The following is a 70,781-nucleotide window of genomic DNA, read 5'->3' as shown; positions in this document are numbered from 1 at the left end:
CATATTATTACTTTTACTAGATTTTTTAAGATGAACACACAAGGTTTTTCAGATTCTTTGTGCTTTTGTTGTTCATTTCTTTCTAAAAAATATATTATTTTTTAGAGAGTGGTGGTGGTGGTGGCAAGAAGGGTGGCAAGAAGAAGGGTTCTTCTTTCCAGACCGTCTCAGCTCTTTTCCGGGTACTGTAGAATAATCATTCTAAATTTACCACATTGTGAAAAAAATACAGAAAATTTAATACAAAAAAGCTTTAGATTGATCTAATATACAAAATCCTTATGTTCAGAAGGATAAACATATGTGTTTCTATTCTTACTGAATCCTTAGAAGTATTCTTTCAGAACTGCCTAAAAACTCTATAAAAAATATGCTTATTATGGTTTTATTGCAGTGTTTTTACTCCATCTAATATTGAGATTGTGTAAGTGACATTTTTAAACCCGTGGCTTTGTTCTTGCCCCAAAGGAAAATTTAAACAAGTTGATGAGCAATTTGCGAAGCACACATCCCCATTTTGTGCGATGCCTTATTCCTAATGAAACAAAAACACCTGGTAAGTTGTTAAAATTCAAAGTTGTGATATACCTGTTCTTCTCTGTGTAGTAAAATGAAATACAAATTCATCCTGTGATTTATTAGGTGCTATGGAACATGAGCTGGTGCTGCATCAGCTGCGCTGTAATGGCGTGCTGGAAGGGATCAGGATTTGCAGGAAAGGATTCCCCAGCAGAATACTCTATGCTGACTTCAAACAGAGGTCAGACTAAATATCATCCACCTTCCATATCCCCAAATGCTGAGTAATGTGCATTTCCTAATTGTTCTAAGTACTGTGAGGGTTATGGGAGGGGTTCATTATACCTACCTTTAGGTATACAAAAGTTAATTGTCCAAGTTAGTCATCCAGTTTCTTTCTATAGCTAATGATAAAAGCAGATATTTTCAAAGGACAATTATTTATTCCTGTCCTTTATTCATATTCTGGTATGAGATAAAGTTTTTTTTAACTATCTATCCAGAAAGGAAGTTGACAATTTCAGACTTAAGCACCCGGAGAGCAAAGTAAGGTGACTTTCAGCCATTAGCACAGAAATATGAATAAAGACACTACGAATCATTCTAGACTAACTTGTTGGAAAATCAAATAAAATGAAAGTATCTTGCTTCTTGTTCTATACCAACTGGAAAATACTCAGATAACATGTGCTGCCACTATTTAGGATTGAGATTTGCTTCACCTCTCCATGTATTTTGTTCTTGCGCAAAAAGTTCTCATTTAGAGATTAGATAACATGAGAAATATGTCAGCATTTACCCACAGAAATCATTATCCATTCTGTGTCAAAAAATCTCTGGACTAAGGGAAATGCAGAGTTTTTCCTAAAAACAAATTTAGCCATGAAAGTGTGATTTCTAGAGAATGGAAGTGTTCAGATTTATTCACCTCTCTTCCACTCTTGAACCCCCTTCAGAGAATTTTAATGATGGCATTGGTTGGTACAGATTTAATTGAGCTTTCAGGAATCTGACCTCCATATTCAATTTCCTGCGATAGGTATAAGGTGCTTAATGCCAGTGCCATCCCAGAGGGACAGTTCATCGACAGCAAGAAGGCTTCCGAGAAGCTCCTTGGCTCAATCGATGTGGACCACACCCAGTACAAATTTGGACACACCAAGGTACAAACCCTCCATTCCCTCACTCACTCCGTGCCTGTGCTTTGCCGGGTCTGACAGTGATGTGCTGCAACATTCCCTCTCTAAGGTGTTCTTCAAAGCTGGGCTGCTGGGGCTCCTGGAGGAGATGAGGGATGAGAAGCTGGCACAGCTCATCACCCGCACACAGGCCATGTGCAGGGGTTACCTGATGAGGGTGGAGTTCAAGAAAATGATGGAGAGGAGGTAGATACTTACCCTTCTGGGACGATTCTTATCAGATACTAATGGCATGTACAAAATTGAAAATAAGCTTCTTCACATCAAATCTCATTTAGTTCCCTTTAATTCAGTTTACCAATACAGATGTATATCCTGAAAATAGATGAAACAGTGTAAAATCCCAATTTAGGGAAATAAATATTTTTTTTAACACTTTGTACTAATTTTTGATGAATTCAGTAAGTGGTTACACTGTATGTATGTCCAGAAACTCAATATCTAGTGTAAGCTAACTATTTTAGGTCACTGCTTTAATCGAAGGAGAGAAACATTATTTCTATAACAAGAAAAGTATTCTCTTCCCTTTGATAAGTTTCATGGAAAGACCTGAGTAAAATTCTGTAGGTGTTCCTTTTCATTGGCCATGAAAGTGAACCAAACACCTGGACTCCAAAACCGTCCATATAAGTTGATACTCTACATAACACTAGAAAGTTTTCTGTGGAAATATATAGATTATATATAAAATGTGCACAAAATATTATTAAGAAATATATATTTAATAATACATGATAAATATTTTATGCAGAGATACATACACGATGATAACTATAAAGTATTATATGTAGAACTTCACATTATCCATATTAATATATACAATTAAATATGTTTTATAGATTTTAAAATATGTACCATAATATATTTTGTTATTGCCTTTCAGAGAGTCCATCTTCTGCATCCAGTATAACATTCGTTCCTTCATGAATGTCAAACACTGGCCCTGGATGAAGCTCTTCTTCAAGATCAAGCCCTTGCTGAAGAGTGCAGAGTCTGAGAAGGAGATGGCCAACATGAAGGAGGAGTTTGAGAAAACCAAGGAAGAGCTTGCAAAGTCTGAGGCAAAGCGGAAGGAACTGGAGGAGAAAATGGCTTCTCTAATGCAGGAGAAAAACGATCTGCAGCTCCAAGTGCAGGCTGTGAGCATTGCTCATGTTTTTGTCTTGTAGCTACCTATGCAAAATCATCCCAAATGTCTCAGTAACAGACACATTATCCAAAACCAGTATTTATTGTAGAAACATACATGTATTTTATAAAATAGGAAGGAAAACCACATAGAAAATCTGCATAATAATAATAAATTTACAATTAACTCTTGCAGCTGCTTCCTTACACTTTTAAATTAAGAGAGAAATAATCAATTTCCAGTGAGCAAATAGCACAGTTTACAGGATGTCATTTTAAATGGTACTTGGTGACTTACAGAAGCAATTATCACATCTTTATAGAACTTTATATATTACTCAATTGTGGTATGTTATCACCTGACCAATAAAGGTAGTCTGGAGGTCCTGTTAACACCTTCTATTTGGAGAATCACAAGTGGATTCAGATGGAATAGGAGGGGCTGAAAATGTCAGAAATTTCTCTGGCGTTTATGGTCCTTGCCTCCTCAGGAAAAACAGTGACGAAAGTGGACTTTTTCCTTTTTTTTCTGGAAATAAAAAGGTAGCAACAATAATGCCCTTAAAACTGTATTTACAAGCTAGGATTTGGATTCATCTGATGACGTTTTGATGTCTACAGCCTAAAAGAACATCTTCACCAGTACCCTCAGGTGCTCTTCATCTTCAGCACCAAGAAACTCATTCTTTTAGAGTATGGTACAATTAATCCAAAAATTAAAATTTTTGCTTAAATGGACTGCAACTTGATATCATGGCAAATACCTAAATCTGCAGGAGACAAAACTCAACCTAGCTATTTTGCTGAGCTTTAAAAGTTCTGCTCGGGTGGCATCACTGCTCTTTACTAGAGCAAAGACAAAAAGAACAGGTGGTATATAGAAAACAGAGACTGCTTCTAAGTAACTTACATCTTAGAATGCCTCTAATTGCAGGTGATTGGAACTACCTTAAGTAAATATCTTTCACCCTTCCAAACTTTTCTTCTTGACCACAAGTGCTAGAAACATGCCTGTGAAACAGCGATCTTATCACAAAATTTTGCCAAAACCAAAAATTTAATTCATGCTCAGAGAATCTTTTGGGTAGAGTTCAATAAGATTTTCTCAGACATGTTTGAGGGTTTAACATTCAGTTTTTATACACCATAACTTAAAAAATGTGCCTACATGGCTCTCTTCAGTGGAGTTCTTTGCCAGTTTCCAGTCCAATAAAACGCAACAGAAGTGTAATGATGCAAGGATACAATGGACACACTGCCAGACCTGATTTTTGGCTCTATCTTCAAATGAATGTTGGCATTGAATGAGCAGTTAAAGACTTTAAAAATGTTTGATACCATATTCCTTCATTTTAGGGGATGGAGGCAGTCTAAAACAAATAGATACTCTCAGAGTTTTGAGTTTTACCTACAAAGTAGATTGTAAAGCTGTCACTGTTTGAAAATAAGTGAAAAAAATAAATTATTTGAAAACTGTTCCATTTAAATTAATCATGTAGGAAGCTGATGGTTTGGCTGATGCTGAGGAAAGGTGTGACCAACTCATCAAAACCAAAATCCAGCTGGAAGCCAAAATAAAAGAGGTGACTGAAAGAGCTGAGGATGAGGAGGAGATCAATGCTGAGCTGACAGCCAAGAAGAGAAAACTGGAGGATGAATGTTCAGAGCTGAAGAAAGATATTGATGACCTTGAGCTAACACTGGCCAAGGTGGAGAAGGAAAAACACGCAACTGAAAACAAGGTACGAGGCAGAAAAACTCACCCACACGCCAGAAAAGAGTCCCGTGCTCTTCCAGGACTTCTGTATCTACTTCCTTGATTTACGCTTGCTTCCTTCTTCCTAAAGGTGAAAAACCTCACAGAGGAGATGGCAGCCCTGGACGAGACCATCGCCAAGCTGACAAAAGAGAAGAAAGCCCTCCAAGAGGCCCATCAGCAGACCCTGGATGACCTGCAGGCAGAGGAGGACAAAGTCAATACACTGACCAAAGCCAAGACCAAGCTGGAGCAGCAAGTGGACGATGTAAGCCCACGGACACACAGCAGGAACAGACAGGTATGGAGTTTGAGCTGGCTGGTGGAGCACTGATGGCCTTGTTCTGTGTAGCTGGAAGGGTCCCTGGAGCAAGAGAAGAAACTGCGCATGGATCTGGAGAGAGCCAAGAGGAAACTGGAAGGAGACCTGAAGCTGGCCCAGGACAGCATCATGGATCTGGAGAATGATAAGCAGCAGCTGGATGAGAAACTGAAGAAGTAAGTGTGGCCCTGGGGCACCTCAGTGCTGGGCTGCAGCTCTTGTCTTTTTCCTTTGAGCTGTAACCCACTTTGCTTTGCCCAAAGGAAAGACTTTGAAATCAGCCAGATCCAGAGCAAAATTGAGGATGAACAAGCCCTGGGCATGCAACTACAGAAGAAGATCAAGGAGCTGCAGGCAAGTGTCTGCCCTTCCCCTGCCTACCCCAGGCTCGGCTCAGGGAGGAGGAGGGCACGGGTGTGAAGGGTCCCTCGTGTTCTCCAGGCCCGTATTGAGGAACTGGAGGAGGAAATCGAGGCCGAGCGAACCTCTCGCGCTAAAGCAGAGAAGCATCGGGCTGACCTGTCCAGGGAGCTGGAGGAGATCAGCGAGCGCCTGGAAGAAGCAGGAGGGGCGACGGCAGCTCAGGTGGAGATGAACAAGAAGCGGGAGGCAGAATTCCAGAAGATGCGCCGGGACCTCGAAGAGGCCACGCTGCAGCACGAAGCCACGGCTGCCGCCCTGCGCAAGAAGCACGCGGACAGCACAGCTGAGCTGGGGGAGCAGATCGACAACCTGCAGCGCGTCAAGCAGAAGCTGGAGAAGGAGAAGAGTGAGCTCAAGATGGAGATTGATGACTTGGCCAGTAACATGGAGTCTGTCTCCAAAGCCAAGGTACACAAATATTTCTTCTCATTAATTCAGACATAATCAAGTACTTATATTTTAACATGGAAATTGAAGTCATACTTTAGAATAAATAATTGCACTTTGCAGCTTGACTTTTTGTTTATACTTTTCTGTATTTCTATAATAATTTTTTAATCCTTTAGGTGAGATCTAAAAAACTGTAAAACCTAATCTAAGGATCTGTGGGATCTTGGATCTAAGGATCTTGGTTCAGAATATTATGACAGAAATGAAAGACATTGACCTTATTGCTTTTTAATTTCCCCTAAAACAGAAATTGCTCCTAGAGTGGAAATTACCCTCTCCTTTTTATTCCTATGTTTCTTTTCCTCCCTTAAATACTTCAGTGACATAATTTTTAAACAGCATATAGAATTTTACAGTGTCCCATCATCCTTTTTTTCTGTTGAAAATAGATTATTGTATAATACTAGTACAGTAATAATTATTAATAAAAATTTGCATATGTATTAAATATAGAATCACAGAATCACATAACGGTTTGGGTTTGAAAGGACCTTAGTGATCAACTTATTTCATCCCCCCCGCAATGGGCAGGGCATATACAACTGTTGAAATCAGGGACATAAATTTCATAGAAATGTCTGTAATTTAACTGAGATATTTTGACTTTTAAATCATTGATTTCTTTTCTCATTTGTAAGATTTGAGATTCTGACTAACTTGAGTTGAATCATCTGTTCTTCATGCAAATAGGCAAACCTGGAGAAGATGTGTCGCTCCCTAGAAGATCAGCTCAGTGAGATTAAGACAAAGGAGGAGGAACAGCAGCGCACAATTAATGACATTAGTGCTCAGAGAGCTCGGTTACAAACTGAATCTGGTAATATATTTGGGTTTTTAAGAGAATATTTGTGTTATATGACCTGGTTCCTTTAAAAAGAGTCCAAATCACCTGGGCTCTTGAAAGATACTAAGTTGAACATGAGCCAGAAAAGTGTTCTTGTGATGCAGAGAGTCAACAGAACCCTGAGAGAATCCTGAGCTGCATTAGGAGTATTGCCAGCAGATTAACAGAGGGTGATCCTTCCCTCTATTCAGCACAGGTGAGGCCATGCCTGGATTGCTGTGCTGAATATTAGGCTCCCCAGAACCAGAGAGATACAGTCATCCTGGAGCAGGAACAATAATATGTTTAAGGGACTGGAACAACTAGTCCCTGGAATAACTCCCCAGGGGCTGGTAGAGTGATCACTAGGGGGTTTCAAGACACGACCAGACAGGATGCTAGATAATCTCATCTAGACTCCCTTTCCTGTCAAAGGTTGCACCAGATGACCTTTCAGGGTCCCTTTCAACATGGACTGTTTTATGATTGTATGACTGGTGTTTCAAAGAGTTCATCTATCTCATAACCTTCTGCTTCCCAGGAGACATTCAGAAGAGGATAGTGATATACCTGAGCATGTACACCACGTTGTAGAATCATCAAATAGTTTAGGTAGAAAGGTCATCTAGTCCAACTTCCTTGCAGTGAGCAGGGACAACTTCAACTGTATCAGGTCGCTCAGTGCCCCATCTAACCTGACCTTGAATGTTTCAATGATGGGGCATCCGTCACCTCCCTGAGCAACCCGTGCCACCCCTCTCATTTGAAAAATCTTTGTATCTAATCTAAATTGAACCTCCTTCAGCTTGTCTTACCGCAACAGGCCCTGATAAAAAGTTTGTCCCCATCTTTCTTATAGGCCTTCTCAAGTACTGAACAGTTGCAATAAGGTCTCCTCAGAGCCTTCTTTTCTCTAGGTTGAACAATCCTAATTTTCTCAGCCTTTCCTCATCCCACTAAAAAGCTTAATGGCCTCATCTGGACTCACTCCAAGAGGTCAATGTCCTTCCTGTGTTGGATACCCCAGAGCTGGATGCAGTAGTCCTGGTGGAGTTTCAGAGAGCGGAGTAGCTGCATGCCCTGTGGGATGAGGCCAGGACATGTTTAGTTTCTGAGCTCCCAGCACACATGGCCAGGACAGGGTTGCTCTTGATCTGTTCATCCCCCAGCCTGGATTGATACCAGAGGTTATCACAATCCAGGTGCAGCACCTTGCACTTGGCCTTGTTAAACCTCATGAGACTACTATGGGCCATAAGCCCTCTGGATGACACTCTAGGACTCAATCTGTAAACTCAATGCTTGAACACAGGGCTTAGAGCAAACAAAGAGTAAGACTAGCCAGATTTTACACACAGGGTCATTTCTTGCCTTTAAGTAAATACTATGGCATAGTAAGAGATGTGGGTAGATATCAGTGATTAGGAATACATGAAAGAAATAAAATTTTGTTTTAGTCAAAATATTTTATATGTGCATTTAATTGTCAAGGTTAACACTTCTACATAAGTCATAACAAGGTTGTTTTACTCATCTGAACTCTCTCAGGTGAATATTTACACCAGGTGGAGGAGAAAGATGCTCTGATTTCTCAACTGTCAAGAGGCAAACAGGCTTTCACCCAACAGATTGAGGAACTCAAAAGGCATCTAGAGGAAGAGATAAAGGTGAGAAGGCTTTACAAATTTGAGTTATCCATTGGACTCCTTCTGTCTAGGAGGAGCTTTAGATACATATAAATTGTAGAATCAACAAGATGAGAGGAAGGAAAAAAACACTTGTCTAATTCAGTCCAAGTCCTCCCATAGTAGTTTTGCTCCCCTTCCATGTAGTCTATCCATAAATTCAGATTCCCAGATTTTCCATTTTCATTCAGTAGTTCGTCATCACTCACGACAGAATCAATGTTCATCAACATTTCAGTGAGAAAATTTTGCAGGATATTTCCATTCACTCTCACACTGCTGTTTTTCCCCAAGGCCAAGAACGCCCTGGCCCACGCCCTGCAGTCCGCTCGCCACGACTGTGACTTGCTCCGGGAACAATATGAGGAGGAGCAGGAAGCCAAGGGGGAGCTGCAGCGCGCCCTGTCCAAGGCCAACAGCGAAGTGGCCCAGTGGAGAACCAAATACGAGACGGACGCGATTCAGCGCACGGAGGAGCTCGAGGAGGCCAAGTACGTGGGGAGTGGGATGAGAAATGACTGCAGAAGACTGAGAGCGGTCAAGGGAAATGGGAGTCTCTGAGTGGGCTGAGACAGGGTTAGGATGAAGGCAAGGATATACTGTCTTTGTGGTGAAGAAAAAGGAGAAAAAAAGTGTATATTGGAAGGGAAAGCACAGGCTTTAGGGCTAGAAGTGCAAAGACAGGCCTAATGCACACAGAAAGGATAGATCCTTTAGGATCTGTGAAAAGTGCTCAGCTCAGAACCCCCAAAGTAGCCAACTGCCCTCTCATGGCAGTGCAGAACTGACTCCCTTTTAAGATCTAAGCTGCCACTGTGCTTATCTCCTCCCAGGAAGAAGCTGGCACAGCGCCTGCAGGATGCAGAGGAACACGTTGAAGCTGTCAATGCCAAATGTGCCTCCCTGGAAAAGACAAAGCAGAGGCTGCAGAATGAAGTGGAGGACTTGATGATTGATGTGGAGCGATCCAATGCTGCCTGTGCTGCTCTGGACAAGAAGCAGAAGAACTTTGACAAGGTCTTTTGGGCTTCAGCCCTGGGACTCCTGGGCAGAGCCTCCCCCCAGGATGACCACATCCCTACTCACGCCCCGTTTCTCTTCAGATCCTGGCAGAATGGAAGCAGAAGTATGAGGAAACGCAGGCTGAGCTGGAGGCCTCCCAGAAGGAGTCTCGCTCCCTCAGCACGGAGCTGTTTAAGATGAAGAATGCCTATGAGGAGTCCTTGGACCACCTGGAAACAATGAAGCGGGAGAACAAGAACTTGCAGCGTAAGTCCCTGGCCCTCTGCTCCGGGATGGGCTTTCTCACCACCTGAGCATTGCTGCGGGGTCTGTGCCTGCAGCTCTGCAAAGATGCCTGTCACCCTGGTGGGACAGGGCCCTTCCCATTCTGCTCTGGGCCTGAGCAAGCCATTGTTCCCACAGAGGAGATTTCCGACCTCACGGAGCAGATTGCGGAGGGAGGAAAGGCAATTCATGAGCTGGAGAAAGTCAAGAAGCAAGTTGAGCAGGAGAAATCTGAACTGCAAGCCTCCCTGGAGGAAGCTGAGGTACACAGCATTGTTTATTGCTCTCTTACATGTCTTGGATTTCTATCTCATTTGTCTCTTTCCAGACAAAAGAGGAAAAGAGGTTGTATAAAAGTAGAGGTATTATCTAATCACGGCATTCTTTTTTACTCAAAGCTTCAGGTTCACCATTTGTCACAAGAAAAGTATTCTGATTTATTTTTGTCCAGGCCTCCCTGGAACATGAAGAGGGGAAGATCCTGCGCCTGCAGCTGGAGCTCAACCAGGTGAAGTCTGAGATTGACAGGAAGATAGCAGAGAAAGATGAGGAGATTGACCAGCTGAAGAGAAACCACCTCCGAGTTGTGGAGTCCATGCAAAGCACCCTGGATGCTGAGATCAGGAGCAGGAATGAAGCCCTGAGGCTGAAGAAGAAGATGGAGGGAGACCTGAATGAAATGGAGATCCAGCTCAGCCATGCCAACCGTGTGGCTGCAGAGGCACAAAAGAACCTGCGAAACACACAGGCTGTGCTCAAGGTCTGTTAAACACAAATTGCCTAGGGAGAAACATTGTGGTTGATCATTTCAGTCCCCAACACCTCTAAATCTGCTAATAATTTCTTTCAATGGTTCTACAGGACACGCAGATCCATTTGGACGATGCTCTCAGGACCCAGGATGACCTGAAGGAGCAGGTGGCCATGGTGGAGCGCAGAGCAAATCTGCTGCAGGCTGAAGTTGAGGAGCTACGGGCAGCCCTGGAGCAGACGGAGCGGTCAAGGAAAGTGGCTGAGCAGGAACTGATGGATGCCAGTGAACGTGTGCAGCTCCTCCATAGCCAGGTGAGGTCCTTTGGTGAAAAATGGCGCTCTTGGTCAGTGGGAGAACACTTGAGTGCTTTATTCCAGTCACCACTGGAGGCTCAACTTCAAGAAAGTGAGTCCTGTTTTCTGAAGTATTCATTAAGTTACTAAAAGACATCTTTGCTGGAAAAGTTTGTGCACTGATTTTTTTCCCAAGCTGCATACGATGGCTCCCATGCTTCTACCTTACTTGCGTTCTCAGATAATCTCCAGGGGAGACACTTTAGTCACAGGGACATTCCAAATGCTCCAAACAGTCAGGAAATTCTGAGACCACAGCAACATTCATTCCTTTTCAGTTGAAATGTAGCACTGAGGAATCCTCATATTACATCCAAAATGTATTTTTTCACTATCGAGAGAGCGGGGATGAACTCATGTCTCTAATGTAGCCCATATCGAGCAGGCTTTGACATGAGCTACATGTTATAACAGCCATCGAGTGGTCAAGTGCTGAACTCTATGGAAAGTGTCTGGTTTCAAGTGCTGAGAAAATTCTGGAAGGGATCCATCCTATCTTCATTCCAAATTTTTCTCTTTTCAGTTGTTAAGGGTAGATTACGCTTCCCTAACACTGAAGAGAAGGCATTTCACTGACTTGTCTCAATCTATTTTTGTTACTTTCCTGAACTAGCCTCAGTAGCTGAGATGTGGCATATATTGTATTTCTAAACACCACAAAAAAATTCTTGTTCCCTAGTGATAAGAAATTTTACTAGAAAAATCTCGGACATCAATTTTTCACATAATTATGTCTGAAAGTATTCAAAATCCTGTAATGTTCTTGATTTCAAATAATGAGCTAACAAAAACAAATCTCTGATGCTACTCAACAGAACACCAGCTTGATCAACACCAAGAAGAAGCTGGAGACAGACATTTCTCAGATACAGAGCGAAATGGAGGATACGATCCAGGAAGCCCGCAATGCTGAAGAGAAGGCCAAGAAGGCCATCACAGATGTGAGTCGGGGCTCCTTTCATTGCTGATGGGGGATGTATTCTCCCCAAAATGTCTCCAGCCCCACAAGGGCTTTGACCTTTTGCTCTGCTCAGGCGGCCATGATGGCAGAAGAACTGAAGAAGGAGCAGGACACCAGTGCCCACCTGGAGAGGATGAAGAAGAACCTGGACCAGACGGTGAAGGACCTGCAGCACCGTCTGGATGAGGCCGAGCAGTTGGCCTTGAAGGGAGGCAAGAAGCAAATCCAGAAGCTGGAAGCCAGGGTGAGTAGGGCTGTGTTGGTGCATGAGTGACCCTGTCCCTTGGAGAGACACGCCCAGGGAAGCTGCAGGGACGGGCTTCTCATTGCAGGTGCGGGAGCTGGAAGGGGAGGTTGATGCTGAGCAGAAGCGCAGCGCTGAAGCCGTGAAGGGTGTGCGCAAGTACGAGAGGAGGGTGAAGGAACTCACCTACCAGGTAAGGCTGGAGGCTTCTTTGCATTGCCTTCCTGGTAGAACAATGTTTCAAAACGTTGGAACATTGCCTTCCAGAGGGACTTCTTTCTATACCTCAGACAATGACAGAGTTAACTGGATTTTGACACCTGTCCTTCTGGACTGCAGTGTTCCATAAACGATATTATTCCCTCTGTTTCACATTTATGAAATTTAGAGAATGATGTAAACAAGGTTTTCTGTTACTTGCCATTCTCTGTAGTCTGAGGAAGACCGGAAGAATGTTCTCAGGCTGCAGGATCTGGTGGACAAGCTGCAAATGAAGGTGAAAGCCTACAAGAGACAAGCTGAAGAGGCTGTGAGTATTGATGTGTGAAGTCAGTCTTTTTCTAGGTGGATGTGGAATTCTGTGTTGTTTTCCCTTCTGTTTAAACCATGTTCAACATTGTGGGAGTAGGGCTCTGCTTCCTTTCATTTTCTTTATTTCATATTTCTGCCTAGCAGAAAACAAATCACCTTCAAAAATTGTAATATATAATTTTATAGCAGTAAATAACTGGAAAATGATTTAATGGAAATAACTGCAATTATATATAATAATTCAAAAATTCCATAGTGCACTAGCACTTCATATTTAGAGCTAGGTTCTTGGTATGTCTTACTAACCATCTAAACATTTAGCATTTAAGCTATTTCCTTGGATTCCTCTAGAAGTATTAGGGAGAATTACATACTAACTCATAGTCCCAGGGGTATTTTTCATTATTAAAAAGGAAAATGCCACAGCATGTTAAGGGCAGTGTTACAGTAGGACTATCATTAAATGTTTTAAAGCCTATTTTATGTTTCTTCATATCTCCAGGAGGAGCTCTCCAATGTCAACCTCTCCAAGTTCCGCAAGATCCAGCACGAGCTGGAGGAAGCCGAGGAACGGGCTGACATTGCAGAGTCACAGGTCAACAAGCTCCGAGTGAAGAGCCGGGAAATTGGCAAGAGGGCAGAAAGTGAAGAGTAAATGACGCCAGTGCTGTAAAGTGAGAGAATTGCAAAAATGTGACATTCTATCACTTTTATTTTGTAATCACTGCTTAGTCCTTCATCAATATCTAGATAAATAATGCCTAGAAAATAAAAATTGTAGAGCTTTTCCCATTTAAATAATGAGAAGTGTTGTATTTTAATAATTCTTATTTTTTATTCTTATTTCTTATTTCTTATTCTTATTTCTTATTCTTGTTCTATATTTACATTTTTCCTTACTTATTTAAACTTATTTATTCAATTAAAAATCTTCCTTTAGGTATTTTCAAAGTGTTTCAGCCACTGTCGAAGTGGTCTCATCCGACATCCTGCTTTGTTTTCACCATAGAATTTCATCTAATACTTCCTAATGTGGCAAGTCATTATTTCTTTGCAAGAGAATAACCCCTTATAACAGTTGCTGTAGGAATACAATAGATATTAACTCAATTGTTCTGTCCAAAGAATAAGAATTTATTGCATCTTCCATTAATCCAGCTTAATCTTTGATCATTATTTCAAGTTAAGCTTTTTCAATCCTTCAAGCCACTTTGGAACATAGTTTAGAGTACATTCAAACCTAAAATGAGGTCTACTTTCATCTTTTGTTCATGAAAGTGATGTGCAAACCAACATTCCCAGGGCAGCACACCAGCAACCTAATATAGTCAGTCATTCCTTGTCTATATTCTGTTCCCAAAACTCCCCTGAATCTTCTAACTTGGCCAGGCAGACACTTACCTCCTATGTAGTCTACAGGGTAATCCAGATAACTTTGCCCAGCCTGGCATCACTCAAAACATGTGTTTTCATTCTTTACAATATAAAGTAAAACATATTGCAGGTATTCTTCCCAAAAATGTCAAGGCAGTGGAACAATTAAAAAAAAAGGTTTATTTCAGATGCAAGGACCCTTTCTTAACATGCTGCATACACCGGGCCCCCAGGGAAAAAGGCAATGCCCCACCTTCTTTTTGTATCTTCTCTCTCTCCTCCCCCACACTCACTGGCTTGACAGTGCCTTGTACGTGTCTGCAAACATGTTATCTCCCTGCATACCAGAGAGATATCTTACAGCTTCTCCCTGTGACTTTCTCTTAAATACAGAAGGAAGGAAAAAAAAAACATTTAACCCATTTGAGAAGGTATTTTACAGTCTTCCTGAGAGAAATGGAGTTCTAGCTTTCCATCACAAATTCTTCCAAAATTGTACCTATCCCTACAACAAATATCATTAAACATCAGAGAAATCCATGGTCACCTTTTAAAAACAAGGAGAAATAGGTGTCACTTTCTCTGTCATAATCTAATATGTAGAGGACTTGTCCTTCCCCAGTCTGAAGATATTTGAACCAGTGAGACCTTCTCAAGATTTTTTCATATTCCACTTGGAAATAAGATACCTGAAGAAACCAAATCAACTACTCCTGTTGCAGATCCACAGCTATGCCTTCGAAAATAAAATCAGTTGTCTACAATGAAAAATGTCAAAATAGTCTCTGTAGAATACCAAAGAAAATGCTAATCTGGCAAAGGATGACTGCATTACTGAAGGGCTGGCAATTCACTGCTGTGACATGGGCCTGTCCCTCTCTTTGTTTGACTAGTTGATAAACCTGATGACTTGTCAGAGTTCACAAGCACCAAGAATATTCAATTGTCTTCCTTTTGAGTTGGGCCATACCCTAAAACTTTCTTCTACATCTCTTCCTTTCATACCTTAGTGTTAACTGGACAATGAGGCTATGGTGCTCTCTGCTGTGTCCAAAGACACAGGAGCTGAAGTCCAGAGCTGAAGGCTATGATAAACAACACAACTTTCCTCACAGTAGACTTCTGTTCGTAGTTTCTTCATTTGGTTTTTTCTGAGAGAAGTGATCTAGCTCACAACATATCTGCATTTGCCATTGAGACACCACTGTCTCAGACCAACATTAAAGCCATTGCACTTCTCAGTGAACTTTTCATCCTTCTTCATTTCATGGCTAGGCTTCGCGAACGAAGATTTAGGAAGGCTCTATCCACGTTTGTTACAAGCACACTGCTGGCTTATGAGGCCAATATGAGATAGACATATCCAATTGCAAATGGCACAGCAGAAAGACTCCTTAGGTGGTATATCCAGCAAGACACGATTCTTTCTCCGTTGTCTTTTCTCCTCGAGAGTGATCCTGCGTCTGTTCTCAAAGGAAGCAGCAGTGTTATAGATGGTGTGTCTCCAGGCCTCCCGGTTGGAGGCCAGAGTAGACCAGTTATGTTGATCAATATGGCCAAGGCTGAGATGTTTCAGGGAGTGCTTATATCTTTTCTTTGGGGCTCCTCTCTTGTGGCAACCAGTGGCAAGTTCACCATAAAGCAAGATCTCAGGGAGGCAGGGATCTTTCATCCTGGAGACGTGCCCTGCCCCAGCACAGCTGTGTTCTCAGTAACATGGCCTCAATGCTTGTGACTGTTGCTTGTTCTAGAACAGATGTATTGGTCACATAATCTGACCAGTGGATGTTTAGGATTGTTCAGAGGCAGCGTTGATGGAAGCATTCTAGGAGTCGCAGGTGGTGGCAGTAGATGACCCATGATGGACTAAAGAGTATTGCAGGTCTCAGAACTGACCATCATTCCAAATAATTTGTCGGTCATTCATCACCCTCCTGTTTCCTGTTTAAAAAAAAAAAAGTTATTAAGCTTTCTAAGCATGGAGTGGTGAGTAACAGAGAGAATTATGACTAATGTTCAATTGACAGTCACTTCTGATTATGTATTAGTTTATATAACTTCTAGTTGTTTTCCACAGTTCTGATTCTTAGTTTGACACATGAAAGAGAGCATTCAGTGACTGAGAGCTATTCAGTAATTTTTCCCCTTTAGTTTCTACTTAATGAGTATTATTCAAACTAGGATTGAAGATGGTAATACTAAATTCCTCCTAGGCTTTCCAAGGTTTTAAGATAGATGTGTGAATTACTAGAATCACAGAATGGTTTGGATTGGAAGGGGCCTTTGAAGGTCATCTTGTTCCACCCCCGCCATGGGCAGGGACACCTTCCACTAGCCCAGGTTGCTCCAAGCTCCGTCCAACCTGGCCTTGGACACTTCCAGGGATGGGGCAGCCACAGTTTTTCTGGACAACCTATGCCAGGGTCTCTCCACCTGTCCCAGGGGAGTGGAAGGCTTAGATAAAGTTTTTTCGAGAAGCCCTCTTGTTGAGCTATGAGATGCAGAAAGGACCCCTTTGCTTTCCAAACTCCTTCTCAGAGAGGAGCCTCGGTGTGTCTGGATCCAATCTCAGCCTCAGATTTTGTCCACAGTTTAAATTTAAGGAATTATCAGTCAGTCAGTCAGTCAGATTTTGGGAAAGGTCATTACCCTTCCAGCCTGTGCAGTGGATTTTTTAGGTGAGACACAGTGTGCGCTGAGCTGAGCCCACTCTTTAATCCTAAGGTTCATCTGCCGGGGCCACGCGAGCTCGGACAGTGGCAGTGAGGTCCTCAGGACGTAGGTTTGTTTAGAGTGACCTTCTCTTAGATGGATGGCCTTACAGGGCTGACAAACTCCATCTGCCCAGAGGAGTTCCCTGACTGGGAATCGAACCCGGGTCACGGCGGTGAGAGTGCTGCATCCTAACCACTAGACCACCAGGGGTCCTCTTAAGGAATTATAGAGTCACGATTAAACCACTTTTGTCCCACATGTCTTAATGATGGCAAATCAGATATATTTATATAAAATGAATCATTTATTTTGACAAATGAACAGATAAAATATCTTAATCAGAATTATTTACTACACAGTATAAAAGCAAAAAACTACAAGTAGAGTATAGTATAGCATAAAGTGATATAGTGCACTGTATCAAAGCAATTGTATTAAAGCAATTGTATCAAAGCTGGCAAAAAGAAATAATCAGTAAGCAGAGATTGATGTAACTCACCACACAACAATTGTGGGCAGATCTCTGTCTTTCACTTAACCACGAAGAGGTATCTCTGCTTCACAGGAGAAGCTCCACACACTCAAAAAAAGCATATGGAAGAATCTGCCATATGAAAGTTGGACTGGGTTTTTATAGTCATAAAGTGATTGACTGCCAGTCACATATTCCCTGGTCAGCCAGCAGCTTATCTGTTAAATCTCGCTTCAAAAAGCAGGGGGGTTGTTTGGAGTCTGGTGAACCAGGCTGGTTTTAACACCATTCAACACTAAAAGCAGTAACTCATCACAGACACTGTATTTTAGGCCCAAGGCAGATAAGATGTATCAAGGCAGAGCATCCCGGTACGCTCTCACAGGGTAGAATTTCTTCCCAATATCCAATCTAAACTTCCACTCTTTCGGTTGGAAGCCATTCTCCCTTGTTCTGTCACTCCTGGTCCTTGTCCAAAGTCCCTCTCCAGCTCTCTTGGAGCCTCTTTAGGCACTGAAAAGGGGCTCTGAGGTCTCCCTGGAGACTTCACTTCCCCAGGCTGAACACTCCCAGCTCTCCCAGCCTGGCTCCAGAGCAGAGGGGCTCCAGTTCTCTAAACATCTTTGTGGCCTCCTCAAGACTCGCTCCAGCAGCTCCACATCCTTCCTGTGCTGGGCCCCCAGGGCTGGAGGCAGCTTTGCAGGAGGATCTCACCTGAGGGGGCAGAAAGGCAGAATTCCCCCCTCCCCTGCTGTCCACACTGGGGGATCAGCCCAGCACACAGGGGGTTTTCCAGCCTCACCCACCAGCACCCACAAGTTCTTCTCCCCAGGGCTGCTCTTGATTCATTCCCTGCCCAGCCTGTACATGTGCCCAGGATCACATACTGATGTATTTACTGAAGGCGATTCATGCATACATACACATACACACACTCATAATTTCCGAAACTACTTTTGTGAGCACCAAGCCAGTAACATGAAAATGTAGGTTATTGTTTCATTACTGATATATAATCAAGGTCAAAAGTAGTCACTTTTCTTAGCATTCAATTTCAAGGCTTTGATACGGACTTTACAGCTGTACAGGACAGCTTGCCCTGAAGGAGTCCTCTAGTTAAGCATCACAATATCTCCAAACATGTTCCCAGAGTCACTTGTCAGACACCTGAGAAAGGACATTTGTGGGATTGATTGTCACCTGTGAAAAGGATTGCTATCGAGTTCCTTTTGGAGAAAGAAAAAGATGACAAATCAGCATGCAGCTTTTGTACCATGCAGAGAAGTCCTGGTTTAATGCATCCCATGGAAAGAAAAGCAGTAGAAGCCTCTTTGCTCAGAAACCCTCTAATCTGCCAAGGAACCGTTCGAGCATTTCGGGTCCTTTTCATGATGGTTTTTTCCTGCCTGAGTCAAGCAGATAATTTTTACCTCCACCTCCACCCCAGCCTGGCTCTGCCCCTGTGCACCACAGGCAGACTGACAGGGGCTGTTGGGCAAGACTCCCTGAAGAGAACACTGCAGGACAAGGCAGTACCTCACTGCAGATAAGTCTCTGGTCTGGACAAACATTTCCAACAACAAACATTAAATAGCTAAAACCATTGCCTCACAACCAACATGCCTCAGCTAAGTCTGAAGGAAAGCAAAAGCAGTGAGTGGAAAAGGCTCAGTTCTATAAATGCATTTACAGAAAAAAGAAAATGAGGCTTCAATCTGCTTCAGCTGTGACATTTTCTTTGCCTGGCTGACTTTAACTGAACCTCTGCACACATGAGGCTGCAGCTAGGGTTCATCCCCACCAGTATGATGGACTGCAGAGACTGGGATTGACTGAGGAGCTGATCCCACTCCTGGAATATCTTACACCATAGCATCACAGAATCATTTAAGTTGGAAAAGACCTCTAAGATAATTGAGTCCAACCATTAACCTAACGCTTCCAGGTCCACCACCATGATGTACCTAAGTGCCACACCTACATGTTTTTTTAACACTTCTGGGATGGTGACTCCACCACTTCACTGGGTAGCCCATTCCAATGCCTTCTAATGACCGCTCTTTCAGGGAAGAAATATTCCCTTATATCCAGTCTGAATCTCCCGTTGCACAACTTGAAGCTGCTTCCTCTTGTCACTTGTTTCCTAGAAGCAGAGCCCAACCCCCACCTGGCTCCCCCCTCCTGTCAGGGAGCTGGAGAGAGTGAGAAGGTCTCCCCTGAGCCTCCTTTTCTCCAGGTAGAGCCCCCTCAGCTCCTTCAGGTGCTTCTTATCAGACTTGTGCTCCAGACCCTTCCCCAGCAACTTCTTATAGCAGAACAGTCAGAGGAATGAATCCCAAAATATCATGGAAGATCTATACGTGCCTCCTAAGGTCTCTCTTCCACCTCCATGACGTGTTGTCCCCCAGAGGAATCCCAGTGAGCTTGGGGGCAACATCTGGGTGATCTGTGTTGGTTATGTGATAACAACTTGTCTGCACACCCACGAAGCAACACTGAAAGACCATGGCAAGAGGAGGAGCCCAAATAACACCTTGCCCAGCTACTCGTAGGCCCATCACAGGAGCCCATCAGCCCATCAAAGGCACTTCTGTAGTCCAGGGGAGCACAGGGTACAGTGAGGACTTCCAAGGAACAAGCACCCTGGCCAGGTCCCCAGGAATGTCCTGACGCAACACAAGGTGTGAAACCCGCTCCCATGAGCCACAGGGAGCAGTTCTTCTTTCTGACTGAGGAGGGCTGCTGTCGAGGGGTGCAGGGGAAGAGACATTGGGAACACACAGAGATAGTCATGGGACGTTTTAGGGATAAACCAAAGATTTGAAGAGGAGGAGGGTGATCTGGGCAGGAACAAATTTACAAAACTAGAGGGGTAAGGAGATAAAAAGGGCTGATGATGTGTAAGTAGAGGTCAGCATGCCTTTGTGACCATGCCCTGTGCCTGATTATTGCAGTCTGTCCTCCACTTATTTATATATGTATATATTTCTTTTTATATAGATAGATGTATTTATGTATGCAAATGCATGTACAGGGCACATACATTTGCTCTGTGTGTGTTTGTGCCTCCTGAGAGCACATTTTGAACCTTGCTACAGGGAACATGGACCGGGGGGCATGGATCTGGAAGCATGGAGTTCCTGAAGCCTAACCTCTCTCAGACTGTTGGATCCAGCATGATGTATTTTCCTTTAACATCTGGCACAGCCGGCAAGAGACAGCTGGGCTCTGAGGGTTTCCAAAACAACAGATCCAGTATTCCCAATAGAGGGAGGCAATAGATCCTTTTTCAAATGTGTTCTATCTGCCAGAATTATTTGCCAAACCTTTGGAATATTGTGAGGGAAAATCCTGGATTAACCAGGGTGATGGACTGAGAAATACACGCACAATATTGTGTATGTGAAGACTGGTGTGGAAATTGGCTTTGCAATGAGTTGGTTTCTTTTGAAAAACTGTTGGTCCACCACAGATCAAGTCCTAAGTACCTTGACTACAAAGCAGGTAGAGATCAGAGAGCTGAGGCCAGGTTCTCTGCAAACCCTGTGTTGGAAGCTGAGTTACAGAGGTACTAACAATTGCCAGTGAGTGTCCTTAACTGACAGAAGAGTTTCTAATTTCACAAAGTTCATAAATAGAGTAATAGGGCTTCAGTTCACGTAGGGACACTATAGGAGGGACGAAAGGTGCAAATTTCATCATTACCTTCCTTATAAAGGATTTTGTGGGTTTTGCCTTTTTCTGACCTCCCTTGTCTCTACACCCTACCTTTTAAATTCTTTCTTTACAATTAAACTTGTAGCTGTAAGTACTGCAAATGTGGGGATAGTGCCTGTGAGCACTGTCAACAACGTGCAGAGTGCAGCTTTGCAATTGCCCCACGGGGTGTACACACATGCTTTGGGAAGACATCCGCAGGACCTGAGGGCATGGAGCTGCAGCAATTGTGTCACTCTCAGGCTGAGAGTGATGTTATATTTTGCATGAGCATGTTATAACTTTCTCCAAAATCCTGAGCTTGCTGTATTGCTGTTACAAGAGTATCCAAGAGTTCTTTCAAAATACTTCAGCTGGGAAGACCAGGAAGGGATCTAAAAAGAGTTGGTGCAGGCTCTCTTCCCCATTAAATGTGGAAGGAAAGGACATTATGGAGTTTTCTGTTTGTTTTGAAAACTAGAAAAGTATAGCACATTTCACAAATGCCACTCTTCCTGATACTCATCCTCCCAGCTATTTTCATATCAAGGAGAGTAGCAGTCCCAGAGGGAGCTGGGTTCAGCCTGGCTCCATAGAGATGCCTTGGAGAGCAGTTTTGGACTGGATGGCTGTCCAGGTAGTGCCAAGTGGCCATGAGAACGGCAGGGCCTTGGTCTCAGCCCCGTGACCTGAGCAGCTGTGCACTGGCTGCTGTCACACTGAAGGGAGAGGTGAGGCAGGTGTGGGTGGTGAGAGAGTAACAGGGAGAAGAAATCCTGCTGTGTCAGAAGGTCACTTCTCTACTTTGAAACAGTTCAAGCAAAGCCCAACATTGATATCCCAGATGTAGAATATATTTTACAAAAAACAGAGGAGTCTTTAACACCAGTCAAGGTCCTTCTGACACCCTGGTAATCCTTACTCAGTACACAACGATATCTGTTTTCATAACTTGCTTGCAGGTCCTACGGAGAAGGACAGCAAGGGTATAGGGGACAGTACCTGGGAGGCCTGTGAGGTTAATTAAGGAGAGTGAGGACACCAAGCCCGTTGAGGGCAGTACAGGAGGGCTGTACTGGGCCCTAATGCAATATATGTATAAATAGAGCTGCTGGACCAAGCTTCCCCCATAACTGCTCATGGGATTTGCTTCAGATCAAGCCACTTTGGATACTCAGAGTTGATCCCCAGGGACACTGTCTGCAGCAGGATTATCAGTCTGTCCTTGTCCAGGATCACTGCTCAAAACTGTCTTATATAACAACACAGACACAAACTTAGCTTCTTTAAGAAAGGTGATATACCTTCTCATATGGCTTATATTCATTAAGGCAGTACCAGCTGGTTTTCCCACCTACCCACATATTTGGATTCTCTACAAGGTTTGTAGAATACAACTCCCCTTTACAAATGCTATTTTTCTCAGTATGTTATATTTATCACTGTGTTTCAAATTCTACTCATTATTAGCTTCTACTCTTTTTCCAGTACTGGCACCAGGTTTAATGGGTCATAATTCTCTAAAACACTTTAAAAATTAGCATTCTACTAGACAAATTCCAGATCTCCAAAAGCAAGGCAGCTTCAGTAAAAGTTCACACACCACAGTCAATAGTTCAGATGTTACATTCCCATGCATTTTTTGAAATCTTGCATTATTGCCCTCTGGTCTTGGCCACTTTTAACTATTCATGTTGTCTATTTGGCAACAGGCAGAATGTACAATCCTCATCATTCAAGTACCTGAAAAATTCTGGCATGGAAGTCAAGCCATTTTTATCTCAACACTGGTTGGGTTTTTTTCTGCTGCTACTCCCAAACATGAAATATAATGTGCTCTTCTACAAGGAGACAGTACAGGTATGGGACCAGCTGTAAGTGGGAGCAAACAACCTGTATTATTTCATTTGCTCCTGCCTCCACTTCTGCTTTTGCTGCCAGAATGCCCTGGATGAAAAAAAGTGTTTTGTTGACTTCACTGTGGTAATGAATTGTTTTCTAGTTTGGTTACCTCAGAAAGGGTATAAGGAAGTAGAAGGTCTGTCATTTAAGGGGAAACAGCCCCACAGTTCACAGGGTAATAAACAGTTCTCGCCAGGAACTTGCATAGAATATAGATTGCTGCCAACTTTGCAACTGCTGAAACAATCTGAAGATATGATCATATCCCTGCTTTTGCTGGGGAAAAAAAAAAAAAGGATAGAAAAATTAATTTAGGATAGAGATCTCCTTTCTCCTCAAACAGACGGTATATGTCATTTTGCAGTAGTAACTGAAAGGCATCTTCAACGTCCATGTTTCAGTATTACGCGAACAGCTTTCCTAGGCTGGGGGTAGGTGACAGCTGTGAAAAAACCTTGCAAATATATTTTTAGAAAGGAATGCCTCGAAGATTATCATTAATTCTATTTGGCCTTGGTGCAGTGTCAAACTCATGTTCAGTGATGCAGAAAATCAGCATGCAATACCAGACACTTTTGACAAGTTGTCTTAGTTTAACAAGATTACAACTTAGAAATTAAGAAACTTCAGGTGGAAGTGTGGAAAAGGAAAAGAACAGTTTTTTATTAATAAAATCTGAATAAACAACAAATAGTGCAATCAAAAACTTTCAGAAGAAACAAAACAAAGTCCCAATTCCCGGGGGGGGGGGGGGGGGGGAACCCCCGGCACCCCGGGGGGGGGGGGGGGACTGAAGGCAAAATGTCCCGGGAGCTCAAGAGCTGCTCACAGCCACGTGTGGCCGCAGCTGCCGATGGCTTCGCAGCCAGCGATGGAGTCCTTTATCCCACAGGCAGTCCCGAAGGCAGAATATATCGCTCTGAGATGGGTCGCTCTCATCCTCCGCGAGGTGTCCCGTGGGACAAAAAAAACTTCCTCTAAGGAAAAGAAAAAGAGGCGGCCGAAAACGGGCTCCCCGCTGTGCCCGGTCGGCGGACAAAGCCAAAAACCTCCCAGTAAAAAACTCCCTCGCCGTGCCCCCGACAGCCGCCCTTCCAGGGAACCTCCCCATTCCCCCGCTCCCGCGCAGATGCGGCTTCGTCCTGTTCCACCCCACCCGACGCCCCCATTCCGGAAGAAACAGATGCGGGGGGGGGGGGGGGGGGGAGAACTCTAAGGAAAAATTCCAACAACTCTTTTCAAACCTGTAACACAAGTTTAGATTATCTTTCTGTTCCCTTTATATAAACTATCTTTGTACTTTCATTAGAAAAGAGTATCATTTAAAGTCACGCTCAAAATATGATTTTTAATACATATTTTCAAAGCTCAAAACATTTGTTTCTATTAAATTCAGGAACCCTTGCTGAGATCAAAAATGTGTTTGAAGATGCATCTCTCCATGTATATGCAGGTTTTCTGGCAACACTGATCATTTGAGCTTAAAAAATCACACTCTAACCTGAGAAGAGCAATGGAGGAATTCTTTCTCTTTTGTCCATGGAATAGGCGACTGAAGACCAAAAGGTTTTCAATAAAACAGAACATTACCCAATTAATCTGTGGGCTTACCATGGCAATAAATCACAGTGGGTCACGTCACAGTTTTGCATCTTGTAAATGAACCAGTCCCCTACAACTTTGCAAACACATAATTTAAAGCACATGGAACAGGCTTTATCCCATAATGAACATTAATAATGTGTATGATAGAATATCTTTGTGGCTTTCAAAGACCAATATGAACAGTGAAGGATATGGTCCAAACTTACAGAATTACTAATGCAGATTAATGATTTTGAAGGCCAGACAACTTTGCATCACAGAGAATGTAAGAGAAGACTCCTACATGAAGGCTAAAGCCACAACAAAAATTACATTTTCAGAAACTTTGTAAATTGATGGGGGACAACAAGAAGATAGTTTCCCCTCTTCCCCTTTCATTCTTCCTGGTGTACTGCAATGAAAGTAACACAATGTTAAGATGGAGTGACAAAAGGTCTGAAAGGTGAGGCTATTGGGAACAAATATGTATCTGCCTAAAGGCCCAGGGAAAGGGTTGTGGGTATGAAACATGGGAATAGGTACGCTAGTTTAGACCTAGATGTCTATCTGTCCCCAAAGTGTCAGACAGTTGCAGACACAGAAGCTTATCAGTTAGTGGTTCAGGGACTTGGTATGGCAGGCTGGCTTCCCTGGCCACTTGTACCAGAAAAATCATCTCTTCATGAGCATCCCATGGAAAAGATCCTGGGTAACAGCCATGGGATCAAAGCTATTTAGTGCTATGAACAGGTGTGGTGTGCATCCTGCACTAACTGCAAGGAACTGAAGATTCCTGCCAGACACATAGGATAGAGAAAACAAACACTCTTCTATCCACAAAGAGCAAAGAATTCCTAAGATAATCAAATGCAAAAATTTGTGAGGTTGTGCTTGACATGCTATCTAACCTTTCAGCTCCTGAAACAGACTGACATTTATGTATCATATATTGTTTGACAAAGCCAGAATTATGAGAACTTGTGAAGATGTTTGTGATTGGCCAACCTTTGCAAATAGCAGAATTTACAGAATTTCATGAATAGCAGAATTTACAGAAACCCTGCAGATGAATCAGCTAGTACAACACATGTTTAGAGACTGCCACAATAAATGTTGCCCTTTCCTTGACAGAGAAATTGCTGTAAAAAAATCCATACTCATGCTTTTGATAAATTCACATCTACATAGCATATGAAGTTCAAAAAAGGAAAGTGCTGAATCCTGTCCCTGGTATGGGGCAACCCTGGATGTACAGACAGACTGGAAAGCAGTGCCAGGAAAGGGCCCTGAGGGTCCTGGTCAGTGGCCAGTTGGCCCTGAGTCAGCAGTGCCCTGGCAGCCAGGAGGCCCAATCCTGTCCTGGGGGCATCAGGCCCAGTATGGCCAGCCGGACCAGGGAGGGGATTGTCCTGCTCTGCTCTGCCCTGGAGCAGCCTCACCTCAACATTGGGGCAGTTTGGGGGGACACAATGGAAGGAAGAGATTGAGCCATTAGAGAGTGTCCAAAGGAGGCAACAAGGATGGGGAAGGGCCTTGATTTGAAGCCGTGTGAGGACACTGAGGGAACTTGGTGTGTTCAGCAGGAGAAGAGGAGACTGAGGGGAGATCTCACTGCAGTTCCACCTTCCTGGGGAGGGGCAGAGGAGGGGCAGGCCCTGAGCTCTGCTCTGGGGCAACCAGGGACAGCAGCCAGGGAATGGCCTGGAGCTGTGCCAGGGCAGGGTCAGATTGGATCTCAGCAAAAGGTTCTTCCCCCAGAGGCTGGTTGTGCACTGACCAGGCTCCCCAGGGCAGTGGGCACAGCCCCAAGGCTGCCAGAGCTCCAGGAGGGTTTGGCTGATCCTCTGGGGCACAGGGTGTGACTCTTGGGGATGGTCCTGTGCAGGGCTAAGGGTTGGACTCGATGATCTTTGTGGGTCCCTTCCAAATCAGCATATTCTGTGATTCTGTGATACATATATATGAAGTAAGTAGTATCAACAATACATTAAACAAGATAGACAATAGACCAGTCACATCAATATCTTATCTATATCTGCATATCCACTACTTCTAGAACTTACCTTGTGTGTTTACCTGAATTGACTTAAAATGCGCTTTCCACAATCTTCCTGATACTAATGTTTTCCAAGTCTTTACATGCAGCAGGTTTGGTTGATTGTTTTTTCATCTTAAACTCTGTAGGTTCAGCTTATCTAACTAGAAGTGAAAATTTTTACTTGACCACAAGAGAAGTCTTTTATATTTTGTTTGCCCAAAGGAGACATTATTCCCCCACTCATACAATGGGAAGCAAGGTAGACATTGAGATCCCTGAGTCATTTAGCTCCTCAGTGCCTTACTGGGATGCCCCAAAAAGGTAGCAAGCTCAAGGGCACACATACAGCCTTTTCCTGTCTTTGGAGTTGTTCTTACAAGATAATGGGCCACTGGATGATTACCAAGAGGGGAAACTTCTTTGGGAGCAACACTGATGCCCACTTATATCCAGGAACTTGGGAGCAATCTTAAAAGACAGCTATATTCTCTGGAAAACAAAAAGAAGCAGCAAATATGGATCTGTCTTATCTAGAAAATAATTTTCCTCCTGAGATTGCTTCCAAGCTTGTTCACTGCTCTGTAATATACCATGTAAGGAGAGTACCCCAAAACATGACTTCCCACATTCTCTCAGCATCACCAGATTTGAATTTCATCAGGATATGAATGACTAACCCTGGGTCAGAAGAGGTACTAAGAAGTGCTGGAAAACCCTGCTTATGCTCTGCAAACCAGTTACACAGTCCCTCACAAGGAGAGTCCCAAGAACAAGGAGGTTGCTGATTTCTGGGGCCACAGTGGAGTGTACAGCCCAGGCTATTCTGTTGCTGAACTTGGCAGTACTCTTTGCCTGCCACAGCAGCCCACAGTGCCTCCAGACCTCAACTCAATGTCCTGTGGCCATTTTGGACAAATGTCTTCCTATTGGTTTATTCTCTTTCCTGGCAGGATTCTTCCAGTTTTCCTGCTCCAGTTTTCAGACAAGATGTACCTAAGACAAAGACAGAAGATACAATGTGCCCTGAAGATGTCATGGACCTGTCCCTACCATTCTAGTTTGGTGGAAGCACTTATGTTTTATTTTCTGTATTCTAGAAGCATAATAAATAGTGTGCAGAGGTATAGGACTGCTTTACAGACAGTAAAGCAGTCCTGTGAGAGACAGTGCCAGACGTCACTTTTGAAGAAAAGGGAATGAATTTTTGTCAAAACAACAGAAGAGGTTCTATTTAAAGATTCTTTGTGTGTGCTGGCAGCAATCACAACTCTGGGACTGCCATCACCTGTAAGGGTAGTTCCTTTTGACTGGGGGAGAAATGCACAATCTGTGGCTTGATAGTATCCCTGAAACTCATCATCTGCACCCCCTCCAGTCCCTTGCTTCTCATGACCCCAGGTCCTCTCCCAAAAACTTGTGACTTCTGAGACATGCTGGAGGATTATCCTTATTGCTTCTCCTTCATTCCCCCATTCTTTTGGGGAAGCCATTCTCACTGACCCTTGCAGTCAGATGCCCTGTGTAGGTGCCATCCATTATGCCTTCTGGTACAACTTTCACCTGCTTTGAACTGTCATCCTGCTTTCATTTGCCATTGCACAGTTCTTACATAAAAGAGACACTGAATATGACTATGGCACTCAGGATTTTTCAGATATTTCAGATATATTACTTTCTCCACTGAATCTTTTTCAAACTGGAAAGTGACTAAGTGTACTTAGTCATTCCTCAGGTGGAGCTTATTCCATTCAAGTCATTTCCTTTGGCATGCCTCTTCTGAAATAACTTGTTTCGCAGCCTGGCAAGCAAACACTAAATTGCAGAAGCTTAACTGATAACAATTTTCAGTAAATCTTGAAATACTGGGAAAACCCCAGAGGGCAGCTAGCAATTTAAAATTCTACAAATAATACACATATTTGCAACACTTATAACAGTGTTGTAAATAATAGACTAATCATATTGATATTGATTTGAGACAAACACTGGAATACTTGATATGACAAACTAAATCCAGTAATTTGCACTGTCTTTAAGGTAGCTTTAAACTGTGTTGATATTTATGAGTTTATATCATCATGGCCAGGCTTTGTGAATGAAGATTTGGGAAGAGCTCTACCCACATTTGCTTCAAGTGCGCTGGTGGCTAAAGAGGCCAATGCGAGATAGACAAGTCAGGTTGCAAAAGGCACAGCAGAAAGACTCCTTGGATGGTATCGACAAGACACGGTTCTTTCTGCGTTGTCTTTTCGATGGTGATCCTGCGAGTGTTCTCAAAGGAAGCAGCAGCGTTACAGACAGTGTGTCTCCAGACCTCCCGACTGGAGGCCAGAGTAGACCAGCAATGAAGATCAATGTGGCCAAGGCTGAGATGTTGCTTCAAGGAGCCTCTTCGGGGCTCCTCTCTTGTGGCAGCCAGTGGCAAGTTCACCATAGACCACGATCTTAGGGAGGAGGTGGTCCTCCATCCTGGAGACATGCCCTGCCCAGCGCAGCTGTGTTCTCAGCAACATGGCCTCAATACTCATAATTGCTGCCTGTTCTAGAACAGATGTATTATTCGCATAATCTGACCAGTGAATGTTTAGGATTGTAGGCCCATACTAAGACCTTAAACCATCTTGTCCATGAGCTGCTTTACGCTGACGATGATGCCCTTGTTGCAGAAGCAGCTCTGTAGCATTTAACATCCTGCTTTGCTGAGGCTGCTGAGCTTTTTGGGCTGGAAGTCAACTTGAAGGAGACTGAAGTTTTCTATCAGCCTGCATCTCAGGAAGTCTTCCATCATCCCCATATCACCATTGGGGAATCAGAGCTCAAATCAGTCCAGCAGTTTAATTACCTAGGGAGCCTCATCTCCTTGGATGGTAAGATTGACGGAGAGATAGACAACAGGTTAGCAAAGGCATATAGTGCCTTCAGAAACCTTCATAAAAGAGTTTGGTGAAATAAACACTTGAAGAAAAGTACGAAGACCAGTGTTTACAGAGTCATTGTGCTGTCTACTCTTTTATATGGGTCTGAATCACGGGTCATTTACCACCACCACCTGAGTTTATATACTTTCTTTCTAAAAGCATTAATAATAATAGCACATAGATCTGCTACTAATTTTCATTTGTATGTATTTTGGTAAGCTGGAACATCACAAGACTAGATCAGCACACACTACACAGATTCAAATTTGCTTAATTGATAGGTGTCAAAATGATTCTGAATGTATAGGGTCACCAGTGCCTTTGGAAAGAATTGGTTCCTTATTACATACTGGTTTACTTTTTTTTTTTTACCCAGGAGAAAATGCAAAAACACTTTAATTACAAAAGAATCAGATATAAAAGACTAGATAGTCTCTGACAAAGAGCAATCATGGTTCCAGTATACTTATGCTTAAGCTAAAGAGCACATAATTAAAATGCAAATGTAAGTGCGTGTAGCAAATAATGAAGAATACAGTCTGTAATACAGATGCGGGGTACCAAAACCAGGTCTTGAGACTGTTAAAAAGTAAAAAGTACCTTTAATTTTGGTGCTGCAACCGGCACAGCTAATTTGAATGTTTGATACCCAGTAATTGGTAAGAAAAATACAATAACAATATTTTCTCCACATCCAAGTGTGTCATTGTCATTTCAGACAGGGTCTGTGCTCACACTCCAGGTCAGACTGTGAGAGACTGAAAACAACTCTGTTTTAAAAAGAAAAAGTAATAAAAGCATGGAAAAACACATTAAAAAAGACTCAAGAAGCAAGAGAAAAGGCCTAAATAGGATGCATCTCAACATTCCAGGAATCCATTTTCTATAGCAGAATCCAATATAGATGCTTTTGCTTCCTATACAGTGTAGCTAAATCACAGGCACCATGACCATTTCCAAAACAAACTGCCAACAAGAACTGTGTAAATGCACCAAGGACATTCCCCAGACCCAGCCAACACAAAGCGATGACAACAATGCATCTGACATTCCATTCTCTTTCTGGAGAGGGACCGGGGTCATTCCAGAAAGAGGTGGTTAGATTTCATGGCCTCTAAAGTTTAAACAATTTTCTGACAAATGTTTCCTCTGCCTTTAAAATAAAGAAAAGAAGAGGTAATGATGACAAATCTACTTTCCAACCTCATCTCCTGTACAAAATAATGTAATGGTAAGAGTATTTTCCCAAGCTGTGAGTGACCTGAAATCAACTCTTAATGTTGCTTGAGGAATGCAGATCCCAAGCGCTCATTCCTGTAGCCATAGGGCTCTCATCTTCTGCATGGGCCCAGGTGGGAACAGCTAAACATTCTCAACATTCCTGCTGAAGTTCTAATGTCCAAGAAAAAAAAAAAGGTAGTCTCCAGGAGTGCTTAGGACACAGGATGACTTGGCAACCTACTGTTCAGCTCTACATCCTAAACCTTATTCAAAGGCCTCTATGTATATTTTATAGCAAGCATCTTCAGATTAAATATCAGAAATGGACCTCCCTGGTGGTGATCCTACAGAGCCATGGTTATATCTGGCTTTCTCATGTTTGTTCTAACTCAGAACACTATGGAATCTTTTTCTTCATATCAAAGCAGCTTCAAGAGAAAGGGAGGAGAGATTCATTCTTTGCTTTCCTCAATGTAACTATCTTTAAAGTTGCAGGTTAAATTAATAATAATAAACATGAAATTATGCTTATGAGAAAAAATTAATCCCACACAGACTTTACACACAGAAATGGGGTCCAAGTTGACTCTCACTGGTCAGAAGAAATCATACAGATAAAATAGCTCTTCCTCTCAAAATATTAAGCCAAGTACTGCTTGTCTGGGGAGATTCCTCCATTCCTGACAATGGGATTTCCTCCTCTACACTTATGACTTGTCAGGCAGCACATTCTGACTCAAAAGCCATCACCATGTCTAACAAACGCATTTCTGTGAATGAAGTCTCCACCTGAACATTCCTAACCCATGAAGCTGCTACATGGCTGGGCTCCAATAAATGCTTGTCAAAAACATAAGTCTCCCACGCATGCTCCCAAAACCATTGCACCTCTGTGATGGGGGATGCTAAGTGACATTAGAACACATAGTCACGTCCTCCAGCCACTCCAGCCCAGTAAGCCTGCCTGGCCACTGGTGCCCAAGGACCCAGTGATTCTGCTCAGGCTGAGGGACACAGCTGTCACTTCAGTGGGTTCAACCAGTAGCAAAGCTGAGCAAGTGCCCCAGAGACACACACAGACTTAGACACACACACACACAGGACGCTGACACAAGCGGCCAAAGAGACTGTCACAGCCAGATGCTGCCAACAGCACCTACATCACACAGGCACAGATACATCCCCTCCTCCTCAGGGACTGGCAGACACAGGAGGCACCAGCACAGTCACACAGACCTACTCATCAGGTTCCCAAGCACATGCACATTTGCAGCTCCTTTGGGTCCAGCACAGCACCTCTGTCCTGGCTCAGACCTCAGCCCTCTAACCCACCTTCCAGTTACCTATTTGCCTGCTGGTCCAGCTTGATGCTTACACACACAAGCACCCACAGTCATCCGACAGGCGCCTCCTATTCACAGATTGCCCTGGACACACCAGCACAGGCTCCCCACCTGGCCGATGCTCCAGCTCGGGCCCAAGGCTCCCCTACTGACCAGATGGTCCAGCTTAAGGTTTGCTGGTGAGTGCACACATACACACCAGGACTCAGGAAGAACAGACGCTCACCACCCATTCCCAGCAGCCAGCACCAGGCACTTGAGGCTGTTAGTTCTGGTCCCACTCCAGCCACGGCATTAAACCCCTCATTCACATCAGTGTTTCCCAGTAAACTGGTTTTAGTAACACACCCACACAACTGCCCGGAGGCTAAAGACCCCCACTTGATCCAGTAGCTGATGCTGAGACCTCTCTGGCTCCAGCAGTTGACACCACATGCCATGGAGGTCTCCAGCCTGGCTCCAGCAGATAGCACCCGTTTTTACTCACACATACATAGAGGCCTCACCAGTAGCTGGCACTTAGTTGATGCATGCACATGCAGGACAGAGAGTGAGATCATATGAAGAGATAGTTAAGAAAAGATTTATTGATATGTAAGAAGACAGGGCAGACCATGTTGATCAGGTATAGTGCTCAGACAAGTACACTGACTGGCTCCTGTTTACACCCTTCTTGTTTATTCCTCTCTTCCTTCCTTTCTGCTCCCCTTTGTCCTCCACATCCCCTCATGGGTTTATACAGTTCTGTCAGTTCCTGTACCCACACCACTCCTGTCTGGGATCGCCCCTCATTCACAGTTTTATCAGTGGTGAAGCCCAGTTGACCTTTCTGGAAGATGCATCTGTAGTTTCCTGATAGCCTATCAGTTAGTGTTACTGGTGAAGTTTGTTTCTTCTTGTTGTCTCCATATTTGTTTTGCCAGACCTGTTCTGTCTTTATACTTTGTTTAGCATTTCCCCTTTTACCTTAGTTTCCCTACAGACAAGGTCCCTGATCTGATAAGCTTGTTGAAATAAACATTTTTACACTCCCACATGCCTTCATCAAGCAGTGTGACAGACCAGGTTTGGTCCACATCACCTCCTTCCTTACCATTTGTGAGGCAGGTTTGTATTCCAGTATGTTCTCAGTTATGGCTTCCTCCCTTTCTTACTGTCCTTTGTGGTGTCAAAAACCAGCCCTTCACCAGACACTCTCCTTCTACATCCCCTTACAGAGCAAGTTACTGTGATTTGACATTCAGCCTGCTCCATGATATCCTCTGCAGGATGGTGTAGTGGCACAGAAGTCAGGCTCCTTCCTGAAGGCTGAGACCTTGAGCATGTCTGCAGGCTGCAGATATTGCAAACCTACAGGCCAGAACTGCAAGTCTGTCTTGTGGTCCATAAGCTGGCAGTTGTCTCACTTTGTTCCAAATTCAAGGCTTGTCAGTGCCTCACACAGTGGTATAAAAATGGAATGAGAGAAAAATTTTCCCTCACTAAATCTTCTTCCTTCTCTATCAGTGTAGATAGAGAGAGAGGATAGGATGGGAACCGTTAAAATTATATCTGTAAAAAAATAATGGTACACAATTAGAAAAACCCCATTCTGCTGGCTAAAGCAACCTCTGGCAGTGTGGAGCCAAGTGGTGCCTTACTTGGCATTATCAAAGCTGTCTTTGGTGCCTCCATCCTCCATCCTGGCACAGAGCAATGTGAAAAGAACAGGTCATGCAGCTGACTCAATACAACCTAAAACCAATCCTGTGTCTAAGTAATTAGCAGAGAGATCAGAGCTTCAACACGTTTACAACTAAAGAGTAAATTATTATTGACCAAAAATAGAGCACTCTAATGCTGCGTGGGCAGGAGGTTACATATAAAGAGCCACAGCTGAAGGCAACTTTATCATTTGTTACCTCAGCATCTCAGGGTAAGTCCCATCCGCTTGCTTCATACTCTGACCATATCTCCAGAGCTCCACAAAGACATGGAATATGTAGGGGGATTTTCTGCTCATTCTTCATCTCTAACATTCCAGGTCATGCTTTACATGCCATGTCAAGGTTATAAAACTCAAACCACTCCAGTGTGGTGGCACAAGCAGAAGTAGAAGAACCATAGCATCCCATTCCTTGGAAGGGCCTTCTAGACAAACTTTGAAAGTCCTATGAAAGGCAAAGGAAAACTAACTCTGAAGGCAGATGAAATTGACTGGGATTATATATGTAAAGTAGTCGATCTTTTCCTGGACATTAGATTTGTTTTTAGCACCTCACAGTAATGTGGGGAGGAAAACAAGATTTTTTTGTGGGATTTTGCTCCAGCTCAGGAGCTGTAGGGTTCTGTGTGCAGTTCAGCTGTCTGGAGAGACTACAGAGGGTGTAGAAATGTTTGATACAGCATACGCTTAAGACCACGGACTGGTTTTGATGTAACTCTCTCTGTCCTTTCTTTAACCATTCCACACAGGTACTGAGGCATATTTCCTCGTGGGCTCTCTGAAGGTAAGGGTTCAACAAATAACACATACCTTTGCTAATTGATCCTGAGCAATGAGTGAAGCTCACCCAGACAATGGCAAGGGCAGGTGCAAAAGAGAGTGACATAGAACCAGGGTCACTGAAAAGATTACATGCTATTTTAATCAATATATTCACAGTTCTAGGTAGGAATACTCCATTTATCGGGAAAGAAAAGTTACAGATGGTCAAGCTTAGCCAAGAGGGCATGGGAGACAGAGACAGCAATGTCTTTTTGCATTCTGGGATTTATAGGTGATTAACATTCATCCCCTGCCCTCTACGCAACAGCTGGAAGCCTGAAACTGGGGCTGTGTTCAAAGAGGAGGCTCAAAGTACAATTCAAGTGTTAGTTGCCTCTGAGGGAAGATCTAGAACATTATTTACTGATTTTGACTTATCATGCAAGCAACAAACCAGAACAAAGTTCAGACAGATCCATTTATGTCCAAAGAGTAACCTTTACAGGGAACTTAGTATGCCCATTTCCTTCTAGGTTTTCTGGGGAAGATTAGTAACTTAGTGACAGGGAGAGTTCAGCAGAGCACAGAAGGAACCCTCCATACAAGTGCGTTCTGTCCTAAAATCAGAAAGTGTTCACTGAAATTGGAGCTGAAAGGGATGGAGTATGCATTATTCTCCCAGAGAATGCCACCTTCTCTGTTCAGGAGAAAGATTAAATTTTTCACTATCTCCTGTCAAAGACATTCAGTAGTTTAACAGACTGTGCCCCTTGAGGAATTTTCTGATAATGTATTGGTATTTTCTGATGCTTTGCTTCACCTTTGCATGGACATTGTGAAATGACTTCTCTCTCTCTTTCATGTTGCTTTCCTTGAGCCCCTCAGAGGCAGGCTCAAATAGGCAAAGACTCTGGGCTCTGTATACGTAGAATAATACTTCCAAAGTAAGCTAAAGTTTCTGGATTTTGTGCTTTGAAATTCCTAGATGCTAAAAGCTCTTGTGAGAGGCAGTCCCTCAAAGTCATTGCAGGGTGTAGATCCATAGCAGATAGTTTTTGCTGAGAGAGATCAGCACTTCTACAACATGTCCAGAAGTAGCATTACAAATGCCTTCATATTCCTTTCATCATTTTCCTGCACATAAAAGCACTCCATGTTGTCAGTTTCAGTACTGTAATGTGATGCCAACATGTCAGAGTTGTTCAATTCTGTCCTTTTTCTTCTTTAGTCTCACAGTGCATCAGACAGCGCATGAAGTAGCAGGAGTTTGGAATTTTTGTATTACTTTTTTTCTAGCCTGTATATTAGACTGCTTATGCTTCTGTTTAAGCTAGTTCCTGCCCACATTATTTCTGTTTTTGCTATTTCTAGTTTTTTACTAGGTATTTAAAAAAAGGTAAAATAAAACTGACCATAAAGCAGTTTTTGAAATATTTCTACTAGACAAATCCATGATAATGTCTGACACATATTGGTACACATTAATTATTGTTTAGTGATTCATAACTAATATTAGTCTATATAATATGTTAAAGCTAAAAGGTACTTTGTAATTGAAATTCTTTGAAATGTCGTATCACATATTTACCTAGATATTGTGTTAATTACCTAATACTATGTTATTATTATTGCTAATTATAACTAATTATTATTGCAATATATGATATTCCTTTATTGGTTAATTTTGCAACAGATCTGAAAAAATGTTTTATATTTCGTATATATGATAAACAGGTTTGTCTTTCTAGATTGGGAATGACTGATCTTCACAATTTGTTCCTGCTTGGTATAGACAGAAACCAGTTGAATTTCCCCTGAGTGGTATTACAACATAGAAAACAGAAGGGTGTTAGGAATATCTCCACTTGGAAATCTCATGTGAGAGCCAATCTGCGCAACTTACAGATCTTACTTGCATCTAAATTTTTAGATGTCTAATGAAACAATCTCAGTGGCCCTGTGTGTGTGGCTTTGAGAAGGATGTGGCTGTGCAGCTTTCTGAGTAGCAGATGAAGATAGAACAGGCCAGCTTTTGAAGAATTCTAGCTTGATATTCTCTCTGCCCTCACTTGGGCACACAGGCATCCCATCTACGGGGGATGTCTCCAAAGATAATACACCTCTGTCTACAAAAGGAACTTTCTTTATTAGCACTTCTTCAGCAGATACTTAAAACTGAGGCAGAAGTTAAGTGCCTGATTAGCCCTCCTCTGTCTATTAGTCATTCAGAATGACTGGATAAATATAAATTACAAATGCACAGACACTGATGCTTTTCTGTATTCTTCCAGAGCAACTGCAGCCATGAGCTCGGATGCAGAGATGGCAATCTTTGGAGAAGCTGCTCCCTATTTACGGAAGTCGGAGAAGGAGAGAATTGAAGCCCAGAATCGCCCATTTGATGCTAAGACAGCCTGTTTTGTAGTGGATGATAAGCAAATGTACGTGAAAGCTACCATACAGAGCAGAGAAGGTGGCAAAGTCACAGTTAAAACATGTGACGACACGGTAAGTGATACCAACTGTAACTCATATGTGATCATTCAGTTGAGGCAGTTCCCTGTTTCAGATTTCTCCTCCTCTTGTTCCCTTCTATTTTTGTCAGACTGTGACTGTAAAGGATGATGAAGTCTTTCCCATGAACCCGCCCAAATTTGATAAAATCGAGGACATGGCCATGATGACCCACCTCCACGAACCCGCTGTGCTGTACAACCTCAAAGAGCGTTACGCAGCCTGGATGATCTACGTAAGTGGCAGCAGCAGCTTCCTTTGGGCAGCTGGAGGAACTGCTCTGCCAGGCCCAGGGGAAGCCAACGTGCTGTGTCCCTTCCTCACAGACCTACTCGGGTCTCTTCTGCGTCACTGTCAACCCCTACAAGTGGCTGCCCGTGTACAACCCGGAGGTGGTGACTGCCTACCGAGGCAAGAAGCGCCAGGAGGCCCCTCCACACATCTTCTCCATCTCTGACAACGCCTATCAGTTCATGCTGACTGGTGAGTCTTTTGGCAAGAGTGGAAAAACCTGGTATGCATTTGGTCAAGGAACACTTGATATTTTAGGCCTCTTAGAGTCTACTCAGTGGTCCCATAGTCCTCCAGCACAACTCAAGATCAGACTGCCTGTGACATCTTAATGACCTCTGAGCTGTCAGATAATGAAGGAAAAGCAGTAGCTGGCTGTATGGCTTTGTGCCGCCTCTCCTTGTAGGGAACATAAAGAAATGATAAAGAAGAAACACAGCAAACAATTTGATTTCAAGTAAATAAGCCAAGGTCTATATATAAAAAAAACAAAGATTAAGTGGGAAGCCTTATAAACAATCATTGCTTGAAGTTAAATGTTGAGCTGCTTCACCTTTTCTGAACAAAAAGAAATCCAGATGCACACTAATGCAGAATTTACCTTATCATGTAACAAAGTGATAAATACAGATACAATATAGTTCTTTCCCTTGAAGTGAGTTAGTTGTATCGGAGGAACAGAAGCCCTCCACATCTCATTTGAACAGCTCTTTCTGCTATTTTGATTTCAGATCATCACAACCAGTCAATCCTTATCACGTGAGTATATTTGGTATGAGTGACAAAGTTGACAGAAAAGTGAAAATATTTCCTGTAATAATTAATATTTTTACTTCAACAGCGGAGAATCTGGTGCAGGGAAGACTGTGAACACAAAGCGTGTCATCCAGTACTTTGCAACAATTGCAGTTACTGGTGAGAAGAAGAAAGATCCACAGCCCGGCAAAATGCAGGTATGACATCAGCTCCCCCTTCTAGCATTTGCCCACACTGTGCCCACAGAGCAAAAAGTACCAATGTGTATTTTGGGGCTGCAGGACTGTCAAAAGTCAGAAAGTGTGTGCAGCTTAGTCAGGATGCACAGCCTGAGCATACCTACGCTTGCTTAACCCTGCTACCCAGCCTCCATCCCTCTGAACTCTACTTATAAGACCATTTTGTCAACATAGGAAAGGCCGAAGCCTCAGTTTCTCTCCAGTCTCCATTTACACACAGGAGTCTTCACCAGGGAGAGAAAGACAATGTTAGACAACAACTTTCGCTGTGCTGTCCATCTATGTACCTACCCATCAGCATCTTCTGAGGTCACCCACATCCACAGCACCTGAGTGGCTGCAGGTGTAGAGAGAGCAGTCAGTTCCCACTGACACATAGTTGTGTTATTCCTGGGCCTTGGTTCATTCCTTTTGACAAGGGAAGTACAGGAACTCTGGACTCCAGAGTGATTGTGCTGAAGTTAAGAATCATTTCAATTGCATCAGGTGGTAGTTTCCACTGTCTTGTTTTCCTGCCTGTGGTCAATGGAACAGCCCTGAAGGGCAGTATAAGAAAAGGGACAGATTTGGGACAGCTGGGACTACTTGCCTGACTGTCAGAAAGTAACCTCAGAAAGAACCCTTGCAAGAAAGCAAGCACATGCCCTAATGTCCCTTTGCTGAGCAGCACAGCTGCTGCAATCTGAGCCCACTGGTACATTTGCAAGGCTTCATTCCCCTGCATCGAGCAAGCAACAAACACCCTTATGGTACAAGTGTATGACCCCACAGCCTGTGAGATGGTATGTGCATCAAAGAGGGTGACACTTGTCAGCACATTATTTGAGTACCCAAGGGCATAGCGGAACTTAAGGAGATTCCAAGGCTGAATGTTCTTTTCGCACTCAGAGACAGGTGTCTGTGACTGATGGGTTGTTATGGCCAAGGCAAGTTCATCACAAGCAGTCTTTCCATCAGCAGCATGTTAGAATCTCCTGGGCTCAGCTTTCATCAGCTGCTCACTATGCCAGGACTGATCTCAGAAAAGCTTTGAGACAGCTGAGAGATGTGCAGACCATGTCTGATATAAAGAATATCACCTAGCTCTCAGACTGACAGCAACCTGTTCTGCCCTATTCTGAGTTAATTCACAGAATACTCTATTTTTTTTTAGTATTCCAATCTCGGTGACAATAGTATGTGCCTCTTCATAAGAACATTAAATAAAACACTCAGTTTATCGTTCTTTGTAGCCCAGCATTCTATCGCAGATAGAGGCTGAAGTCAGATGCTAGGCAAGAGTATAGGAATAAGGGATGCATTTCCCCAGAATACTGCCTCAGTCTCCAGCACATCATCACACAGGACTCCAGAATGAACGTGTGTAAAGAATTTCCATTTCTTCCATGCTGTTATCCACTTAAAATTCTCCCATGGTAGTTCCCTGGTTAACAGCTGTGAACTAAAAAGAGGTTTGATGTTGGTGTAGTCAGCTGCACTGACACACATCTCTCCGAACCTCTCCGAACCTCCCCGAACCTCTCCGACTCTCTCAGACCCTCTCCCTCTCCCTTTCCCTGTCCCTCTCCTCTCCGTGAGAAAGTGCACTTAGAAAGCTGAAAGGGCATTACTCTATGGATTTAGGATTTTTTTATTGGAAAAAAAAATATACAGAGCTTCATATTCTACTGTGTTGCCTTAATTCTATAGGGTCCATCTCCACGGTTAACTAACAAAAACTAATTTAAACCTGCTGTGCCATCTGCAGACAATGCTGAGAACGGCACTCCCTCTCCACTGCAACTTGTTCAAGGCTGCACTGAGCAGTACACTCACAAAGATGCAGTAACTGCAGCAGTGCCGCTCCTCTTTCATCTGGATAAAAACTGATTTATCTTTTTTTTCTCATTCTTTTTTTCCATATGTTTCAGAAATTATCCCTGGCAACACTTTCATGCCGTGACTATGTAGGATCAATCATGACTTTGCTAGAGACACACTAGTGCCTGTAGCACTAGTGCCTGTAGCACTAGTGTGACTAAGCACACCAGTGACTCTGCTTCCTGGACTGTATCTCACAAAAAAGGAGAGACATAATGTCACAGAAGCTTTTTTTTTTTCAACCATATTTTTGCAGTTAGCAAAGAGAGATACAATAGAGTATCAAAACTTTACATGTTGAACATTCCTTCAGAGTCCCTGTTCTCTACTTATCTAAGTTTGGTGTTTGAGTGTCAGGCTTTGTCCATGTGTCACTGTTTTCAAAGCATTCTGAGAGATGTATTGCTGCATCCTGAAAGGCTGCTGTTGTTTGAATGCAATTGCAAAACTTCACATTCTCCTTGGTAGATGCTTCCTACCAAAGGATGTACCTCTTTCTGTGTGTCCTGGGCTCAAACAACCTTAAAAAAAAATTCCAGAATCTTCACATTTTCTTTAGCTGTCATGGCCTTTGCGAACAGAAACGTGGAAACACATCTCGTATAGATTTCAAACTCCCTGAGCTGCACTGCAGTGACTCTGTATGTGATATCCAACATCTGATATCAGGTACAAGAAGCAAATAAAACACAGATCTTTCTTTCAGCAGTCTTCACTTTGAAACCAATGGCAATATTCATGAGTGTTGGCTGATGAGCGCTTAAAAACTCTGCTAATTTTTAGGTTAAAATCACATGTGATGTGTAAAAATTATCTGTTTGTAATATCTCTTTTGCAATATCCGTTATTAACTAGTAGTAAAGTTGGTAAGAAGCACTTTGTCCCGTAACTAGGGAACTCTGGAGGATCAGATCATCCAGGCCAACCCACTGTTGGAGGCTTTTGGCAATGCCAAGACTGTGAGGAATGACAACTCCTCACGCTTTGTGAGTTCATTTCAGATTTGTTGGAATACAGATATTTAATACAAGTCTCATTCATTGATTGTCATAACCAATGGGTTGATCTGCACTGCTTCATAGGGAAAATTCATCCGGATTCACTTTGGAGCAACTGGCAAGCTGGCCTCTGCAGATATTGAAACCTGTGAGTTGGAGCAAGTCAGTGCAAGCAGAACTTGTGCACTTACAATCTCAAATTTATCAGGAGACTAATGGCACCACTCTTTTGGTTAGATCTCCTGGAGAAATCCAGAGTGACTTTTCAGCTGGCAAGTGAAAGGAGCTACCATATTTTTTACCAGATAATGTCCAACAAGAAGCCAGAGCTCATTGGTGAGTGCTAGCAGTGCTGGACTTGGCTCAGTGAGTGCTTTCTCTTTCTACTGTGACCTGTCCCAGTACCACTAAAGGTGCCCATATACCTGCAGATCTCCTTCTTATCTCCACCAACCCCTATGACTTCCCCTACGTGAGCCAAGGAGAAATCACAGTTGCCAGTATTGACGACAGTGAGGAGCTGCTGGCAACAGATGTGAGTTCAGCCGAGCACCCTCCACCAGTCCAGCAGCCAGGGAGGCCTGGCCAGCTGGGGCCCAGTGCCTACATCCCAGTGCTGCGGGACTGGGATGGTGCTGGATGCTCAGTGTGGGCAGGGAGAGAAACCCCACCTGTGCATCAGCCTTTGTGCTTTCCCAATTTGCCCATTGCCTCTGCAGAGCGCCGCAGACATCCTGGGCTTCAGCCCCGATGAGAAGGTGGGGATGTACAAGCTGACAGGGGCTGTCATGCACTATGGGAACATGAAATTCAAGCAGAAGCAGCGGGAGGAGCAGGCAGAGCCAGACAGCACAGAAGGTAGAGCTGACTGCAGAGTTTGCTTGTGACCTGCTCCAGGAGAGAGCTAGTAACACAGTCCCATAAAGTGCCCAACACTTTGAAAGATATTTTCCCCTCCAGAAACTAGTTTTTTTAGGTTTATTGCAAGTTCCACAAAGTCAATGATTTAATTTATGCTCTACAAGGAAACAGAGAGACATAAAGCTTAAGCATTGCTGCAGGCTTCCAGGCATGGAACAGGAGTGAGCTGCCTTTGGAGCAGGGAGAATATTCTCCATTGGACTGGAGAGGAGCTTCTCTTGACAATAGGAGCATTTGAGTAGTGCCAAAAGTAGACTTCTTGTGACAGAAACATCCCAGCAGACCACGGCATCTTTCTTTGTCTCTTTTGAATGCATTTGCTATCTCTAATCCTAGTGGCTGACAAAGCTGCCTACCTGATGGGTCTGAATTCTGCTGATTTGCTCAAGGCTTTATGCTATCCGAGGGTGAAAGTCGGGAATGAATATGTAACTAAAGGGCAAAATGTCCAACAGGTACATAAACACCTTGATCAGTTTCTCAATTTCTTCACACAGTTCTTTCAACTTCAAAGCTAACTCAACATTTGTAACTGACATGGCTGCACTTCTTACAGGTGTACAACTCAGTGGGTGCATTGGCTAAATCAGTCTATGAGAAGATGTTCCTGTGGATGGTTGTTCGCATCAACCAACAGCTGGATACGAAGCAGCCCAGGCAGTACTTCATTGGTGTGCTGGACATTGCTGGCTTTGAAATTTTTGATGTGAGTTACCCTAGGTACAACTTGCCTATTGAGGACAAGCTTGAAACTAACTGGCTTGTCTTTATATTTTGAATTTGCAGTTCAACAGCCTGGAGCAGCTGTGCATCAACTTCACCAATGAGAAACTGCAACAGTTCTTCAACCACCACATGTTCGTGCTGGAGCAGGAGGAGTACAAGAAGGAGGGAATTGAGTGGGAGTTCATTGACTTTGGGATGGACCTGGCTGCCTGCATTGAGCTCATTGAGAAGGTAGAAGTAATCTTTTCATTGTAGGAGAACACACTTCTTTTATGATCATTTATTTTAGTCCAGTAATTCTTGATCAATTGACAAATTACTATTGAACTACCCTCTCACATCAGAAGAAGCAGCTTATAAAACCAAAGCTTTTGGAGTAATGGGCTGCCTCTGCACAAACAATGATTTCCTGAAGCACATTGATGGGTTGGAAGGGAGAGGGGCTACACAATGTTAATTTGGAGCCTTTAATGATTGCCTTTAACAGTAAGGTGAACCTCAACCCTTACTCCTTGCAATAATGGCTCCCCTCCCCGACCCTTATTTGCTTCATGTATTCATGTTTCTCCCAGCCCATGGGCATCTTCTCCATCCTGGAAGAAGAGTGCATGTTCCCCAAGGCAACTGACACCTCTTTCAAGAACAAGCTCTATGACCAGCACCTGGGCAAATCCGGCAACTTCCAGAAGCCCAAACCTGCCAAAGGCAAGGCTGAGGCCCACTTCTCCCTGGTGCACTATGCTGGCACAGTGGACTACAACATCTCTGGCTGGCTTGACAAGAACAAGGACCCTCTGAATGAAACTGTCGTGGGTCTGTATCAGAAATCATCCTTGAAGCTGCTGTCCTTCCTTTTTTCTAATTATGCTGGTGCAGAAACAGGTAAGTGATTTTTCAGTGATGACCAATAAGGCAAGAATCAACTAAAGTCTCCTCTCTTGATATACCGTAGGTTACCATCCCCTAATGTGACCTTGTTCTGGTGTCTATCCAAATATGCCAACACTAAGATACCAGCTGTGCTGCACAGAAGTAAAGTGTAGCAAGTCCGATGCCAAGTGACAGGAGGTGTATGTTTCCTGACTGCGTTGTGAATCACATCATGTTTACCCAGCCACTAGACAGGTGCCAAATACATGTGCAGAGTGCAAGCACTTTATAGTCTTTGGAGACAGAGTTTTGTTTCTTGAGGTGAGCTGGAAGAACTAAAAGGAGACCATGGAACTATTTCATATCCAGCTGAGCAGTCCTGGTTTTGCAAGGGAAAATGAAAGACAGGGAATATAATTTAGAAGTTCTCTATGGGCATAAGAAAGTAGTCCAATCTCTTGCCTTTCTTTTTTTTGTTTTAGAAGACTATCAAGTCAGACAGTCAGTAAGCATTACCAAAAATGGCCACCCAGATTTGTACAACAAAACCCCAATATTCTGGCAGCCTGGATGCTGAGCAAAAAGTCAGGCACAGGTACAGCAGGGTTTGAGATTCAAGACAACAGTGCATGGAGGCTTCCCTGGGGACAGCTTGGCTGACATATAGTGTGCCTGAGCGAGCCCCTAGGGGATACTGGGGACGAGTCAGCTCTGAACCTTGCAAGGTACCATCAGTATCAGGAAGACAAGAACACAGGTTGTACAGATAAAATTTTGGATAAGGTGTGAAATTCAGAGCAGAAAGATTCCATTAAGTCTCAATTTAATTGGCTTCAAGGGTGTAGCAAATATGAGATCCTTGGACTTGAATTCCTGAGACTATAATTTGCTTCCCATCTCGGGTCTGCCATAACTCAGAATAGAACTGTATTCTTCACTTGGAACATTGGATTAGCAGATTTTTCTAAAGAAGACTTCACTGCACTAATAAATGAATGTCCACTGCTGAGTTACATTCCTGTGGTCTTTCACCTAATCAAAAAAAAATTTAAAAATGGGGCTATGGGTAATAGTAAAAGCAATGTGACTAGTAGTACAGAGTACACTGTTAGAAAACTTATGTCAGGCTGCACTGTTCCATACCAGCAAAGCCATATACACTGTGGTGCAACATAAATCTTACATTGAAATCTAATACACCATACACTGATCAACAACTAGCTAGCAGCGGTTCACTAAACTCTCATGTAGCACTGTTTCAGTATTTAAAATTAGAGTATTTTATCAGCCTATGGCCAAAGACAGAAAGGTGAGGCCTACAAAACGTACTGCTTATTCTAACTGTTCACCTCCCATCTACTTCTTCCAAGGTGATAGTGCTGGTGGTGGCAAGAAAGGTGCTAAGAAGAAAGGAGGTTCTTTCCAGACAGTGTCTGCTGTGTTCAGAGTATGTGAATTTCCTTTTATATGAGCCATGATTCCACAAAATGATCTGAGGGCTAGAACATCTGTCCTTTAAAGAAAGCTGAGAGTTGGGGTTGCTCAACCTGGGGAAGAGAAGATTCCAGGGACACTTTATTCAACATATAATGGAGCTTATCAGAATGACAGAGAAAGACTTTTTTACCAGGGGCTGTAGTGACAGAACAAAAGGCAATGATTTTAAACTGGAAGAGGATAGGTTGAAATTGGATAGAAGGAAAATATTTTTTTTTACTATCAGGGTGGTAAGGCACTGGCACAGGGTGCCCAGAGAAGCTGTGGCTGCCCCTGGATCCCTGGAAATGTCCAAGGCCAGGTTGGATGGGGTTTGGAACAACCTTGGATAGTGGACAATGTCCCTGCCTACGACAGTGATGTTGGTCTTGATGGCCTTCAAAGACCCCTTCCAATCCAAACCATTCTGTGATTTTATAAATCCTTGACATTTGAATAAGAATGCAAAAGCTCTGTAGTTTGAAGCTGAAACCCTTGTTTTGTGCTATCACAGGAAAATCTAAACAAGTTGATGACTAACCTGAGAAGCACCCATCCTCATTTTGTGCGTTGCCTGATTCCTAATGAGACCAAGACACCTGGTAAGTCCATCATTATACTCTGAAATGTGGGACTGATGGGAAATAGCCTGCTTAGCTTCCAAACCAACTTCTGAACAGCTTCCTTTCCATGTGAAGTCCTTGTGGGGGTTGGCCTGCGGGACAGTAACCAATGGAAGTTTCTTGTGTTGTCTACTGTGACTGTAAAATTTTGGTCCACAACACTTACCCATCTTTACTAGTGTGTGTACAGAACTAAAGGTGATAAAGATGGCTTGATTACAACTGATAAAATTGTCTATTGTGGGTAACAGCGTTAGAAAATCCCTAACAAATGCCTAGTTTAAGGGACCATTGTATCATTCAGAACTGTTGGGTTCAGCTCAAGACCACTTAACAGTTCCTAATTATCTAGTGTTAGGATCTGATTCACTGAACAGGAGAACTGTCAAAGAAATCATATGTCATTTGTAGAATTCCATGTACAAGCTGCTGTGTGCTGCTAGCACTTGGAAAGCATTTTGATATAAAGTTATTTTTTTTTAACTCACAAATAATTTAGTTTCTGAGAACAGTCAAGTTTGGGAGTATTGTCATGTGGTTCAATAAATCAAAGTACTTGCAAAGAGTTTGCCAGGGTGGGTTATAGGAGCCTAACCATTATGAGACCTGATAGTGGTAGAATGATAAGGTAGACACTGTTAGAATGTAGTGGATGCAACAGGAGTAGCCCGAAACAGGATCTTAGCATCTGCTCAGGAAACAAAAAAATGAATTTGAGAATATCTACCTTTCTTGTTTATGTCTCTCTTTGTACCCCTGAACACCATAAGCAGGTTTAAGCAACACACATGTGTAACATTCACATTTCAGATATTCATACAAACTCAGTGGAGAGAAGCTGGCCTTTTAAATCGGCATTTTAAGGTATGACTCATCTGGCCGCTTATATACATCTATCTTAGGATGAGATGAATCACATTCTAGAAGAAACTGTTTCACTCCACTGACTACAAATGAGCCCTAATGGAAATGTCCACACTTCATATCCAAAAGTGAAGAAAGAGGAATCCAGCTGGGGTCTTGACAGGCAAGAAGGTGCAAGGAGGGAATTAAGGAAACCAACTACAATAGAAAAGCGTAATTGAATGGATGATGGTGCCAGATATGGCTGTCATTTTAATGTTGGGTTGGTTGTTTTGACAGATGTGACTCAAAGGGAATCTTGACTTTTGCCTTTTAAAAGAAAAGTAGTACTGTCTGATCCAAATTAGGGATGGTGACATGAAGGAAAGAAAACTGTTTTTAGTCTGCTTATGATTGACTTCTCTAACAGCTTCTTTGGGTAAAACTTTATTGATTACACAGAAAAGATAAAGTTAAGTGTATGGACCATTCTGTAATAATGAAGCTGGTGGGAATTTCTACATAACAAAGTGATTCTGAGAGTTTATTCCGCCAGTTGTACTTTGTAATACACTTGATTATTATATTCAATAGATCTTTTAGCAGGAGGAACTTTATTCCATTTTTAAAATCCACAGAAGGACTAAGAGCTTTAGGTAACCTATTTCTCCAGTCCTGTGTGGGAATCTAGCTGTAAAATCTTAAAGAACATGAAGAGCCAATTGTCCAGAGGGCACTACACTACGCGGTGCCATCTTTGCCTACATCCAGTGAGAAGGCTGATGCTGTTGAAGATTTTTCAGCTGGTCTCCTAAAGCACTGTCGTACCATTTTTAAAAAATGTGGCCTTATGCTTTTACACAGGCACTGATAGCCCTCACATTCTTAGTAAAGCTCAGTTAAGCAACTCTCTGCAACTTATATGAATTGAAGGCATGTTCTGTCTGCACTTCCTGCATCTTTAACCAAGAGCTGCTTGAATTTTATTAAAAAAAAAAAGAAAGGTCATTCTGGAATGCTAATACATATGAAGATTCTTTGGAAGCAAAAGGGAATTATGATGGATGTATTTTGTTTAAGGTGAAATGGACCATTATCTGGTGATGCATCAGCTGCGGTGCAATGGGGTTCTAGAAGGCATCCGAATTTGCAGGAAGGGTTTTCCAAGCAGAATCCTTTATGCGGACTTTAAGCAACGGTAGGTCTTCAGTTATTACTGCCTGTTAAGATAAGGCCTGAGTAAACACACAGCTCAGGTGACACGATGGGAGAGACACCCTCTGAATCAGACTAGATCAGTGGCATTGGAGGGAACCAAGTTGTTAATACTGTCAGAGGTCACTCCAGCATTTCCCTCTCTGACCAGACTAGAGATTTCTTGATACGTCAGAACCAGTAGAATTTCTAAACTGAAGGCAATGCCCTATGATTCAAAGAGATGCAAAACAACTTTAGTGTAAAGAATAAAGTGCCATTATAGGCTGCTCTTTGAAGTCTCACAGAGTGCAGATACAATATCAATACATGTCAGTGCAGCCTCCTCTCACCCTACTGACTGAGCATTCAGAAACCCAAGGCTTTGCCGGTGCCGTGTCTCTGGCCTGCATCCTGCATCTTGTTTTCCTTGTCTTTAAAATGGAAACAACTAAACAGGTTCGTGTGGGCTCAGTTGCTATAAAGTGCTAAATCAGAACTGACTGCTGTTATAATTAAATGTAACAGTAGAATCTTCTATGCTGCACTGGTGTGAAAAGGGCCCAAGATCTCTCTGAAAATGCCCTCACCCTGATATTTAGTAAGGGATTAGCTGGTCTCAACTGTCAAATCTCAATTTGATGTGATAGATGAAGGAATCTATCCATAATGGCTGTGGTCCAGAATGACAAAGTACTTTAGGAATGACAATGGAAGCCTAAAATGGAGAATAAACTCACTGCACTATTATCCTTGCGTGATTTTACATATTTTTTTCAAGGTAAACTTGAGAATAAGAAGTGCTCCCATGTACAGTCACAAATCCATACTGATATATCTGAGAAACCCCTTTAGAAGGATTAGGTGGTCCTGTCTATGACACAGGATTACCTTAATCATTAAGTTACCTTGCAAAATGCTAAGACTGCTGTTAGCATTTAGAAAACAATACTGTATCATTTTCAGTCCACTCAAGGATTCATTGGTACAACTTGTAGAGGCTGTGAGATGTGCAAGATCTGCATTCTCTTTGCAATATAGTTGATTTTTGTCAGTAATTTTAATTCATCTTCAACTCTAATTTGAGTAGCATTCCTCTGATTAATAAAACAAGTTGAGAAGAGGTTGACTAGTTCTCACTAATTTCTTCCTAATTGGATCTGCAGACACTTTTAAGTATGTGCCTTAATTTTGTATGTAACAGCATACACACCCAACAGATTCCTCTATAGATGTGTCCCCTTTTCATCACGTTCTGTTTAGCCAGCAAACACAGTCTAGATTTCAGATGACATATTCAGCTGCTTTGAGATAGCTCAGTTTCCATATATTTCATGCTATACAATGGATCCTATTTTCCTCACCCTGTTTGCAACCAATTCTTGCAACCTTTCTCATTATAGGTACAAGATCCTTAATGCCTCAGCCATTCCAGAAGGCCAATTCATTGACAGCAAAAAGGCTTCAGAAAAGCTTCTTTCCTCCATTGATGTTGACCACAACCAATATAAATTTGGCCACACCAAGGTAAAGCCCTTGTAGAAGAGTAGGTATAATTAATGGCAAAATATTTTGTTTGTTGAAAGTATTTATTGAATACAAAACCAGCCTTCATGATGATTATAAACAAAGAACACCACTAGCAAGAAGGAGTACAGAAAACTTGTCTGGTTCCTGTGTGAGAGGCAGTAATGCCAGCCCTCGGAACCACACTACCAGAATGACCCAGCATGGCTGCAACAAGATTTTCCCCCGCCAGTTGAACACATTTATATCAGTGCATGTTAGACAGGCTCAGACAAGTTTGGACAGTCCTATTTTTCAGGGGATTTAGATACACAAAGTCTATCTTCCATATCCAAAGCAGTATTAGGTGAAACATTGATTCTCTCGTCAGCACAACCAAGGCAGTGCTATCTCTGGACACAAACCCAACCACTTCCACCACTAAACACACACAGAATCATAGAATGGTTTGGGTTGGAAGGGACCTTAAAGGTCATCTGGTTCCATCCCCTCTGCCATGGGCACGGACACCTTCCACTAGACCAGGTTGCTCCAAGCCCTGTCCAACCTGGCCTCAAACACTTCCAGGGAAGGGGCAGCCACAGCTTCCCTTGGGAACCTGTGTCAGTGTTTCACCATGCTCAGAGAAAAGAATTTCTTCCTAATATCTAATCTAAAGCTACTCTTTTTCAGTTTGAAGCCATTCCCCCCTTGTCCTGTCACTCCAGGCCCTTGTAAAAAGTCCTTCTCTATCTTTTTTGTAGGCTCCTTTCAGGTCCTGGAAGGCCACAATTAGGTTACCCAATTCTCTGAGCCTTTCCTCAAAGCAGAGGTGTTCCACCCCTCTGATCATCTCAGTGTCTCCTCTGGCCTCTCTCCTAAAGTCGATGTCCTTCTGTGCTGTTGCCCAGGGCTGGAGCAGCTCTGCAGGGGGGTCTCACCTGAGGGAGTAGAGGGGCAGAATCCCCCCCTCCTCTGCTGCCCACACTGTGGGATCAATCCAGGGCATGGAGGGTTTCTGGGCTGGGCCATGTCCAGCCTCTCTCCCCCCAGCACCCCCAAGTCCTTCTCCCAGGGCTGGGCTCCATCTGTTCATCCCCCAGCCTGGATTGATCCCAGGGGTTGCTCCAACCCCGGTGCAGCACCAGCAGGTGGTCTTGTTAGACTGCATGAAATTCCCATAGGCCACTGCTTGAGCTTGTCCAGATCCCTCTAGATGGCATCACCATGTATGCTTCTCAAGCCAGTTCTAAGGAAGTTACAGACCAAATCTTGAGCCTGACAGAGAAGGGTAGAGTACAGCAAAGAGACAGAGTAGGATATAGTACTAAGTTGAAAGTTGACTCTTTAATTTAATAACTATTGATGAGCTAGATCTTCATGACCTACACTGGAGCAGGCACTAAACAACACTGCAATAATGTGATTAGATCATACAGAGCGATTTGTCATGAATCACAGGAACACTGAGGATTTGAATACTGACACAAAATTTCTCCAGCTGTTAAACCTTTACTTTTCCAAAATTGACTTGTACTACCCTGCATCAGCTGTCAATAGCCACGTATCCACCTAAGCCTCAAACTATTTGACTCTCTTTTCTGTTATAGGTGTTTTTCAAGGCAGGTCTTCTGGGACTCCTAGAAGAGATGAGAGATGAGAAGCTCGTGAGCCTGATCACTCACACACAAGCTATGTGCAGAGGGTACCTCATGAGAATTGAATTTAAAAAGATGAATGCAAGAAGGTAATATAAGAAAACACTAACGATCGTACTGTGTCAGACCAAGGGTCCATCAATGCAATGTATGGTCTCAAACAAAAAACTGTCATTGGAGAAGAACCTTAGAAAGTGGGAACAAAGCAAGTATAAACTAACAGCTTCCTCACAACAGCCTCACAAATTCTAGCAGTGGCTGTTTAGCAATTGCATCATGCAGCTGGACCATGATACTTAGTATTTAACTAGAAACCTTTTCTCCAGAAATGCACTTACTGTTTTCAACCTTTAAAGAACTCTGTGACAGAGACAGACAACTGAACAAGGGCTAAGGTTTGTCTGATTTGAACATGTTGTCTCATCATTTCACTGGATCACATTGGTTTTTTAAGGAATGACATACAACCACTCTCTGCTCTCCTTTTCTTTAATTTCCTTTCCTGGCTCCATCATCTAAGATGCACAATTCTACCTTGTACAGAGAAGATACTTCATACTTTCAGCTCCATACTTTCAGCTATTCCACATGCAAAATTTAGAGTGCAGGAGCGACAGCACTAGGCAAGTCAAGCAAACTTTCTCAAATGTTGACAAGTGAAAGCTTTAGGGGCAGCAAGGCTTGCGTAAATGTACAGGACACTCTACCAACCAGCTGCTTTTATTTGTAATACTGTGCAGCATATATTTAGCTCAGATGTTTCTTGAGCCACACATAGTTTCTAAGAATTCAATAACTCTTACTGAATTTCTCTGCAAGGATTTGTCTAATCTCCCTTTGAACTTTGAGCATCAACATCTTTTTGCATTCAATACCATTAAAAAGTTTCTTTTTTTCAGTTTCTGATAATAATTTCTAATATGACATTTGCTATTTTGAGTGACCCCAAAAGAATCAAGCTACTGTTTCCACAATTGACAGAAACTGCTAGATTTGTAATCTCAGCAGGAGTACTTCAAGGATTCAGTTTTCACTCTGGTATATACCTGAGCACTTGCATTTTCCTTGAGACTGAGGAAAGTCTCAGAGACTGCCAGCCAATATGCCAGAGAAGTCTGTCTGTTTTGGAGTATTTCTCCCTCATGTATCATGGCATAGTTGTCATTCAAGTTACCAAACCAGCCATTTTGCAATAAGGGCCTAGAAATGACTCTTTAATAAAAGCAAGGGAGGTGACGAAGAAAAGTCTTATGCAAAAGTTCTTTGGGGTAAATGCTGATGCTTTGGGGTAAATAATGAGAGTATGTTTACAGCTAAAGTCTCACACTCTCATAAACTGTTTTCATGTGTTTTCAGAGAATCCATTTATATCATTCAGTACAACATTCGTGCATTCATGAATGTCAAACACTGGCCCTGGATGAAGCTGTACTTCAAGATCAAGCCCTTGCTGAAGAGTGCAGAGTCTGAGAAGGAGATGGCCAACATGAAGGAGGAGTTTGAGAAAACCAAGGAGGAGCTTGCAAAGTCTGAGGCAAAAAGGAAAGAACTGGAGGAAAAAATGGTGACCCTGTTGCAAGAGAAAAATGATCTGCAGCTTCAGGTCCAGTCTGTGAGTAACTTCCATTTTCAGATTCACCCCATTTCCTCTTACTCTGCTGCTCTTTCCCTTCCCTTTTCCATTGTCCTTCATAAACAGGCATGTAAAAGGAACGCTGCTTTGTATCTGGTCTTTTCACTTACATCTAAGCAAAGTGAGCACAAAGCACATAAATTAACACCAGTAGGAATGCAGGAAAGTTCCAACTGGACTCCCAGATAAATCCACTTTACCATTAAGCAATCACCAGTGGAAGAATCAGACGTCCCACAGTATATACAATGTGATCCTCACAGTGGTGTCTGATTCTGGATGAAATACATGCTGTTTCCACATCTGCTGATCATTAAATATGGAGCCAGGACAGGGGTGCTTTTCTGTCAGAGGCAGGACTGAATCTGTGCAAACTGCTTTTCTCTGGAATACTGCTTGACAGAGACTGAAACTGCACATGTCAGGTTCTAATAGGTAATAGCAAGGCCAAAGGCAGTCTGGTGCAAGTGGATCTGTCACTTGTTGTCATGTGCTTTTGAATCAGTTGAGTTTCAGCAAGAGTCCTGTATTGTTTCACATGTCAAAGCTTTTACCTGTATCTGCTAAATATCAGATTCATTATCTGAATCCTTCTTCAGAACTTAACCTCACTGAGTTTTCCGAGTTTCTTTGTACCTTTCCTGGTACTCAATGCTCTGTTCTCCCAAACCCACCCAGTTTACAAGCATTTGGGACTTCAATTTAACACAATTCATAGAATTGTTGAGGTTGGAAAAGACCTGTAAGATCATCAAATAAGTCCATCAATAGTAAGTCCAGCACTGCCACGTTCAACCCTAAACCATGTCCTTAAGTGTCACATCCACACGAGTTTTGAACACCTCCATAAATGGTGATTCTACCACTTCCCTGTGCAGTCTGTCCCAATGCTGACCACCCTTTCATTGAAGAAATTCTTCCTAAGATCCAGTCTGAACCTTCCCTGGTGCAACTTGAGGCTTGTTTCCTCTTGTCCTGTCACTTAGGAGCAGAGCCCAACCCTCCCTGGCTCCCCCCTCCTGTCAGGGAGCTGGAGAGAGAAATAAGGTCCCCCTTGAGCCTCCTTTTCTTCAGGCTGAGCCCCCCCAGCTCCCTCAGCTGCTCCTGGTGCTCCAGACCCTTTCCTAGCTCCATTCCCCTCTCTGGACATGCTCCAGCCCCTCAATGCCTTTCTTGTCGTGAGGGGCTCAAAACTGACCCCAGGATCTGAGGTACCTCAGCAGTGCCAGCACAGGAGTCAGTCACTGCCCTGGTCCTGTTGGCCACGCTATTGCTGACACAAGCCAGATGCTCCTGGCCTTCATACCCATCTGGGCACACCTGGGCTCATGTTAAGCTCCTGTCACTAACACCTTCAGGTCCTTTTCCAGCTTTCCAGTCCCTCTGCCCCTAGCCTGGAGCACTCTGTGAGGTTGTTGTGACCCAACAACAGGACCGGGCACTCAGCCTTGTTGAAGCTCACGCCTTGGCCCCTCGATCCAGCCTGTCAAGATCCCTCTGCAGAGCCTTTCTGCCCTCCAGCAGCTCAACACTCCCACACAACTTGATATCATCTGTGACCTTGCTGCAGGTGCCCTCTGTTGTCCTAGGAGACAGCAGATACCTGTTCTGGTATTCTGCCTAGAATACATCAAAGTAGCATTAATTTAGACAAAATTTTATCTGTTAATCATATGTCACAAAATGTTAGCTATAGTGAAAGTTGCAGGCTACAATCTAGGTCGAGCTTGACCCTATCTTGGCTGAGAGATTAAAGAATGATGGGAACCAGATTAGGCTCATGTGAATAAACTGGGGAAAGACAGTCTAACTTATATCATTAGAGTTAAAGGAGCTTATTAAAGACAGACTCATCTGCTGTTCTGTGAAAGTTGACTTTGAATGCTGTATGTTATACAAATCCACATCTAAGACCATGCTTCCATGATGGTAGTATTCCAGTTTTCGGCCCACCTATTTTTCTTACTAATTCCTTGCAAGCTCCTTGTTATGACTGAACCCTGTGAGTCTGTTGTATGGTATTGTAGTCAAACTGTTTGGCCAGCTAAAAGGAAGTGTCTCCACCATGGGATTATAGTCCACTTTCCTAGCCATGGCTGAACAGGATAATTTCCTCATGATTGAATCACAGGCATTACTGCCCTGACTTGTGCAGTCAATTTTGTGGATATGGAACTTGAACTTGTTGCCTTTTGTCATTGTTATGATAAATATAATGAGCATTCAATATGTTCTGACAGGAGAGTGAAAATCTAGCTGATGCTGAAGAGAGATGTGAAGGACTCATTAAAAGTAAAATCCAGCTGGAAGCTAAAATTAAAGAACTGAATGAAAGATTGGAAGATGAAGAGGAGACAAATGCTGAACTGACAGCAAAGAAGAGGAAACTTGAAGATGAGTGCTCTGAGCTGAAGAAAGATATTGATGATCTTGAAATGACTCTGGCCAAAGTGGAAAAGGAGAAGCATGCAACAGAGAATAAGGTGACAGAGAAATTGGGGAATTATTCTTCCCCAGGCAGTTTTCACAGACAGTTGTCAGTTTTGTGGAAAGTTGCAGTCATTCTTAAGTGTTCTGAACAGAAGTGAGATGTGCCCAAGGCATGGGTGACAGGTATTCTCACTTAATCAGCTGCCAGAATTTTTTCTGTTAAAATTTTAATTTTTTCTTAGGAACAATGTATTTCTGTGACAGTTCAAAAAGAGTTAAGAGGTTGTTATGGTGCTTTATTTTCATATTTGCCTATTTGCAGTCTTAAGGAATCAGTATATTTGTGTCTCCTGTGCATAATGGAGGACTATGATGCTTGTGAGCAACTCAGCATAGAACAGCTATGCTGATTCTTTCTCACATGCACGAGAACTGATTTTGCAGATGTTAAATGTTTTCTTATGATGTATTTAAGAAGACCAGGTTTCAGCTAGGATATCCTTCCCTTCCATTGACCTGATGATACAACGAGAGTCCTTCCTGATTTGTGGTGTTCATAGTCAGTATAGCAAGGACGGTGGTCATTAACTCATTTATCTCCCAGGAAATGCACATGTACATCTCTACAATCAATATGAAGAAACAGAATTGAGTTATATATGTTAGAATTCAAAAATCCATGTGTGTGGGGACAGTGTTCTGCCCTGCTGTAGAAACAATGATGGCAGAGCTGTAGCTACAATGGTGAGTTCCCTCCACTGCCATTACTGAGATCAATAGCAGATCTTGTTTGCAATTACAGATGTGTTGGACATAGCTACACTAATGCCTAGAGGAAATCTAGCTAGTGGTGGGTATTAGGATGAGGGAGTGTCCTATATGATATCAGGGTCATTTCCACACTTAGCAGCATGGATTTTCCTTACATTTACTGTCAGACTTTCCCATTCAAATGTGACAAATGGGAAGCAAGGATTAGGCAGGCTAATGCACAGACCTGATGCATTTGAGATAAGGTTGCTGATGTGCAAGGCTCTATTGAAGTACAAGGAATTTCTAAGATAAAGCTAGCAGAGCCCAGTTAGAAGCCCCTCCCCTAAACATGTGATTGCTTGTTCCACAGACATAGGGGTTTTTGTCACGTTATTGTGTTTCTTTCAGTTTTACAGAAAACTTAACATATCTTTGGTTATGCTTGCCACTTGATCATATCTTTTTAAAGAACCTGATTTGCTGAGAATTTACAGCTGTTTTCATAGCAAAATATCACATGCAGGAGAGACATTTCTTGAGCAAGAGCAATTCAGACGGCTTTTGTAAATCCCAGTGGGAAATGCTTTCAGAGGCAAGTGAAGATCCAGAACATGTTCCACTACAGAATTCAGTAGGATAGGACTGGGGGTCAAAAATAACTAAAGCAAGAATTCCTACAAGCAGGACCAGAGAGGTCAGACCCTGAGGCATGACACTTGCTGCTGCCCTCATCACAATCAATATAAACATACTGTGGAGAGTTGACTAAATTCATGCAAGAGTTTGCAAGGATGCACTCACTGTGTTCTTGGTGTGCCATTTCTCAAGGCATCCCTTCATAGTATGGATGCTGGCTGTCTGACAGGTTAAGAATCTTACTGAAGAGATGGCAACTCTGGATGAAAATATTTCTAAACTCACTAAGGAGAAAAAGGCCCTGCAGGAAGCCCACCAGCAGACGCTGGATGACTTGCAAGTTGAGGAAGACAAAGTCAGCACCCTCACCAAAGCCAAGACCAAACTGGAACAACAAGTAGATGATGTAAGTAAAAGTTTTCAATTTCTGTATATAGATGCTCTAACATATTAGAAGAGACCAGAAATCTGTAATTGGGAGTATAAGCAACATCTAAAGTAATTGAGCCAGCTCTAATAATTTCAGCTAATTGACAGGGAATTGCGGAATGCAGTATATTTTTCATGTTCATCACTGGGCATTTCAGCATTGTAGACTTCTGTGACCTGATTTAAACCATTAGCTGGAGCAGGACACCTGTGACAGTTTGAAAGTTGCTACACAGTTATTTGTGTGTGCATATACTCCAGGAAGTTATGAATACTGGGAATTTGTCCATATTTAGCGGTCTGTATGCTAGAGACTGCAGCCACTGGAAAACTTTAATTTCTGTTTTTTTAAAAAACTTTTATTTCTACTGTGCACAGCCAAGCTGTGGACAGCTCAATGACCGAAATCAAATCACCATGGCAGCTCTGATCTCACAGTGAGAGTGTAGCACAGGTGGAGATAATCTGATTGTTTTCTCTATGCATCAATTTCCAACTTAGATTATTAAAACAAGATTAGTTACTTTCAAAGTAAAATTTATGTGTTTCAAAGTATATTTTATGTGTTTTAGCTTGAAGCATCTCTGGAACAAGAGAAGAAACTGCGAATGGACCTTGAGAGAGCAAAGAGAAAACTGGAGGGTGATCTGAAAATGTTTCAGGATTCCGTCATGGATCTGGAAAATGACAAGCAACAGATGGATGACAGGCTAAAAAAGTATTGCACTGACTTCTTATGCTCTGAATTCTGAAATTCAGGTTTTATCTTAACTGTATTGCATTTGCCCTCTTGTTCTTTAACAGAAAGGATTTTGAAATTAGCCAGTTGCAAAGTAAAATTGAAGATGAACAGGCTCAAAGTTCTCAGCTGCAAAAGAAAATTAAGGAGCTTCAGGTAAAGTCTAAAGAGTTATTAATACTTCTAATAGCAAGAACAAGTTTCTTAGAATTAATTGATATTTATTCTTACACCATTCTACAAAAATATTTTCTCTCAAATGAATAACCATTAATATGGACTCTGTGTGCTGTTCCCATCTCAGGGCACTTTTACAGTGACTCTGGCCTCTAATCATACATAAATATGTAGGAAATGTTTTAGGTGAAGACTGTTATAGGCTTTAAAAATGCCACTGAGAATGGCTTTTCTAAGGAAACAACAGAATGTGACATAATGTGTCATGATCAGGACAAAGATCACCTTCTAAATGCAGAGCCAGAAGACAGCTCTCTTCAGTGCTATTATGCCATGACTGCTCATCTCAAAGTTTCTTCCATCCTGTTTGCTGATGGAGAAGGGACATTGTTTTGTTCTGGCCTGCCCTTTGGAAAATTTTCAAGAAACTCGCATTGTTTTACATTTTCCAGTGACACCGCCTCTGTTTCTTCAGAAAAGTGCAATTCTAATTTCTTCACAAAACCATAAATCCATTCTGAGCTGTAACATAAAATAAAGTATCAGATTTTACATTCACTGTTGTTCCAAAGCTGAATATTGCATGTCCTAGGACCCAATTCAGTGAAGTTTCTAATGGTGCTTTTCTTTCTACACTTCTATAAATGGATGTGAATGTTTGCTCTTTATTCCTTAATAATAATTTCAAATCTGTTTATTCAGAAGTCCTCTTTTAACCAATTAACTTTCTCAGGCCCGTATTGAGGAACTGGAGGAGGAAATCGAGGCCGAGCGAACCTCTCGCGCTAAAGCAGAGAAGCATCGGGCTGACCTGTCCAGGGAGCTGGAGGAGATCAGCGAGCGCCTGGAAGAAGCAGGAGGGGCGACGGCAGCTCAGGTGGAGATGAACAAGAAGCGGGAGGCAGAATTCCAGAAGATGCGCCGGGACCTCGAAGAGGCCACGCTGCAGCACGAAGCCACGGCTGCCGCCCTGCGCAAGAAGCACGCGGACAGCACAGCTGAGCTGGGGGAGCAGATCGACAACCTGCAGCGCGTCAAGCAGAAGCTGGAGAAGGAGAAGAGTGAGCTCAAGATGGAGATTGATGACTTGGCCAGTAACATGGAGTCTGTCTCCAAAGCCAAGGTTGCTGCACAGGAAGAAATGTTTCTCATCGTTACCATTGTTGTTCTGAACAACTGGATGAGCTGAAGGAGATGCTTTCTGTCTCTTCACAGAGCAATCTGGAAAAGATGTGCCGAGCTCTTGAAGACCAGTTCAGTGAAGTCAGAACAAAAGATGATGAACATGTGCGACTAATTAATGATCTGAACACACAGAAAACACGCCTACAGACTGAGAATGGTATGTCCCTTGATGAGATGTAATACTCCCGTATCAAGTACTTAAATATGCTGCCTGAATGCCTGTGTATTTTGTAACATGTTCATTACTCAGTGATCTGAACAAAACTCACAACGTAGAATTTCCTCCTGGTGGCAGTCATACAAATGCCACCCAAAGAAACATAAAACCAAACCAAAAGAAGAACTGTCAATCAAAATGAATGTGTGAGTTTGTGATCAGTTTATCTTCTTTCCTCTGATGCCAGCACAGCATTTCTCTTTGACAGATTCTCCTATCGGTGGGAATGATATTGCTTCTAACCCTTCAATTTACCACATTATATCTTGTAATCACTTTCCACATGGCTAGCTGCTCTCATTCATTTGTTTTATGTCTCATATCTCTGTCTAAAAAAATCAACTTTTTCTCGTTAGGTGAACTTACTCGGCAACTGGAGGAGAAGGAGTCCTTGATTTCTCAGTTGACTCGAGGCAAACATGCTTTCACTCAGCAGACTGAAGAGCTGAAGAGGCAACTAGAGGAAGAAAATAAGGTGACTTGCTTTCATTTGGACCAACAACTTGTAAAATAAATAAATGCACTAAAAAAACAAATTAGATTTCTCCTCAGAGAAAGGTGGTGACATCAGAACAGCGAAAATTTTGAACTGTGCCTTGTGGTATAATATAGAGAAGAGACATCAGAAATTAAATAAGGAAGAAAGTTTAAGTCCTTCTCATCAAGACTTCTGAAATTCAAAAACATGAGAGAAATGAATAAAATCAGCTCTGTGTGTCTGCCTTACTGCTACTGGAAATCCTTGAGGCAAAGCAAACAGCAGCAGCCAAAAAAAGGAAATAGAGTAGGAGTGCTTGCACCTTGTCTGTCACTGGATTTATTCTATCTTTTCCTGAAGCATTTGGTGCAGATGTGTTTGAGAGGTGGTGTCCCAGAAAAAGATGGACAAGCATCTGACCTTGATTAATAGCATCAAGTTTGAAACACAGAGTCCCTAATGCTATTCATGTTGTTCCTTCTGTTGCTTTAGCAACTGTAGCAGGGAGATATGAAGCGAAGCTTTGATCAAACTGCAGTAAAAAAAATCCAGTCACATACTGTTAGCGTTTTGACAATTTGTATCATTTTAACTACCAAGGCCAAGAACGCCCTGGCCCACGCCCTGCAGTCCGCTCGCCACGACTGTGACTTGCTCCGGGAACAATATGAGGAGGAGCAGGAAGCCAAGGGGGAGCTGCAGCGCGCCCTGTCCAAGGCCAACAGCGAAGTGGCCCAGTGGAGAACCAAATACGAGACGGACGCGATTCAGCGCACGGAGGAGCTCGAGGAGGCCAAGTACGTGGGGAATGGGATGGCCTGGAACAAGTAGAAGGATATTTAAATATAAATGAGTATAACTGAAGGAAACCAAGATACACCTGTAGCGGGAATATGTAGAGCAGTGTGCTTTGTAATGTATTAGGAGTGAAAAGCGGAGTGAGTAGACATTTAAGGGAGGAGTAGAGGTCGAGGCTCAAGAGTGTCTACATAAGAGAATTCCAATGCATTAACTATTGAACTAACCATAGTAGTTGAAAAATCACATTCTTTACACTGCCAATATCGAAAGTGTATTTCTGGTCCCTCTCCACATTGGTACAGTATGTACTTGGGTACGTATTCTCCCTTCCTATGCACCACTCCAGAGTGCTGTGTCACTTAGCACCAGGCTCTTAGCACCAGAGCATTCTGTGTTGCTCTCCCATTCCCAATGCCTTTCATGTCCGTTTTCTGAGGTTAGAATTTTCCTTTTCTCAGTGGTGATTTTCTCGTTCTGCAGGAAGATGCTGGCCCAGCGCCTGCAGGACTCAGAGGAACAGATTGAGGCTGTCAATGCAAAGTGTGCTTCACTGGAGAAGACAAAGCAGAGGCTGCAGGGGGAAGTGGATGACCTGATGATTGACCTGGAGAGGTCAAATGCAGTCTGTGCAGCATTTGATAAAAAGCAGAAGAATTTTGACAAGGTTCATTCAAAAGACCATGCCAGATCTGAACATCATTAGATATTTGATAGGCCAGGACAAATTCTGAAATTATCAAAGTTCTACACTAACAGTAAGATAAATTGCATCTTACCCAAAGCAAAGTTATGGTAAGGACCACATAATATGACATATGGCAAAGATAAAGTCACTGTGTAAGTAAACCCAGATGACCGCAACAAATGATGAAGTAGCCTTCTGATAGTTTTTGAAAGCATGAAATCTTTGCAAGGGAGACTGGCAGGATCCATATGTAGTCTTTGGTCAAGCAGACTGAGCAAGTACTCACATGTAAGCTATCAAGCCCTGACTTTTGCCTGGTGCTAGTCTGCCAGCCTTGTATTTGGGTGAGGCAGAGCTTCAGAGTCATGTAATGTTCCAGCCTGCATTGCCTTTACTAATATTTAAAAGAATCTACACTGTTGGACCAAGTTACAGATGTTGCATAGCCCTGTGCCTTGGTCTAGCCTTGTGTGAGTGAATTAAGTGACTGTACTAAAAAGGATGCCTTACAGAGCCGTGGCATCAAACTCAGGAGAGAACCAGTAGACTCCAACCTTTCTTGTTGGAGTCTTCTCCTGAGTCCAGGACCACTAGCTCCTGCAGTAATACAAAGGCTTACACATCCTTATTCAGACCAACCACAGCGTCCAGTCTGGTGTCCCATCAAACTCCTGCCTGAGAGTCTGGGGCATGCACTAGTGCTGGATGAAGAGGCACATAGTAGATTCCACCAAAACAGCCGGAGAATATATCACAGCGAGTTGATTGTCACAGGCAGAGAACAGTCTAAAGCCAAAGACTGTAAGATAGGTCATGCCTCTTGGGTTCTTGTAAAGGTGCAGAGACAGGAGTGTTGCAGAACAGGTCATTCTTATGCTTCTGTTACTCCAGGTCGTGGCTGAATGGAAGCAGAAGTACCAGGAGAGTCAGGCTGAGCTGGAAGCTGCCCAGAAGGAGTCTCGCTCTCTCAGCACTGAGATCTTCCGGATGAAGAATGCCTATGAAGAAATGCTTGACCAGGCTGAGACTGTCAGGCGAGAGAACAAGAACCTCCAGCGTAAGTTCAGATATCTGTCATCAGGAATTCACCATGAGCCCTAAGATGCTTCCACATCTCTGGACTACCAGAACTCTGCCTCTTCCCAAGGTTTTGTTCCTTATAATTTTCCATAAAGGTAGCAAATTTCTTTTTTGTTCAGCTGATCATAAAGTCACCTGCAAACACATGCCTACAGCTCATTACAGCATCCTACTTCCTCCTCCTTCACACCGTCATGATCCCACGCATGGACAGGGACCAAATTAACTGAATAGACAGAAATTATGATGATTCTAAGTTTTTTCAGATTACTTCAGTCAGTCACTGCCACTAGAAAAAATCTGGAGGACTGTTATCTGTCTCCTGATTATTGGAGGTTTATGCAGCTGTGGCACAAGGGATTGGCATTTAATAAGCAAACTATCTATACAAAGGAAATACAACTCAGATCCTTTTTGTGAGCTGAATGGTCACTGGGGACTGTCTCTGGAGATGTAATTTCACTACCCAGAGGAAGTTGACATTATTTTCTGAGCTCATTCCAGTTGGTCCCTCTCATTTTCAAATTGCACACTGAACTGTGTTCAAATTGCACACTGAGCAGGTTATCAGAAATAAAGATTGCACATGAGAGAAGTGTGCAATTAGCTTGGTTGGTTAAAACTTGGAGCTAATAATTCTAAGGTCACAGGTTCAATACCCTACCCATTCACTGAAGAGTTGGACTCGATACTTGTGGGTCGCTTCCAACTCAGAATATTCTGTGATTTCATGATTCTGTGATTTCTCCTCACTGCTTCATCCCATTACATCAGTTCTCTTCCGTCACTCCCGTTGCCAAAGAGCAATTGCAGGTGCCACTGATAACATTATCTAAGATGAGATGAGTATGTGTTTTCTGGTTGCAGAGGAAATTTCTGATCTGACTGAACAGATTGCTGAGTCTGGAAAAGCAAATCATGGGCTGGAGAAAGCAAAGAAGCAAATTGAGCAAGAAAAGTGTGACCTTCAAGCAGCATTAGAAGAAGCAGAGGTAAGTGTCCCCAATAAGGTGCTTGCTTTCAAAGAAATCAAGAATGGGGAAAATTTAAATATATATTTTATATTCCTGATATCCTTAAACTGTCCCAAAGGTGCAGCAAGAAAGCAGAGACAGATCAAATAGCTCAGGATCCACTTCTCTTCCATATTAATGTGGCATTCCTTGCTGTACTACCATGCACAAAAAAACCTCAGTCCCAGTCTAAAATTGAGTTCATTTTGCATCATCTGTTTGAATTTGTTCCCACAGAAAGCTGAAGAAAAGTAATTTGTACTTCAAAACACTGATAATTTTTGTTTTCTAGTCAAATTAATCAAGGATGTTTTCCAAGAAGGTCTAATCAATACTCAAGTTTTCTCAATGTCACTCCCTGCTCAAAGCAAGCTGAATGCTGAAGAAAATTAGGACAATATTTCTTGAGTTCCTCCACTTCGAATGAGTGGGAGTCAGTAACATGTTTAAAGAGGAGTCAGTTCACAGGACATGCGTTCGGATGAACATGAAGAGGTTGCTGGGGATCAGCTGAATCTTGGAATACACTGGTACACTGTCATGCTTTGCTGGCACAGGCTGTATGCCAGGTCCCACAATTCCATGATTTCTGTCTTCCTTACTGTCTTTGGCTATCCCTCAGTTCTCCATAGCTTCAAATCTTACTTTTTTTTGCCATTCCAGGCCACATTGTAGCTCCTTCAGTTTCCTCTTGTCTGGGTTCTGCCTTCTGTTCCCTATCTGCCCTGCCTGTCTCTTGGAAAACATTTTATACTTCTGCACGACCACATCTGATTCTCCACAAAATGTCTTTGAGAGCACTTCATGAGCTGTCCACGGTATACCTACGGCATACCTCAAAAACAGAATTAACTTAAGTTGGACAGGATCTCTGGAGGTCTTTAGTCCAACTTCCTGGTCAAAACACGGCCAACTTTGAACTTACATTAGGTTGCTCAAAGCCTTGTGTGATTGATCTTTATAATTTTTATGGATGAATATGTCATACTATTGCTGGACAGCCTTCTCCAATGCGACACCATTCTCATGGGAAAACACTTTTATCCTCATATGCAGTCAGGATTTCCCTTGTATCAACTGTTGACTGTTGCCTTTTGTCATTTTGCTGTCCACCACTAAGAAGAGCCTCACTTTATTTTCTCTGTAAATTCCCTTAGGTAGAAAAAGGAGTATAAAACAACTGGCACATCTCTAGATCTCTCTAGATGGGCAGGCAGTAGGAGAAAGAGGTATTGGTCATGAAATCCATCTGCTCTAATTTATGCATCTAAATGTCATCAATCTAATCCTGAATTAGTCACCATAGGCTGATTCTAGAAGCAAAAAGGAGAAGCAGGCATCTCTGGAGAGTTTCTTCTTAAAAGGGATGCGAGGGCTACATCAACTGTTTCATTCTCTGGATATCTTATTTCTGTCCACTGGTTGTAAAGAGCCAGCTTCAGGATTTTAACTCCTTTTAGCTGAAGCTAGATGACACCAGTACCAGAGGGAAAAGGCTGTGTGGAAGGGGAACATGCCCACACAGTCACTGGAATGGGACTAAGGGTAGAGTCCCTAAGCAGAATTCATCATGGAGGTGCAAGAGAAGGCAAGCTGCTTCTGAGCAGGAGGCTTGGCTGTCCTATTTTATGTTTTCATATGATTTGTTATCTCTGCAGTGTCAAAATAGCCCTCAGTGCCCAGACTTTGTGGTATTGGAGGCATTTCCCTAAGGAGTATTATTCCTAAATTACCATTTGATATCCAGATGAGGTACAGTGACTCTTGAGTATGTGATAGCAGTTTTTTCAGTACTTGGCCTTTTCTAAAGGTCCACAGTAAGGCAAATACACCTGCCCTGCTGGCTGCAAAGAGTCACATTTCTGCAAAGGCATTTCCCACCAATGGGCACTGCAGAGACAAATGATAATATTTCAACCCTGACAGGGCTCTTTAGAGCACGAAGAGGGAAAAATCTTACGTGTTCAGCTGGAGCTGAACCAGGTGAAGTCAGATGTTGATAGAAGGACTGCAGAGAAAGATGAGGAAATTCAACAGCTGAAGAGGAATCACCAGAGGGTATTAGAGTCTATGCAGACCACGCTGGATGCTGAGATCAGAAGCAGAAATGATGCTTTGAGGCTGAAAAAGAAGATGGAGGGAGATCTGAATGACATGGAAATACAGCTGAGGCATGCCAACTGTCAGGTAGCAGAGACACAGAAGCACCTTAAAGCCGTGCAAGGGCAACTCAAGGTAGGGACCACAAGGCTTCTGTCCCACAGGTCTTTGCCATTCACTCTACTTGCCTCTGAGTCTCATGGTGCTTTCCCCTCCTAAGGATTCCCAGCTCCATTTAGATGATGCTTTGAGAGAGAATGATGACCTGAAAGAGCAGCTTGCCATGGTGGAGCGTAGGAACAATCTGATGACAACAGAAATGGAGGAGATGAGAGCTGCTATGGAGCAGACCGAGCGAGCCCGGAAGGTTTCTGAGCAGGAGCTGACAGATGCCAGTGAGCGAGTGCAGCTGCTCCACTCACAGGTATTTGGCATCTCCTAGTAAAGGAGATTACCATAGGCATATGGGAGTGGCACAAATGGGATGGGAATGACATGTCTTCTGACTGTCCCAACAGAACACAAGCCTCCTCAACACCAAGAAAAGACTGGAAGTGGACATTACTCATTTACAGAATGAAGTCGAAGACAGCATTCAGGAAGCCAGAAATGCAGAGGAGAAAGCAAAGAAAGCGATCACAGATGTGAGTCCTCTTGCTTGCCTCCCTTCCATTTTATACTACCATAGTCACTTTTACACTTTAGAAAAGTATGAATCATGTGGAGGAGAACCAATTCTTCAACAGAAAGTATCTGTGACACACAATTCCTCCCACATGGACCTCACACAGCCCTGCCCCACTGCTTGCCACAGAACACTCCTTCAGTAATGGTCCTCATGTCCTGCTAGCAGTCTGTATTGAAGAGGCATCTCCTCTCCCCTTTCCCAAACCCATTCACTTTTGCTTCCAGAATAAATGTAATAGACAGGATAGAACAGATGGTGGCAAAATTGCAACAGGAAAAGAGTTATTTGGACCAAGGCCTGTTTAGACACAATACAAAAAGGCAGAAATTAAGACAAAAATCATACACACTTCTATACAAATGCTAGACACATAAGAAATAAAAAGAGAGAATATAAATGTTTCATTTAAATAAGACTACAGTTTCACAGCATCAGAACTACCAACGTTTAGGACCATCTAGGACAGGTATATGGAAATGAAACAGAAAATAGTGACACTATTGCATCAAGTCCTGGTGCACCAGTGTCTAGTCCTGCAGTGCTGCATGTCCCCCTGACCTCTCTGCTCTGCCACACTGGGAACAGCTACCCATCCTGGGTCCTGAGGATCTCAGCAGGCACAAGCTTTTCAGTGCAGTTTGAGGTACTCAGGGTCATTTCATTGGCAAAAACTGCTTAGTAGTCTGCCTCTGGCAAATTTAGGCACCAAATAGCCAGACGCTCATAATCACTTGGGAGCCCAGAGACACAGAGTGCTAGCTGGTGATATTTCACAATATCCCTAATTTTCAGTGACTTAAAAAATAAAACTTTGGTACCAAGCCATTTGCATGCCTTAATTAATTTTTTCTTTATGTCAACCCTGCCTGTTCTCCAAGGTGAAGCAGTTTTAGACTTTGAGGAACAATGATCCTCTTTGTATGACAGATCCTTAGCACAGCTGTGGGCCCTGACTGAGAACTTGCAGGGCCACACACCAGTGAGAAGCTGGGTCTTGCTCCCAGGGACACAGAACTGCCAGGATGAGGAGGCGTATTTGTAACACAACTGTGCCCTACAACCAGGCGGCCATGATGGCAGAAGAGCTGAAGAAGGAGCAGGACACCAGTGCCCACCTGGAGAGGATGAAGAGGAACCTGGAACAGACAGTGAAGGACCTGCAGCACCGTCTGGAAGAGGCCGAGCAGTTGGCTCTGAAGGGTGGAAAGAAGCAACTCCAGAAACTAGAAGCAAGGGTATGGTGAAGACTTGGGTAGCCTGAGGTGAAGTTTCTGACTGGGCTTTTGATTGCTGGAACCTCTTGTGAGGGTGGCAACAGGGACAGCCCCAGGTATTCCCAGCAGGTTTGATGAAAGCTACGCCGAGTAGAAAAACATTGCACTGTGGGCAAGGAACTTGAGAATGACCTCATAAACACTGAGTGGGCAAAAACGGGGGCAGATAAACATAAGGTGGACACAGACAGTAACTTTTGTCTAGGGAAAAATCATTTAAAGCATACTTACTTGGGGATGAACTTGGAACTGAAAAATACAGCCCAGACAGGAAGGAGATCACAGTCTCATCCAAGACAGGTCTCAGAAACTGTTCAATGTGCAGTAGAAGCAAAGACCTAAAAGAGAAAATAATTTGGGCTTCATTAGGAAAGGCACTGAGAACAAGACAGAGAGCATCCTTGCCACTATATTAAATATACCATGTGTAGTTTTGTTCTCTGCAGCTCAAGAAGGATCTGGGGGTGAAGCCTTATGAGTATTGACAAACAAGACTAGGACTCTGCTCTTTGAAGAGACCAGGACATCTTCACCTGGAGATTAGTTTAAAATAAATAAAAGGAAGTACTTTACAGAGTAGGCAGCGAAATTCTGGAATGTGCTGCCATGGGAGGCTATAGAGGCAGATGGTAAAAGGCTCAAAAAGGGGGTAGAAATCAGCAGGTTTATAGACTTACTTAAGGGAACAGGCATAGATATGCCACACTTTACACTTCTAATGTAACGGCTACGGAAACTGGACAAGTGTGAAGGGAGTAGACAGCAGACAAGTTCCCATGCTGTCCCTAAATAGTATATGCTGCTGCCACTCTCAGAAGCAGAGCATTAGGCTTGGTGGACTACTTGCCTGACCCACTTATTGTGCTCTTCAGCTGTTTCTGTTTCAAAATACAGTACAACTGATTGAGAATTTGGTGCTCTTGGCTTTGAAAGGAAACATCCACACAGAAATAAAAACACTGGAATTCAGATTTTTCTCATACACAGAAGAGGGATGGAGCATTGGGAGGTTGTTAAGGACTATTCATGAGGATGAGCTGGAGTCAAAGATAACAAATGAAACAGATTTTCACCATTTACCTGGTGAATATTGATAGATCCTCCCTTCTCTGTTTCAATTTCCTCTTCTCTGACAGATTTAAGCCTAATTCTGATTATAAATGCTCTAAGCATGCACAATTTACCTTTCTATATCCTTTTATAAATAACTATGGATTCATACATTATGTCACAACTAACACAGCATGGTGAGCATTTTTCAGCTAGTCTAGACCCAAAAAGCAGCTACGGGAATCTGCCCTGCTCTGTCTGCCACTTTCTCTGCAGCCTTTATCTGCAAATCTCTGGTTCCCAGGATCCTGCAGCAGGATCAGCAGCCATTCTTGGCAGCTTGCTATCTTCACCACGATTCTGTGTTTCAGATTAATGAGTTAGAAAATGAGCTTCATGCTGAGCAGAAACGAGGAATAGAGTCTCTGAAAGGAGCTCGCAAGTACGAACGAAGGCTGAAGGAGCTCACTTACCAGGTATTGCAAATCCTCTGCCCTCTTATGTGGATGACCTCGGTCCACGTTCCAAAGCTGACATGATTTTCACTTCCTACAGTCTGAAGAGGATAAGAAAAATATTCTCCGGCTCCAGGACCTGGTGGACAAGCTGCAGTTAAAAGTGAAAGCATACAAGAAACAGGCTGAGGAAGCTGTGAGTGCAGGACTTTTTTCAGTGGGCTTGGGTACACATTTCCAAAAGGTCTGGGCTCCCTAGCTCATTAAAATAATTGAATACTCAGTTTGACAGGGCAACTATGGCCACTGCCTTTGAATATCCTTTATTTTATAAAGACAGCTCAGAACAGAGTGGGCGTAGCTATAATTATCTTGGAACTCTTGAACCTTTGGAGCCACACAAGCCAATTTTCCCAGCTGGAACTGAGCAGGACTAATTGCTCTGCCCTCCAAGGGGTACTAGATAGAAATGCACAGGGTACTGGCCATGCAGGTATGTACCTGTGAGGCTAAACCAAGTGACATTTCTGTGGCACAGCCACGGGTTTAATGGTAACAGGGCAATGTCATTTGTGTCTCTGTCACTGACAGTGCTGTCTGACTTCCAGGAAGAACAGGCAAACGTTAATCTCTCACGATGCCGCAAGGCCCAGCACGAGCTGGAAGAGGCCGAAGAACGAGCTGATATTGCCGAATGTCAGGTTAACAAGTTACGAGCCAAAAGTCGTGACATTGAAGGCCAGGTGAGTTGTAGAGATGCAGAAAGGGACCATTCCTATGCAGCCAGTGTCACAAAGGCCTCTGCCCAAACACCTTGAATACAGCCATAGCTGTATTCCTCCCACTCTTTCACTGGGGTGACCTCAAGGCCAAAAACTGGCACTTATTCAAAACCAGTGTGTTTTGAAAGTCCTTTTGGTGACTCCCAAGAGTCAGACCAAATATGATCAACTCTAAGAATCCAGGTCTTTCAGCAGAATTGGGAGATAATAGCTCTTCATCAGGAAAATGGTAGTACATTTGCAATAGCCACAAACCTGAAACAAGTCCACAAATAATTCAGTTGCTCCAATATCCTCTACATTATCTTCCTTTTTTTATGTTTAGAAATCAGAGAAATGAGGTCCATGACCAGCTGTGGCAGGCTCCCTCCTGATATGGACTTCTGTGTATCCAGCAGATACCCATTACTTTCGTCAAGTAACTCACTACCTTCTTCAAGTAACCAGGTGTGTGTGCAACTAATACATTTAGCCAACCCTAAGTAGAAGTTGTGAGAAATAAAAATAAACCCGGGTAATGCTCAGGTGACTGTAAGGAGTATTGATTCACTACAAGATGGACAGTGAGAGTTTGTGACTGGATGCAGCAGGATTGCCAGTGGTACACTAGGGCAATGGGAGCCCATTCCTGGTTTTTTTCCTCAGTTTTGACTCTCTTGGTTGAGGGAAGCTAACGGTGAATTAGGGAAAACACTGAGAAGATCTCTGTCAGGCTGTAACCAGGGACTTGAGCTGCTCTGTCCTGCTGCCTCCGCAGCAGTCCCTGGCATAACCATGCGGGGACTGGGAGAGCGGATCTGGCAGGAGCGGAGGGGGTGACTGGGGATCAGCGCCCGACACCGCGCGCGCGTGCGTGTGTGTCTGTGTGCGCCTGTTCGTGTGTCTCTGTATGTCTGTGTGTCTTATGCGGGTGTGTACGCGCTGTGAGCCGTGGTGTGTTTGAGGAAGGGAGGGAAGCGGAGAGCACCCGCTCCATGCAGGGGCGGGAGAAGGGGGCACGGAGCGGATCTCCTCCATACAGTGCGAGTCAGGCGATCTGCGGCACGCAAAGGAGGGCTTTGCTCCTCGTGGGATGGGGGTGGCTTTGCCGTAAGCGCGGCTCGGCGCGGCCGAGCCTCCCACGAGCCACCCCGGGGGCTGACGGGACGCGGCGGGAGTTCCCCCAGGACCAGCCGCTCTGCCCGAGCGCGGCGACGGGGGCGCTGCGGCACCGCCGGCCCGAGGCCGCGAGGGAGGAGTGTGCGCAGTGGAGGGTGTGTGCGGAGCGTGGGGTGAGGGTTGTGCGGGGTAAGGGGTGTGCTGGGTGGGTGCGGGGTGAAGGGGGTGCGGGGTGGGCGGTGTGCTGGGTGTGTGCGGGATGAGGGGGGTGTGGGCCCGCCAGGGTCGCACCCGGCGGCTCCGCCCGAAGCGGGGTCAGACTCGAGCCTCCGCCCGCCCCCAGAGCCGCCGGGAGGCCCCGGCGCTGCCGCCCCGGGAGCAGAGCGAGGGAGGGACGGGATGGTCTGGCCGCGGTGCCCAGCACAGGCCTTTGCTGAG

The 70,781-nt window shown here is 43.3% G+C and overlaps 2 protein-coding genes across 2 annotated transcripts in view; both read left to right on the top strand.

The window, feature by feature from the left end:
- LOC113959411 (myosin-1B) overlaps positions 1 to 13,233 on the top strand; it is a 19,058-nt gene extending 5,825 nt beyond the window's left edge. The window contains exons 15-38 of the mRNA XM_027668430.1: positions 106 to 182; positions 469 to 556; positions 643 to 760; positions 1,559 to 1,682; positions 1,768 to 1,904; positions 2,602 to 2,857; positions 4,346 to 4,588; positions 4,694 to 4,870; positions 4,955 to 5,100; positions 5,188 to 5,278; positions 5,366 to 5,755; positions 6,488 to 6,614; positions 8,169 to 8,287; positions 8,600 to 8,796; positions 9,139 to 9,322; positions 9,409 to 9,574; positions 9,731 to 9,855; positions 10,044 to 10,352; positions 10,454 to 10,657; positions 11,515 to 11,640; positions 11,734 to 11,904; positions 11,993 to 12,097; positions 12,338 to 12,433; positions 12,938 to 13,233. Of these exons, the coding sequence (XP_027524231.1) occupies positions 106 to 182; positions 469 to 556; positions 643 to 760; positions 1,559 to 1,682; positions 1,768 to 1,904; positions 2,602 to 2,857; positions 4,346 to 4,588; positions 4,694 to 4,870; positions 4,955 to 5,100; positions 5,188 to 5,278; positions 5,366 to 5,755; positions 6,488 to 6,614; positions 8,169 to 8,287; positions 8,600 to 8,796; positions 9,139 to 9,322; positions 9,409 to 9,574; positions 9,731 to 9,855; positions 10,044 to 10,352; positions 10,454 to 10,657; positions 11,515 to 11,640; positions 11,734 to 11,904; positions 11,993 to 12,097; positions 12,338 to 12,433; positions 12,938 to 13,090 (3,929 nt within the window). The 3' untranslated portion in view covers positions 13,091 to 13,233. The remainder of the gene's footprint in view (positions 1 to 105; positions 183 to 468; positions 557 to 642; positions 761 to 1,558; positions 1,683 to 1,767; positions 1,905 to 2,601; positions 2,858 to 4,345; positions 4,589 to 4,693; positions 4,871 to 4,954; positions 5,101 to 5,187; positions 5,279 to 5,365; positions 5,756 to 6,487; positions 6,615 to 8,168; positions 8,288 to 8,599; positions 8,797 to 9,138; positions 9,323 to 9,408; positions 9,575 to 9,730; positions 9,856 to 10,043; positions 10,353 to 10,453; positions 10,658 to 11,514; positions 11,641 to 11,733; positions 11,905 to 11,992; positions 12,098 to 12,337; positions 12,434 to 12,937) is intronic.
- Positions 13,234 to 36,456: 23,223 nt separating this feature from the next.
- Positions 36,457 to 69,600, top strand: LOC113959413 (myosin-1B-like). The gene is made up of 39 exons (XM_027668432.1): positions 36,457 to 36,673; positions 36,771 to 36,914; positions 37,006 to 37,162; positions 37,702 to 37,729; positions 37,812 to 37,923; positions 40,719 to 40,811; positions 40,908 to 40,971; positions 41,061 to 41,159; positions 41,255 to 41,358; positions 41,543 to 41,681; positions 42,081 to 42,199; positions 42,301 to 42,450; positions 42,531 to 42,701; positions 43,043 to 43,352; positions 44,711 to 44,787; positions 45,331 to 45,418; positions 47,363 to 47,480; positions 48,880 to 49,003; positions 50,593 to 50,729; positions 51,997 to 52,252; positions 54,514 to 54,756; positions 56,322 to 56,498; positions 57,094 to 57,239; positions 57,326 to 57,416; positions 58,171 to 58,560; positions 58,653 to 58,779; positions 59,196 to 59,314; positions 59,918 to 60,114; positions 60,599 to 60,782; positions 61,695 to 61,860; positions 62,751 to 62,875; positions 64,823 to 65,131; positions 65,217 to 65,420; positions 65,515 to 65,640; positions 66,749 to 66,919; positions 68,380 to 68,484; positions 68,564 to 68,659; positions 69,072 to 69,206; positions 69,571 to 69,600. Exons 1-39 carry the CDS (start codon positions 36,470 to 36,472, stop codon positions 69,583 to 69,585), a joined length of 5,820 nt encoding a protein of 1,939 aa, XP_027524233.1. The 5' UTR covers positions 36,457 to 36,469; the 3' UTR covers positions 69,586 to 69,600.
- Positions 69,601 to 70,781: the final 1,181 nt, after the last annotated feature.

Source organism: Corapipo altera, unplaced genomic scaffold (assembly GCF_003945725.1).
Source record: "Corapipo altera isolate COAL_440 unplaced genomic scaffold, ASM394572v1 109, whole genome shotgun sequence".
Taxonomy (NCBI): domain Eukaryota; kingdom Metazoa; phylum Chordata; class Aves; order Passeriformes; family Pipridae; genus Corapipo; species Corapipo altera.
This window is presented reverse-complemented; position numbering and strand designations above follow the sequence as displayed.

Excerpts from the sequence above, each read along its gene's own strand:
- LOC113959413 (XM_027668432.1), top strand. The coding sequence starts at position 36,470 with ATGAGCTCGGATGCAGAGATGGCAATCTTTGGAGAAGCTGCTCCCTAT. Across the intron at positions 42,702-43,042 it reads GCATTGAGCTCATTGAGAAG|CCCATGGGCATCTTCTCCAT; the intron begins GTAGAAGTAATC and ends TGTTTCTCCCAG. Across the intron at positions 65,132-65,216 it reads CCGTGCAAGGGCAACTCAAG|GATTCCCAGCTCCATTTAGA; the intron begins GTAGGGACCACA and ends TCCCCTCCTAAG.